Raw genomic sequence first — 70,959 nt, forward strand, 5'->3', positions numbered from 1 at the left:
AGGGGGCAAGGGCTGGACTCCACCCCAATACACACACACACACACACACACACACACGCATTCACACACACCAGACCAGGCCTAAGGGCCAGCCAGCCAAGAGCACAGGCAACAGGCCACAGAGGTGTCTCACAGCCCAGCACTCCCCTCTCCTGCCCCCATCCCTGCCTCCCTCCTCTTCTGCTGTGCCCAGCCCCCACCCTGACCCAGTCCTCACTCTGCACAGAGACAAAGAATTTGAGGATGTGCCGGCAGCCAAGTGACAGGCCATCAGTCTCTACCCAGACACCCTCTTCACAGCTCTAGCCCCAGCCCGGATGCCACCCCACCCGCTGGTCACCCCCACACTGGCCAGGAAGGGAGGTGGCCTGGGAAGGGGCTGCGGGGGAAGGCACGGAGTCCGGAAGCCCAGAGGAACAGTCTTCAACCTGTGAATCCGGCCGCGCCTGGCCCCACAGCCTCCCTGCTCCTGCGCATCCCAGTGCACGGCTGACCCCAGCCTTCGAGGGACCCAGGGTCTCTGTGTGGCCATTGCCATGAGTGGCTCCTGTGGAAAAGCCCAGTGGCACCTCCAGGCGCTGGGCAGACGCCAGATGCAGTGGCTTTGGACAAGGGGCCAAAGTTTAAAACCGGGCTCTGCCACTTCCTCGAGTTGCTTGGATGACCTCGAGCAAGTCTGCAAACTTCTTTGTGCCTCAGTTTCCTCATCTGTAAGGAAGAGCTATTTAACTTACTTGGCACTCATTCGGCATTTGGTGCTTGGTAAATGATAGGACGAGAAAGAGTTCAAAGGAAGGGACACCCCTCCCAGCCAGATTTAGCCCCAGAGCCCAGAGCCCAGACATATGTTCCAGAGTTTTCACTCAAGAGAAACCCTTGCCAGGCCTCCACCCGCTGGAGGCAACGGAGTTTCTAAGCAAAACTCACATGAGCTTGTCTTTCCTGAGAAATGGTCCCTTTCCAAGCTCTGTGCGACCCTTTCTTATGGCCTATGTGCTTTCAGGGCCATCAGGGGGCCCCATCTGGGAGGTGGGCTACTCTGCCCACTTATCCGGGCAGAACCTGAAGCCTAGAGGGTCCAAGCCTCTTCCCCAAGTTTCCTCCCAGCTGGGAAGAAAAGGAGACAGGACTTGAATCCAAGCCTTGAAGCACTGAGACTAGCACTCCCTGTCCCTGCTCCCACTCCTCGGCTGCCTTGGTGGGGATGGGCCTCCAGGTGGGGCACACCGTGGCTGCTCCCAGTCCAGCCCCCCGAGCTGCCAGGTCAGCAGTGTAACCAGTCGCTGCCCCTTCTGCCGGGTGCTAGACTGAGTGTGACTGAGGAAGAAGGTGGCCTAAATTCAGTTCATCGGGAAGCGTAGGTTCTGAGACCCTGAGTGAGCATCAAAGCTCAGGCCTGTTGAGGGAGGGAGGATTGGGGGGGTCAGAGGGAACCAGGTCTCTGAGGAGGTGGAGAGACCTAGAGGCGTGGGCTTCCTTGGGAAAGCCACTCTGTGGATCCCACCTTGTCCCCAACCTCCTCCCTCTTGGGGGCTTTACTTCTGTATCAGTTATCCACGCAACACGGAGCAGAAGGAGCTCAGAGGGTTACTAGCTGTGTGACCTCCAGAAAGCCACTCAACTGCTCTGAGCATTAGCTTCCTTATCTATGAGCTGAGAATAGCATCCTAACAAGAATTGCTACCCTGTGCCCACCGCACTGCTCTAGCCCTAGCACCTAGCGCAGGGCCTCGCACATAGTGTTTGACAAAAGGCTGTTGAGTGAGTGAACAAATGAATGGGAAGGGCTGACGCAAAAGAACGCAGAGGAAAAAGGCTTTCCCTGACCCGTGAGGTTGCCCTCTCCCTACCCTAGCGCCCCAACACACCCCTGCATACTCGTCCCACCCATTCTTGGGGGGGGTGGGCTCTGGAGTCTGGAGCTGTGCTGTCCCACGCAGTAGCCACGGGCCACATGTGGCTACTGAGCACGAGACTTGTGGACAGTCCAAATTGAGGCACGTTGTACAAGTGGAATACTCACGGGTTTTTGAAGACTTTGTACCCCCCAAAAAAGGAATGTAAAATATCTTTTAATAATTTTATATTGATAACCTATTGAAATGCTAATATTGTGGACATAGGGAGTTAAATAAAATGTGTTATTAAAACTAACTTCACCTGCCTCTGCTTGCTTTTTTAATGTGCTACTAGAAAATGTAAAATGACACGTGGCTCACACCTGTGGCCTGTGCTATATTTCCACTGGACAGCAGAGGTCTGGAAGATGCTGCAGACCCCAGCCTCCGAGGGGCCAGGTAAGGACGCTGGACATTCAGTTTTAATGATCCTAAGACCCCTCCTGATGCACTCAGGTCCAGTACGCAGCATGTGTTATCTGCCTCAGTTTCCCCTATCCGGCCCTCCAGTTCTTTCTGGCCTCAGCGTCCTGCATCTCTTCTGGACTCACCCCACAGCCTCATACCTGAGCTAGAGAGGCACCTGCACTGGGCCACACCCACCAACTCAGAAGTTCTCGGGGGCCTCAGGCTTGTGTCCCCATCTGACCGGCTCAACCTTGACCCAACCAGTCCTCTCACCTTCTACACCGCACTCTGCCCTCGCACTTCCCTCCTTCCTTTCTGCCACTCAGGTCTGGGCCTCACTCATTCACTCAGCAAACACCCCCTGAGCAGCTGTGTGTGCCCCCGGCTCTCTTCTTGGTGCTTGATAAACCTCAGTGAGCAACGCAAACAAACTCCTCTGCTCTTGTGAGCTGATGGCCTAGCGGGGAGGACAGACAGTAAACAACAAACCTTAAAACATGTAAATGGTATGTTAGAAGGTATAAATGCTGATGGGAGAAAAAAAAATAGAACCAGGTAAGGAAGACCAGCATCCACTCTGGTCCCGCTGCCTTCGATCAGGCCCTGTGACCCATCCTCTGTGGGCTGCTGGAGGGAACTCAGGTCCAGCCATGCTCTCTCCCTGCTTCAAAGCCCTCGCCAGCTTCCCAGTGCCCCCAGGTGAAGGCCCAAGCTCCTCAGCCTGGCATGCACTCCCCCCCATGTGGCCCTGTCAACTTCATCCCTTGCCCAGCAGGTCCCTGCCACGCTCGCTAGCGCCACCCTACGTTTCTCTCTGCCGAGGACACCCTTCTCGGATTCCTACGTTCCTTGCCTTATTCTCATCCTTAGAGGCTCCTCTCCCTGTCAGGAAGCTTTGCGCCCAGCAAATGTGGATCCCCGCATCCTAGGCCTGTGTGTGTGCTCCGGCTACACGCCTGCTGCTGCCATGGCTCACACACGTGTGTGCAGATTCTCTGCGAGCAGGCATGCCGCATTCCCATGTGGCCTCCCCCTCGGAGAGGCCCAGCCAGGCACCGGGGCTGCCCAGGTATGTCTGACTTCCTAAAGCCTCAGCGGGAACAGGCGCTGCGACTCAGGAAGTCGCCATGGCAACCGCCAGGCCCTTGTGCCATCTCCTGCAATCAGCGCTGGGACCCAGCCACCCGCTGGGCTTCCTGGAGATTTGTTCCCTATGATGCAAGGCTGTGGGGAGGGGGTACAGGGAGCCTACTGACTGCCCCCTCCTGTCCTCGCCTGTCCCCCCTCTCCCCACCCAGCACGGCGGGGCTGCCAGGCTGGGACAGTGTGGTATTTGGGAAAGAGCGCCCCCAGACTGGAAGTAGGCATTGGAGTTCTGGCCCCAAATAAGCCACTGACACCTTGTGTGGCTTTGGGTAGATCCCTTCCTCTCTCCGCACCTCCATTTCCTCATCTGTGAGCTGCCTCCCTTTCAGGGTCTCTCTGGGGTCTGAGGCAATGATGTGGCACATATTAGGTGCTCAACTAATGTTGTCATGGAAACTGAAGGTCTAAAACAAGCCTTTGCCTTTGCACCGTTTCAGGGCATGCTGCCATCTGTCAGTCTGCAACAGCCCTTGAGGTGGATTTGTTAATGTCAGTTTGACAGAAGAGGAGCCCAGGGCAGAGAGAAGGGCCATCGTCACCAGCTCCAGACGGTTGGAGGAGGCTGGAGCTGGGGAGCCCCGGGGAAAGGCTGTCTTGCAGGGATGCCACTTGGAACTGTCCTTTCTCTGCCAGCACAGACAGGTGACCCTGCCTCCTTTCTACTTCCTGACAAGAGTCTTGCCCTTATCTTCAGGCTGGAGCTGAGCAGTGGAGAGGGGGCCGCCCAAATCCCAGGGCCCTCCTCAATGGAAAGTGCCCTGGATTGGGGGGCAGCAGGCCTGGCTGTGTGACCTGGGGGGAAGGCCACCGGCCATGTCTGGGCCTGGCTTACCTGATGCTCTAGATACATAAGCCAGATGACCCCAGGGAGCATCCTGCTTGGCCCGGGCTGTGGGTCCTAGTCTGGATCAAGACAAGCTCAGGAGCCCTTGCAACCCTGGGCTTCGGCGACCTGTGAGTTTGCCAAATGCCACAGCCCAGGCTCTCCCACCGGCTGATGGGCCTTGCTTCATGCATGCTCTCAGAGAGACTGGACACAGAACATCTTTGTTCTCCCGGCTCTTCCAGAGCCTTGAGTTTCTTAATTATGAAGACACAGTGTCTATTTCACCCTCAATTCTTGCCAGAAAAATCACCCAAGGGAGTGAAAAGGCACCTTGCGCTCACCACAAGCTTCACGCACCCTTTCATGCCCATGACCGCATTGAATCCTCACAACCACCCTGCAAAATGGACCTCACTGCCTGTATCTCACAGATGAGGAAATGAAGGCTCAGAGAAGTGGAGTGATTTGCTCAAGGTCACACAGCTAATAAGTGGCTGAGCCAAGATTTGAACCCAGGCCTCTCTGATCCCCGAGCCCAATAGAAAGACCATCCTGGATTTCTGCTTTACCTCAGTGACAGCTCTGCTGCCTGGGACTCCTCTTCCTCCTCTTTCTGGGGCCCTAAGTGCTGCCATGGCACCCCTTCCTCCTCATCCAGGCAGGAAAGGTGCTTAGACTCAGAATTGCAGAGGCAGAAGAGCTCTCTGAGATGCCCCAGACCAGCCCCACCTAACCGGTTCTGCCTCTATACAGATGGGGAAACTGAGGCCAGGCTTGGGACCCAGAATTAAAGGTGCAGCCTCCTATCCAACCACAGGGCATGGTGGAGGGTGCGTCCCACCCAACAGGACAGCAGGGGCTCCAGGCTCGCAGAAAGAGGGAGGTTGGTGGAGCCCTGAAGATATGTCCTGGGGCAGACAGGGCTGCTGCTCGGCGTGAAGGTTGGAATTGGACTTGCAGAGAGGAGAGGGAGCGGGCCAGGCTCGAGGGTGGGGGTTGGGTGGCCTGGCCTGGTCAAGCCAAGGGGTCAGGCAGCCTTGGCCAGCCTCCCATCTCCAGCCCCAGGGCGAGTGCGTGAGGTGGAGCTGAAACATTCAAGCAGCTTCCTCCCCTTTGTTGGGAGTGATGTCGCCCATTTCCTGGATGTCCAAGAACCGCTTCAAACAATAGCACTGTCAGGAAGCCAGGAAGGGGCTGCTGCCCTGTGCCTGGTCCTGCCCCATCCCTCCCCACCTCCTGAGACCTGGCTGGGCCATCCTTTACGCTTATCGCTCTGGGACTGATGCCTCACGCTGCCACCAGCCAGCTATGTCCCTGTGGGCAGGCCACCTAACTCGTCTGGGCCCCAGCTCCCATCTAGAACTTGGGGAACACAGCCTTACCTGGCAGAACTGGTAGGCTTGAAAAACGCGATGTGACAATTTCCATGATCCAGAGTCAACTCACATTTTCCAAATGCCTGCTAGGTGTCAAGCATTTCCATGATACCTTGAGACTGATTAAGACTTAAGCTTTGGAATCAGAGAAAATTGGTTTTAAATCCCAGTTCTGCCACCTACTATAGCTGTGTGACCCGGGATGATGACATAACCTTTCTGAGCTTCTTTCTTCACTTGCAAAATGGGAGTAACAAGAATACCTATTTCTCGAAGTCATGGTGAGAAATAAACGGCCAATAAACGTCAAACACTTGGCACGGTGCCTGGCACAGATGTCAGCAACTGTTAGTGTTTCCTCGATGGGCTTCCACAGTCCTGCTTTCATCTTTGCTCGCATCGTCCCTGCCCCCAAGCCCTTCCTTTCTAACAGTTGTGCGCATCCAGCTCTGCTCGGCTTTTTAATATCTACTTGCAGCCCTGCGGGTGGTCCAGGGTGAGGGAGTCGGAAGTCTGGGCTCAGTCCTGATTTCACTAGTACCTGGACCTTTCCCATCTTTGGGCCCCGGTTTTCTCATGTGTGAAGCGAAGGGAATTTATTGGTCTCTAAGGGCCCCGCAATTCTGATGCTCCATGAGTCAGTCCAGTGCTTGACTCCCGACACCGGCCGTGCCAATGAGCCGGAGCCCACACCGGGCACGAGGGGGCGTCTGCATCCTCAGCTCACCAGCCGCGGGGATCCTCCCCAAAGAGGAGGTCTCCACAACTGGTTCAAGCTGTCTGCGGGCTTCGGAGCTGGGTGGTTGCTTTTGTCAAGCAACATGGCCTTTTCATTAACGCCATTGTCCGCCAATTAGCCCGCTGCTGACTCACGGGGAGCACCGGGCGGGGGGCCGTTTGTTCAGGGGGTCTGTGGCTGGGGCGCTGTGCTCTGTCAGCTGCCCCCTCCCCTGGGGCTCCTCCGCCTGTGTAGCTCGTCTCACAGTCCACTGCTGGGTGCACCTGTCAACTGGAGGGGGTCCCATTTGTGGCACGCCTACTTGGTGCTAGGCAAGGTACAATCATCTTGTTACTGAATGAACACAACCACCCAGAAGGGAAGCACTGCTGTTATCCTCGTTTCTCAGAGGAGGAAACTAAGCCGCAGAGAAGCGAAATGTGCTTCTCAAGTCCACAGAGGACAGAGCCACCTCATCAGCCACCAGACAGAGGGGCCACTTGGACCGTGTTTGCCAGGTAAGCTTAGAGCTGTGTGGTCCTGGGCAAGTCACTTCACACTCCATTTTCTCTCCTGTATCGCCTCAGACTTCCGACACCAGCCGTCCAATTTACCAAGAGTGGAGCAGTGAGCTAGGTTTTGCAACCAGCCTTGGGTTTTAATTCTGCTTCTGCCAGAGATAAACTACACACAGTCCCTGCCTTGAGAAGCTCATATCAAGAAAAGGAGGTCGAGCAATAAACAAATAATCACCATATAATTTGACATGCAAGAAAGCCGTATCTCCTAGAAATTTCCCATGTCAATATAGTCACTTCAGTACTTTTAATGGCTGCTCAGGGGGGCATTGTGTGGCTCTATTGCAACTCACTCAACTGTTCTGCTACTGATGGACACTTAGGTTTTCTCTCCCTCTCTGTCTTCATTTTTTACAAACAACGCTACCATGAACATTCTCATACACATTTTAGGTACTTCAATCTGTGCTGTTGTAGTAAAAAATTTTTACAGGTGTGGAATGCTACATACATTTTATATTTTGATAGATGCAGCAAATTGCCTTCCAAACATAATGTATCAATGTACCAATTTATATTCCTACCAGGAGGACAGGAGAGTATGCATTTCCCCACCCCTGGGTCAATACTTGATACTATCAACTTTGTACACGTTTGCTGAACTAATAAAATGGCATCTCGTTGTGGTTTTAATTTGCATTATTCTGGTTGCCATTGGGGTTAAACATCTTTTCAGATGTTTATTGGCCATTCTGATTTTCTCTTCTGCAAATCACCTGTTCATAGCCTTTGTAGCTATTTCTATTAGGGTGTTTATCTCCCAACTTTCAGCTTCAGTTCTGTCTCAAGTTTTTGATCCCACTCCTGCCCTTTTGGCTTCTGATGCTCAGGTCTCCTCCCCAGCTCTGCTCCCCACTCCGGTAGCTTAATCTTCCCAATCCAGCCCTCCGCACAGCACCAGCCGCCAGTTCCAGCCAGCCTGAATCCAGGAGGGCAGGGAAATTCAAATGGAGCTCGGCCCATTCAAAAGGCAGTTTGAGTAGGGGATGATCTGCAAAAGGTTTCTCTTTTAACTTCTAAGATCAAAGCCTTCATAATAACCCTCTAAACAAACTCAGCTTGAAACTACAATAAAGTTACATGAAACAATTTCTAATGAGGGAAATGGATGACAAAAATCTCTGAATCTTTTCCATATCTTGTCCTTCAAACACCAGTGTGAGTGATCTATTTCAAACAAAGGCCCAAAATGCCCTTCACATTTTAATGAAATTACCAGAATGAACTGCCCCGGTGATTAGATCTACTTCAAGAAAATCACCAAAATTCCAGTTTGCCCCAACAAGTCGGCTAATAGAGAAATTGTGTTTTGTATAATTCTTGACATGGAAAAAAGCCTAGATGCCATCTTGGTCCAGTTCTTTGTTTTACAGCTAAAGAAACTGGCTCAGAGGGGAAAGTGGCTTTTGCCAAGGCCACGTAGCAAGATCAGAGGTAGAGCCCAGCACAGCGTCCCAGCCTCCTCTTCCTCTTTGCCTGGCTGTCCATTACACAGATATGTAAGAAAAAAATGCTAAAAGACTTTCTGGAAAGTTCTTTGGTTTGCTTTCACCACTGGGAACCTCAGATCGTTAGAAACAACCACAGCAACCCAAGAGTGCTGCATGTTCAACAATCAAATAAACACATAAAGCCTTTAAATCAAGCTACACTCACATCACATAATACCTTAGTTTCAGATGGCAAGTGAGAGGAACGTTATTATCATTTTCTTTTTAGCGTCAACTCTTCCACCAGAGCAGCAGAATTGATTAAAACAAGGCTTCCAGAAAGGGCATGCCTGCTTAATTTGCATCCAACCCTCAAATTAAAGGAATACCGGCATGCAATTATATTTCTTATTACCATAGCCTAATTTGACCTTTTATGCATCCATTCTCTCTTCAGTTCACAGACAGCATTTTTCTCTGAGACTGTGACAGGGATTTCTGGGCTTTTTTTTTTTCTTCCTTTTTTATGAAAAACAAAAACAAAAAGCCTGAGAGTCCCTTTTATCCTAATCGTTAAGGTAGAATTTCAAGCCTCCCTTTGAATAGAAAATACCCTTGTGTTTATCCTGCACAGAGTGATACACATTTGCTGGTTAACCAGGCTACTGTCTTTTGGAGAGGTGATGGCCCTGTAACATTCATTCAACAAACGGTTACCAAGCGCTGATGCATATCAGCTACGGCCAACCAGGTGCAGTTCTTGCTCATAAGGAGTAGCATAGTGGTAACGTTCAAGATGCTCTTGAATACAGAGAAGACATGGGTCCCTGGGGAGGGGATGCAGAGGGACACGTCACAAAGGAGACAAAATTTGAGCTGCATCTCGAGGGAAGGGTCCACCAAGAAGAGGTGAGGGGAGACCTTGAGCAGAGGATAGGGCAGAAGGAAAGGCACAGATGTGTGACAGGCACAGAGGAGGGTGCAACGTGGATAGAGTGTGGTGGACCTGGTGGGAGATGAAGCTGGAGCACTCGAAGTCAGACTGCGGAGCCTGTCACATCACGGTGTTTAGACTTTACCCAGCAGACTGTGGAGACGCCTAGGGCGGGAAATGTCCCCATCCGGATACAGTTGGGGTAAATAAGCTGCAGCCTGCACCAGGCTTTACAACAAAGACACACTCCAGACAGACGAGGTTCCTCTCTGTTCCTGAGGCGCAGTGAGCCCTACCTGCCTCAGGGTTTTGCCCCTGCTGTTCCCGCAGACTGAGACACTCTTCCACGTCAGCTCTTGCACCTCCTCCCTCCAGGAGGAAGCCCAACACCACTTCCTCTGAGGTTCCTGCCATGGCCTCTCTTCCCAAACACAGCCTCACCCCAGCCATTCACGATCACATTTACCCCGTTTAGTTCCTTCTTGGGACTTTTCACAACTCGAAATCATCTTGTCTCTGTATTTACCTGTTTCTTCCCTCCATGAGAGCGGGGCATCCGTCTTCTTCATTACTCATGCCTAGAATGGCAGCTAGCACATAGCAGGCTGCAAAACGAATGTTGAGTAAATGAATTAACTAATTAATTAATTTCCAGAGTTCTAGCTACAACTACACCCCCTTTTCTCCTACTGAACAAGCATATATGAGTATAGGTGAGCAAAACTGATATTACTTACTACAAAATCTGTATGTCCAAGCCATACCTCAGACCAATTAAATCAGAATCTCTGGGGACGGGATCCAGACGTCAGTATTTCAAGGTCCCCAGGTGATTCCAATGTGCATCCAAGGCTGAGAAGCTGATGCCTCTGAAGGACAAGAGCACGGCCATTGGACTCAGATAAACTTTGTTTCCTAGATCTGCCAATTTTTATATATGAAACCCAGGGTGTTTTGTTTAACCACTCCTTAATCTCTTGAAACTGTTCTAATTTGCTTTTTAGAAGTAAATAAATTTGCAAATTTCAATATCTTAAACAAATTACTTGTGACACACATTACAAACAATCAAGACACACAAAGACATCACAACCCCAAACTGAGACCTTCTACGTGGTAGAGCAATTTTTTAAAGCCCAAGTATGTCGTGATCCATTTCAGGGCATAAGAATACATCCTTTATAATACCCAGAGCATTTCAGCTAGGATTTGATACCTACAAAGATGGCAATTTAACCTCAAAGAGTTCCTCCTATTTCTACATAGAAGAAATCTGTTTATTTGTGGTTTTGTAGCAGGAAGGAGGTTTGGAAGTTCTTTGGAAAGATAAACCTGGTGTATAGTTAATCATCGCCTGGATGTCTGTCATGTACTGGAGACTAGGATATAGAAATATAAATAACATAGCAGTCCAGCTCTTGCAGCACTGAAAACAGGGGCGGTGAGACACAGCAAGGGTAGGACAGCTGCTACTCAAATACAGTGTTACAGCAATGCTACCATTTATCAACACTGCACTATGCGTTGCATGTGTATAACTCATTACATACCCATAGCCATCCCAGAGACGGGTACGATTATTGCCCTTCCCCCATTTTACAGACGAGGAATATAAGGGATAGAATGGTTAAGTAACTTGCCTAGGGTCACACTGCCATTAAACAGCAGAGCCTGGATTCCCACCCAGACATCCCAACTCCAGAACCCTGGTGCTCAACCATCACACTATATTGTGTCATGGGAACAAACAGGCAGGAAAGACCACTTCTGGCTGTAGGAAGGGGACGCTTCCTGGGAAAGACGGCATTAGTGTTTGCCTTGAGAGATGAGTAGACTTTCAAGAGGCAGAGATAGCGGAAGGGTTGTTTCTCGGCAAGGGGATAACATTGGTGAAGACTTGGAAATTGGAAAGCACTCTTGAGGAATGACATTTTGTAAAGTATGGGGGACATAATAAGGAGAAGTAAGATAATGGTGGGGGAAATGGGCTAGGCTAGCGCCAGATTATGGAGTGTAAGAATGCCAGTAAGGATTTTGGCTTTAGTTAGCAGACATTTGGGAGCCACTGAAGGTTTTTGAGCAGCAGAGGCACATGAAGCAAGCTAGAGGATGGAGTGGAGAGGGAGAGGGTGATAGGAGACCAATCAGGAAGTGGTTTAATCCAGGCAAGAGGAACAAAAACAGCCTAGGAGAGTGACAGTAAGATAAAAGAGGAAGTAGCAAATGTGAGAGATTATAGAAGAAACTCAACAGGACTTGGTGCTGGGCTGGACTTGGAGAGGAGTGAGCGGAAGGCGTCTAAGATGCATCTCATGTTTTGACACTGGGAGAATGGAGACACCATGAACTCCGATAGGGAAGACAGGAACAGGCTTGGCAGAGGAAAGAGGGCAGATAAATTTCCTTCGGGAATGTAAGGAATTAGTCTCATTATTCTCAGCAGGAAGATTTTCTGACTATTATTTGAAGCCCTGCTCAGGGATCCTTCACACTAACTGCTTTCCAATTGTTCTGTGACCTTTTACCTACTGAAATTGAGAAATGCATTTGTTGTGAGAGATTTAAGAAATTATCATCTTTAATTACTTAGACCCTTCTGTCCTAGAAGGCTATGATGTTGTGTGTTTCCACACAGGAAAGCCACAAGTTCACTTCTTTGTTCAAGGAATCCAAAGCAAGGTGCAAAAGGAGGAAGGCAAGAACTGCTGCCCAACTTGGGCAAAAGTTAAAACATCTTAGAATTGAATTTGAAGCCATTAACAGTTCAAGACATGTTGCTATAATTCTAAAGAGGCCAATTAACACGTGGGGAGTGAACCATGCTAGACACCGAAGCAGGATCGCTTGATCAGACATAAATCTTGCAGTCAAAATGACAGTATGGCTTATTCTCTTGTCACCCAATGTGTGGCCCCATGGACACACAGCCTTAGCACCAATAAACAGCTTATCAGAAACCTCAGACCTATTGAATCAGAATTATTTTAATAAGATTACAGGTGATTCACATACACCAGTTTATTTTGAGATGGGCTTTGGAATCAGGTGTATCTGGTTTTTAATCTCAGCCACTTACTACTTACTAGCACTTTACCTCCTGGATCTACTTCCTCATATATAAAATCAATCTGTGGTCCTACACCTCGGTTCCACACTAGAATAGCCTGGGAACTTTCAAAAATTCCATGCCCAGTCCATACCACAGACCAAGTAAATCAGAATCTCTGGGGGTGGGATCCAGACATCAAGATTTAAAGGTCCACAGGTGAATCCATTGTGCATTCAAGGCTGAGGCCACTGACAGCTTTGAAGGACAAGAGTGCGGCCACTGGAACCAATCTTCATTTGTACCCTGTGTCTACCACTTATCACGAGGCTGGGGCTTCTTCTCAGCTTTAGTTCCTTCATCTGTGAAATGAGTATGACATATAATAGTGTCTCTTTCAAAGGGCTCTGAGCACTGAAGGAGCTGACACATGTAAAGCACTTGGCACAATGCACAGTGCTCAATGAATATTTATTATTTATTCAAGGCCTAGCTTCCTTTGCAGAGGATCCTAGGAAACATGTGGCTTGAAGTATCACATAAACGCCAATCTGCAGCCATGCTCAGAGTACTTGGCCATCAAGAGGTTAATGGATTTTGCTCCAGCTATTTAAAACATGCAAGAACCTAATCTTTTTCTTCATTAAATCGGAGAATCTGAGGCAAAGGTGGCTGGCAAGGAACTTTTGCAGAACAGGTGAGAGTAAGTTTCACCCAAAATGCTTCCGACTGTGGAGTCAGCATGGGGTGGGGAGAGGGCAGGGCAGGTCACACAATGCTTTTTCTTTGAACAACTGCCCTAACGAGTCAGGCATCAGACCCTGCGCCTCATCTGCCTAGTGCCTCACAGCGATCTCCCCACTTAGAGAATCTACAATGGGAGTTGAAGGGGCCTTTAGAAAGACTCTCATCCAACTTCTTTATTTTTTAGAGCTCTGCCAAGGGGAAACCAAGGCCCAGGGAGTTGAGATAATTTATGCAGGGTCATATGCAATTTAAAGCCACAACCAGAAGGCATAAAGTTACTCATGAAATGTACAGGAAACAGCCTAGTAGTGAAAAAGGAATTGAATGAAAGAGGAAAAAAAGACATAATAGTGCTTTGAACCAAAGAGCTTTACAAACACTTGCGGCTTTAACCTGCCCAGGAGGTAGATAAGCATGTGCACTTTAGTGTGTCCTCAAATTCAACCTCTCACAAGAGGTTAAGGAACACACCCAAGGTTGGAACTGACACTCAGACCTCCAGACTTCCTGGCTTTGGAACTGGGAGCTCAGCCTCCACCTCCCTTGTCTATCAGGAAAAACATCTGGGTTATAATGCTTGAGGATGGGATATCAAGGGGAAGTGGTGGAAGTTCGGTTCTTTAAGAAACTTTGAGCCAGACTGCACAAGACCCAGCCAGGAGCCCCTCCCGGGCCGAGTCAGAGGCTCTAATGTTTCTCTCACTTCTCTCCTGGAGGCTTTCCTTGTATGACCTTTAGGGAAATCTATTTGCCTGAGATGCTGCACAGGAGGAAAGAGTTGAGACTTCAGAATGTGTGAATGTAGACACACCCGAAGGGCCGTCTCAGGTAACAAAGCCTTTCCCTTACGCAGTCATTTCTCCGTGATCCAACGTGGCTCCCCCGCCACACTGGTGAGTGCCTACTGAAAGCAAGGCGAGGGCAACAGGCAGGACTGTAAGAAGAAAAAGCAAAGGGAAGTCATCTTTCAAGGCCAAAAGGTCACATAAAACATAATAAAATACAACTGTTTCCTTTAAAATTTTTAATGGACAGGAAATGGTATAGAATAACTGCCAAGTCACATAAATTAACTTTTTTGTTAACGTTTGTGATCCTGGAAAGAACACACTATCGGCCAATGCAAACTGCACGGGCGTTTCCATCAGTCGTCGTCTGGGCGCGTGACTGAGGGTGGGCCACGGACTCATCTTCACTTGGTCCAGAAAAAAAAGCGGCTGCCATGTCTGGCAGGCTTCAGATCTTCCTTGATCTCAGGGTTGGGCTCTGGTCTCGGTCTTGAGCGATAGGGATTCTCTGGTAAAGGTCGGTCTGTTTTCACCTTGGTGACCTGGGAAGAGTGAAGGAGGAGGAAGCAAAGTTGGAAGTTAGGCTGGAGGAGTCCGTGACCGCAAACTTGCCTCCTGGTGTCTCCTCTCTGCTCCTGCCGCCCCAAGAGCTCCCTGACTTAAAGCCCCAGAAAGTCACGTTCAGACTCATTCATCTTGAATAAACACTCAGGACAGCCTACTTCATGTCACTCCACGTGACAGAAGCTAAAGATACAGAAGGGAACAAGATACCCACTGTCCTCAAGGGGTTCATAGTCTAGTGACGGAAATAGACAAGAACGTCAATCAAGATTTCCTAATTACCATGTTACCTAATGACCACGATGGAGACATGAACTGCATGTTACACGAGCAAGGACTCTGCACATCTAACCCATCCTGAAGGCTAGTGGCTTGGACTATTTCTGAAGAGGAACATTTAGCTTAATCTTGAAGTTTGAGCGGAGCTAGCCAGGAAGATGAGGGAGGAAAAGACATTCCAAGTAAACAGACAGTACATATGAAGACAGAGAGGCGTGTCTCTTGAATGGCCGAAGCGAAGGCTGCATGAAGAATGGAGGGAGATGAAACACCTAACCAAGCTCTTATTAGAAGTGACGCTGAGCACATTATTCCACTCTGTTTGCACATTCCTGGGAGGCCATTCTGCAGGGATTCACTGAGGTCCCCTCACTAATAGTGGAAGAACTAGTACACAAAGCCAGATCTGCCTACTCCAAAGCCTGTGCTTTCCAAAACCACACTACACTGGTAGACAGGGGCCAGATGATAAAGGCCTTTGAATGATATGCAAACCACATCTGTAGGCCAGAAGGAACAGAAGCTAGCCTGGAGAGGTGAGACTAGAAGTGGGGAGCTGAGCCAACAGGCCAGGAGAGATGAGTACCGAACTGCAACAGGGAGAGAGACAGAAGACAGTTGCACTCACATTATCCCCTGATGGTCACAAAGATCTCAATCAGAAAGCCAGCAAAAATTGTCCTCATTTTGGCCGGGCGCGGTGGCTCACGCCTGTAATCCTAGCACTCTGGGAGGCCGAGGTGGGCGGATCGTTTGAGCTCAGGAGTTCGAGACCAGCCTGAGCAAGAGCGAGACCCCACCTCTACTAAAAATAGAAAGAAATTATATGGACAGCTAAAAATATATATAGAAAAAATTAGCCGGGCATGGTGGCGCATGCCTGTAGTCCCAGCTACTCGGGAGGCTGAGACAGGAGGATCACTTGAGCTCAGGAGTTTGAGGTTGCTGTGAGCTAGGCTGACGCCACGGCACTCACTCTAGCCTGGGCAACAGAGTGAGACTCTGTCTCAAAAAAAAAAAAAAAAAAAATTGTCCTCATTTTAAAGATAAAGAAACAGGCCCAGATAAGTGGGAAGACAAAGGCCATAGTTATCAACAGTCTTCTGTTACTCTAAGCCATCCCATATAATAGGACCAGATTCATCTTCCTAACTGTATGAATTCAGAGACCATTTATTGTGAACAGAGCTTTCAGGTACACAATCACACAATTACTATTATAATCACCCTATGAGGCATCATCATCTCTAGTTCACAGATGAAGACCAGGGAAGGTGACTTGCCTCAGGTAAAAACACAGAGTAATGTCAGAGCTAGCGCTGGAGCCCAAGTATTCCAGTCCAGAGTGGCTTTTTGTTTATTTGCTTTTGAAACAGCTTTCCCATCTCCCTGCCATGATTAGAGATCACTAAAGGTTCCTTAATGCTTGACAGTAATTCCTAATGCCTTTGGCTGATATCTGAAGCTCCTTTAAGGAATTCAAGATATTTATGAAATAAATCTAGAAAACAGTTTCTCAAATTTGGCAGTAATTAAGGACCCCTTTCGATGACAAATTTTTAAGGAAAGAACAGAAAAGCAACCTCCTCTTCTGCACCATTGCCCAAAAAGAAAAGGAGCAGAGGGATGTGGTCAAACTAAATATCAGGTAAGTGACTTTGGGCAGCCTACTTATCCTTCAACTTCCTGTCTATAAAATGGGGCTATTAGTAGCTCACAGAGTTATTGGGATGAAGTAGGATAATATACATAAAATACCTGATGTATAGTAGGTACTCTATAAAATTATTTTGCTATTATCAGGATGATGGAATTATGGGTGAGAGAAAGCAATTCTGCCTAGGAAAGTCAGGAATTTCAAAGACAGACAAGACATCTGAGCCGAGAGTGGACGAGTAAGAATTCGCCAGGGGAATATAGGAGGGAAGGGTAATCCAGTGGGAAGAGAATGCAAAAGTGAATAAAGCTAAAATTTAGGCTTCATGCAGCTAATAATCACATTTCTAGAAAGAGACTGGCTACTGAATTTAAATATAACTAAAACAATAATCCTCTTAAAGAAATACAGTTTTGAAAAGAGTTAGGACAACAATACTTTTTTATTTTACAGGGTTTTTAGAAAATATATTCATACAAAGATTCAGGAATAAATATCCTTTCTTAGTAGCATGACTCATTAATTCTCTTTTCATGAGAGTCAGAAATGAGAACAGGTAGTTTTATTTGTTACATGTATAAGTTCCACCACTTTCCAACTTAGAATCATCACCTTTAAAATAATTTGTTCAGTGTTTCAGAAGAAGATATCTGAAGTAAAGATAATCATGCCAGACACACACACAAAAAACATGCTAAGCCATTTCTCTCTTATGACACCAAGCTTATGTATTAACAGACGCTATACACAAAAAGAAGGGAACTAATGTTAACTGTGGACCTATGTGCCCAAATACTATGCTAGGGATTCACATAGGCTCTCTAAAGGCAACCTCACAGAAAAATACAGATTATTCCTGGCCCCATTTTATAGATGCAATAGGACAGGAAATATAAGGCAATTTGTTCAAGATCCCATAGCAATTAAGTAGTGGAACCAAAATTCAAATCTACTATCTGTCTCTATTCAAACCTGAATTTTTCTCAACACCTTTCTACTACCTGTGCTGCCCCAGAGGCAGTGGAGAGTGCTGAGGCTCAGGAAGCACAGATGGGTCAGATCACAAAGGGCCTGCATGCCGTGATATGGAGGAGATGCTTTAACTTGCAAGCAATGGGAAATTACTGTAAGGTTTTTAAAAAGAAAGCAATAACATGATTTATATTCCACACAGACTACTCCTATCATGAAGCTATAACTTTATCCTAAATTCTTCAATCAGAGAATGCACTGTCTTCTAAAGCCCAAATTGATCCACCCTCTTCTCCCAGAAATTCACATAGCCCAAGGTAACTCCACACTGAGAATAAGATAACACAGTAAGGATGGTGAGAGGATGCAAAAAATATTCCAGGAGATGCTAATCTATAGGAAGTGATGACTATACAGGTTAAGAAAGAATAGGGAGTGTAGAATAAAGACATTCAGGTTTCCAGCTCTGATGTTTCAAGAGATGGTGATGTCACAACTAAGATAAGAAATACAGAAGAAAGAGTAGCAAAACACTTTTTAAAATACAGGCATGTTCCTTTTAAATCTTAGATATGTTCCCAAATATTGCCACATAACCGCGATCCTATTTCTCCACTGAATTCCACAATAACCTCAATGATGTTTTCAATTGACAGTGTTTCACTAGCACTTTTGTTTATCCTCCTCTACTCCCTTCTGCTCTCCTATTAGCTAATTAACCAAAAACAAATCTATATATGTGGGAAGATGTATTTAAAGAAATATTTCTACTAAAAAAAAAAAACCCTCCCATCTGGATTGTATGTAAGTACTACCTAATCAATCTGGTAAATTTGGAGTTAGCATATCTGTATTCAGAGACCCTCTTCTGACCACCTCCTGCCTTTACCCGAGCCCTGAGTCAGAGTGAGGCTTCTAGTAGGAGTCTTTTTTACCTTTGACAGTTCTCCCAGGTCAGGCCGCACCCAGCCCAGTTTGTCCAGCACACACTCGTCAAACTTTGCCTGCTGTTTGCGACAGTAACGAAATAACTGCTGGCCGGAATAATCGATGCAGGTCCAATATTCTGTAAAAGGCTCTGCACAGTGACGCTTTATCTGCCTGGAATAGAAGGCTAGGTTAGGGGCAGCTCTTTGCAAAACCATGAAAAAAACAGAAAAGTGGGGAAAAAATAGGTACAGATCTCAAATACACAGCCTTGTTTTTTGAAAGGTTTGGCAGTGAATACTCTAACCTCACTTATGAGACAACTTCAGTGTTCTCAAGTTGAGAACCGATAAATAAACAAAAAAGATTTCTGAGGAAAAAAAAATCTAATGTTCTTATGCAGCAAGCAGAAAAGAGTACAGCCTAAGGCACCTGTATTTTACTCCTCACCTTGGGGCTTATTTATCTTTTTCTTTAGATCCAATTGTAAAGAGTGTCAACTTAGCAAATTTAGAAGAGAAGGAGGCATGATCAGAGATGGGCATGCTGATACAATGGCAAACAAGGAGACAGAATTATAAAAAGCAAACACACAAACTAACAAGCAGAAGATCCTGGGATCAGTGTAACTGCCCTCCACTCCTCAAAAGCTCAAGGTCCTCATTCTAGTAATTCACTGAACAAAAATAGAAATTAATCCTTGTTATCAAGAAGAAAGTTAAATTACATTTGGTGCTCTCTGTTAAGAAGCAGGGTAGTATGTAATTCATTTTGTGGCCATCAAAAAATGGCTGGGGAAAATGTAACTTTTGTGTATAAAAGGGATAAGCTTTAGATATTTTGAAAAACTCCCCTTATCATTCAACCCTGCTAGTAATAAAATAAATGCAAATTCAAGCAAGAATAAAACACCATCATTTTATGTAAAAGCCATATTTGAGGCAGTGGAAGAAATTCAGAGCACCTCCTTCCCCCAAACGAATAACAATTATCAAGTGCTTACTTGCCATACTCCAGGAATCTCTCAACACATGAATCTTGTTTAACATGTCTCAGGAGGGAAGAATCTCAGAGATGGTCTAAAGATGTACGTAGTGAAAAATCTGCTCTCCATTCCTGCCTGACAGCCACTCAGTTCCCCACCTGGGAGTCCACCAATGTCACCAGTTTCCCAGGGACCCCTTCCAGTTACTATAAGCATAACCTGCACCCACCTAACCTCTTGAAAATCTCCCTGGCAGAAAGCTACCACTTCCAGTGGGAGTTCTGTATTCCTCCAAAATGCTGCGGCAGAAGGGATGCAAACCACTACTCTAGTGATAAAGACTCCTGTTCAGGACCTTGTCACCCACACCTAGCAGCCAATTATCTACTAATGTCTACAAGAAACAACTGTTAGCAGTGAGAAATTCCTCTCATGGAGGCAGTTAGGGACCTTGGGAATTTGTGAAATGCAAACACTTCCCCCTTAAAATGTACTACCTCTGCTTTGCCAAAGTTCTCTTAGAAAATAAGAAAAAAAATATTTTTATTTTTAGAGAGGGGGTCTCAACTCCTGGCCTCAAGCGACCCTCCCACCTCAGCCTCCCGAGCAAGTGGAATTATAGGCGTGAACCACCAAGCCCAGCAGAAAATAAATTTTTTTAAATAAATAAGCAAACAGATTCAATCCTACTAGCAATCAAATCAATGTAAATTCAAGCATAACAAAATACCATTTGCACCTACCAAATATTTAAATAATATGCATATCAGAAAACAGTGCTGAGGACAGCATAAATTGACCCAACTTAAAAAAAAAAAAAAAAAGGCAATCAAGTTCAAGGGCCACAAATAATGTTTAAAGCCTTTTATAGAATAATCTCATTGCTAGGAAATGTGTGCCAAAAATTAATTAAAAGATGAAAAATCTATACGCAAAGGTAACCACTGCACATTTATCAAAAAAAAAAAAAAATCAAAATCTAGTGAATGCCTGCTAACAACAATCAACAATGATGTTCAATGAGAATTGGTCAGGTATATTATAGTTGGTTTATCCACTAATGGAATATTATATAGCCATTAAAAACTGATGATCATGAAGACTATACAGCAACTTGAAAGAATGTTTCCAATAGTTTCAAGTGAATAATGAATTTTTAATGTATACATGCAATAATTATAACCAAAAAAATATCTTCTCACGGAGACAAAGACAGCGAAGCAAGAAAGAAGGAAAGCAGCTACTGTGATAAGGTATTTGATTTTTTCCTCAAACGTCATTGTAGTGGACATCTGTGGTTTTTGCCTAGCCAGCATTCATTCCCTATTCTTCTATAACATTCTTCTAATTTTCCTTTGGGGAACAACCCTCCCTGTCTCTCAGCAATGTGGTTTGGATGAAGCTAAGTCTACTCCCTACTCAGGCCTGACCAATCAGAGCATTTTATCTCCTGAAGCACAACTGGTTCAATGACATGCATACAAGGTCAGCCAGCCAGGACAATCAGATTCAGTCCAGGAACCTCTGCTCACTTCTGGAGAAACAGCACTCTTTGTCTAGGTGTGCTAAACAGGTAAAATAGCAGCTGGAAGTGGTTGGTGGCCATTCTTACTAGGGGAGAGCAAAGGGGAGAGTCTCTTTGAAAATGAGGTCAACAGAGAAAAAGCAAAACTAAGAGATTGTGGGAAGAAGAGGAGAGACAAAAAGATATAAGTAGCTGTGAAATTATTTAAGCCCTTGAATCTAAGCCTGCCTAATGCCAGGCCTATTTCTGGACTTTACAGCTACAAGAGCCAATTCCCTTTAAATGGAGTTTCTATATCCCTTTTAATAGAGTTTTTACTAATATGATTGTTAACACATTTTTCTACAATTACACAATTTAGATTTTTTTTCTTAAGTATCAAGCACAGTGGTCTACCTAAAACCTGACTCTGAACACACTTTTCTTTCCATCGTCAGTCACCATGTTCTACAGTGAACCCGGCGAATGCCGGCTGACAAGCACCGTGCGGAGTTGTTTTTATGCGCCTTTTCATATTTTTTGCAGCAATACTGTATAAGATAGGTATTATTTTACAATTTAGAAATTAAGATTCATGGAGATTAAAGAACTTGCCAGATAATAAAAACAAATAAAAATAAAAACAAAACCATTGATTGTTTGCCTTGGTCTATCTGATTTCAAAGTCTATGCACTTCCTATTAAAATTATCCTTCCACTTTATTAGCTGGATGTTCACTTATTCATTTAAGAATATCTTGATATTTCAACCAGGTAGGCACTGATATCGAAAGATTCTTACCTAAAGAATTCCAAAGCACACTGGTTGACCAGCTTGCCTTCGTCTAAACACCGCCTGGGATCCTTCTCTTCCCAGCGGCAGAGCATGAACTCCTTGTTGGGCTTGTCACACTGAGCTCCATAGTGATGGGCTGCAGCTTTAAGCACAGCAGAACTGACCTTCACCTGGGAAAGGGAAGATGGAAGAGAGACCACAGACTGTGAGCCAGAAGATTGCTTTCTCAACTTTACCTCATGCTGGTCAAAACAGAGAACACAAAGATGGCACTGTTCTGACTTTACCAAGAATATTAAAGACTGGGGGCTGTCATAATAATTCTTTATGATCTACAGTGCTTTAGAGATCGTGAAACTCTTTCATATATATTGTTTTCTTCACCTTTACAATAATATCATTAAGTTTATATTATTACTCCCATTTGAGAGATGAAGAAATGGTAGCCCTATGGCCGGGCGCGGTGGCTCACGCCTGTAATCCTAGCACTCTGGGAGGCCGAGGCGGGTGGATCGCTCAAGGTCAGGAGTTCGAGACCAGCCTGAGCAAGAGCGAGACCCCGTCTCTACTAAAAATAGAAAGAAATTATATGGACAACTAAAAATATATATATATATATAGAAAAATTAGCCGGGCATAGTGGCGCATGCCTGTAGTCCCAGCTACTCGGGAGGCTGAGGCAGGAGGATCACTTAAGCCCAGGAATTTGAGGTTGCTGTGAGCTAGGCTGACGCCATGGCACTCACTCTAGCCTGGGCAACAAAGTGAGACTCTGTCTCAAAAAAAAAAAAAAAAAAAAAAAAAAAAAATGGTAGCCCTAATAGAATCTTTAGATATTCATGGTAGAGAAAATGGCTCTGAAGGAAAATAGAGGCTTCTGGGATGTAGGGGGAGGAACCAACTCTGGGGAGCTTTGCTCAGTTTCTGCTCCAGGAATACAATTAATAGTATAAGGATACAGAAAATTCCCAGAGGACTAGAGAATCACAGAAGATGAGAGACTGGAAGGGATAAGGAAGCACATGTAGAAAGCAAATTATTTTAATCATAAAGTACTAAAACCTACAAATTTTAAAAAATCATAACTTAAAGCATATCCAAGGTTGCCGACCCTGTAACTACGCCCAGCAGTCTCCCTCACTCACATTCCAGTACGTTTTCTTGAGAAGAAACATGGTATAGTTGCAGTTAGCTCATAGAGGACTGCAAACAGTCCTGGGCCTATCTAATAGCTGCTGCAGCAAGGGTCCTGCTAGCCTCTTTTCTGCACCAACACCACCACGTTTTAATGACTGTAACTTAACAGAACATTTTGTCACCTGGGAGAACCATCCTCCTCATCCTTCCTTTTCAAAATTGTCTTAGCTATTCTTTCAGATGAATGCTGGCCCCAATTTAATGTGCATTTGAATTGCATTGAATTTAGTTATATATTAAATTAGGAGGCAATGGGCACTTCTATAATGGATCTCTGCTCAAATTTCATGTCCCCAGAGAGCCTTTCCCTAATCATCTTATATAAACTATCATCAGCAGTCACTCACGTGATCTACACGTGACCATTAGAATATAAGCTCCAAGAGGGCAAGGATTTTGTTTTCAACAGAGCTCTAATACTGCAAAGATCTGAGCACCCACTCTTTGCCAGGCAATTAGGACACAACAGTTACAAAAGAGATACCAATACATGAATTATACCCTCTCATCCAGAATATTGCATTTCTCTCCATTCATTCATTCAGGTCATTCTTGTCCTTCAGTTAAAATCATAGTTTCTTTCATATAGGAACCTTGCACGTTTCTTTTTTCACGTTTCTTATTTATTCCTCAGTATTTTAGCATTTCTGATACTACATAAATAGGATATTTTTGTTTATTAGATTTTCAAACTGTTACTGCTTGTACACTGCATATTCTCTCTAGCCATCTTACTGAACTCTTATAGTTCTGATACAAAACTCAAGAGAATTAACAGAAAAACTAAACTACCATTTACAAAGAGAAACTGTTTTCCTTCCTTTCTGTTATTTATTATCTTTTTTCTTCTTATTCTCTTTTCCAATCTTATTGCTCTGACCAAATCCTCCAGGATAATTCAGATAAACAGCAATGACAGTAGCAACCTTGCCGTTTAATAAACTTTAAAGCATAGTTTGGTAGGATATTTGCTGTTGGCATCTGGGATGTAATAGTTGTTTGGATATTCCTTGCTAAGGGATTTTCCTTCCAATCCTAATTGGTTTTTCTTTACTGTTGTTTTCTCTACCAGGAAAAACTGAAATTTTAAGCTTTTTATTAATCTATAAAGGTAATATAGAGCATTAACAGATTATCTAAAACGGACCCACTGTATTTCTAGAATAATACCTAGCCTATCATAGTGTATTATGTTTTAATACACTACTGCATTTGACTTGCAAAATTAAGGATTTTTATATGAGAATGGTCTATTTTTTATGCACTTTACACAGCTAGGTTAAGTTACTAATAAGATAAAATGCAAGGAAATATGAAGGGAGTAATTCATCTACACACAATAGAAGAGAATAAATTTATAACTATGTCTATTCATGTTACAATTTTACAATTATCAAAGCATAGGTAAAGTTATAATGTAAGTGAAATTTGCCATGATGATTCTAATAAATTTACGTTAAAAATCTGTAAAGTTTTTTACATTAAAGTTTTTGAAAAGAATTTATTCAATTGAGGGGTACACATTTGCTTGCTTTATTACCTATAAACAGCTAGGAGAATAGAAATCAACAAACTTATTTTAAAGCTTAACATGTTTTAAAAATTAAGTTAGCTATATTGATTTCCTTATCAAATGCCTTGAAATATCTTTAAATGGCCAATTATTCAAATGCCCATGGCTACCGTGCTCCAAAAAGCCTGCAGCATTATTTGTTTTACTTCCCTACAAATGTGAAGGTTTTAATCAAAATGAACATGTACACCCATGTCGCTGAGCACGTAAAACACTACCCCTGTCACAGGGAAATCAAGGATGAGAACCACTCATTGAATCTATTTCCTAACCGATGAAAGAAAGAGATGTACTCGAGAGGGTACAGTGGGTCAGCAGCAACCCCAGAACTGGAACACAGAGATTGTGACCTCCAATCAGGCCTTCCCCCTTCACGTCACCATCACTGAGGTGGCAAAGAACTTGAGATGTCACCATATCCCCTCACCTGCTTCTTCACTAAGACTGATGAATTCCAACAGAAACAACATCCTTTCACAGCTGCTTACCGTGAATACCCTCTCAAATTCATTCAGCTCTCTTTGTCTCAAAGAACACCGAATTCAACATCCTTCCTCATTTATTCTCACAACAGTCTCACTGCACAGCAGGATTATAGTCTGCAGGTGCTGCAAGCGAGACAGAGAAAGTCACAATCTATAGCCACTCAATCTCCTAGTCCTGTTGTTGCTTCCTTAAACTATGTCTGCACCTCTTTTTATAGTAACTAATTTATACCATGCCTTTATATTTTCCTTAACTTATGTAAAATGGAGAATGATACCTATTTTATAGAACTGTTATGAGGATTAAATTAGTTAATACATTAAAAAATAACAGTACCTAGCACAGAGTACATCATAAATATTAGCTATTATTTTTATTTTTACTCAAAATTATCAGTGTGCCCAAGGAGTTTCCAGCCCAAAACTTCTAACTACTTTTTCAATGGGAATGTGTCATAACTCCTAAGTCAATGAGGTCCAAAATGAGTTTAACTTGCTCCCCAATCCTGCTTTCTTCTCGCTTCCCCAGTCCTATTGTCAGGCTGCAAATCTGACATTGATTCCAGCCTCCAATATCTAATCCATTGCTAAGTCTGATCAATTCTAGATATATTTTTTCTTTCCTCTTTGTAAGCACAGTCACCAATTAGGTTGGGGTCATTAATACCTTCCTCAAATTTTTAACAGCAACTGAGATTAATCTCCCTGCTTTTCTTTTCCTCTCTTCAAACCATTCTTCAGAGCTGCTGGGGTATCTTCCTAATGACAATTCTCATTTTACTCTGCTATTAAATCATAATAGCAACCAAACCCTCAAAGGATTGAGCCTTAACAGCAGAATAAAGCCTGAACTTATCACTGGGTATTCAAAGCCTTCTGGACCCAAACTATCTCGCCAGCCTTCTCCCCCATAACACTTCGAAAAGGGACTATTTGCTGTTCTCTGAAAACACTGAACCCACTATGCCCAGAACCCCTTTTTGGCTGCCTGCATTTTCCCATCTCCTTACCTTTGCTCAGATCTTACCCTCATTTAGAGAGTGCACTCCATCCCCTCCCACAAATGCCATTCTTCAAATGCCATTTAGCCATGTCTTATATTATGCCCCAAAAGTGCTTTCTCTATTCCCTTTATAGCCTCAGATAATTCTATAGCTGGAATCACCTCACCTTACAAATAACTGTGTCTGCAAATGCTAAAATCCACTAATCAAGGTGGCCCACCAGTCACACTTAGATAACCAGATAACTAACCTAGATCTAACTTCAAATCCTCTTTTCTTAAATCACATCTACCCTTCTTTCATAGTATTTAATCATACTTTGTCTTGTATTTTAGTTTATGTAATTATCTGTATCTCAATTCAATAAGGCAAATTTATTCCAGATATAGAACACTTGAATGAAACAGAACCTCAGATGTTTGTTGAACCAAATTAAAATTCCAACAAAAAATACAGCAGTTCAAGATTAACCCAGTGACATGGTGAGGCAAGAAACAAGAGATCAACTGGCTCCATGGTAGCACCCCTCCTTCCACCCCATAGTAAATGTCACTTTATTATCAAGTCCCTGCACATAGCTAATAATTTCCTTATCTGAGGAGAATAATAGTTGCCATTCCCACAGGCATAAAAGAATATTAAGTAATGAAGGTAAAACACTTAACACAGTGCCTGGACAATTTCTGGCACTTAATTCTTAGTCTTGCCTTCCCTCTCCTTTAACATAGCCTCTTCTTTCTACTACCCAGGCCTGCCATCACACTCATCAGCCTTAAAGCCTTCCGCCACTTCCCACGACCTCACTCACAGGATAAAGTCCAGCTGCTTGGTCTGGCCTTGTAGAAGTTGCCTCCAAGCCCTATCTCAGCCCGAGGTACCTCTCCATGCTCAGCACCTGCTGCTTCCTACCAACACTTAGGTCACATCAAACAGCACTCGGCTCCCTACACACACAAGGTTCTGCTAAGCCTTCTTACTCTTTTGAACTTTTGCCCATAACATGGTAGTTGAAAAGCATGGGTTTTAAAATCAGAACTAGGTTCACATTCCAGCTCTACCACTTAGGAGCTATGTGACCTTGGGCAAATCTCAGGGCTTATTCTCTGGGCCTATTTCCTCATCTACAACATGGAAAAGTCAATTTTATTAATATACACACACACACACACGCACACACACATATGTTCTACCTTACAGTGTTGCTGGGAGGAAGTCAATGATTTAATGCATGTAAAGTAATTAGCATCCTGCCTGGCTTCTAGAAAAGGCTTGATCATATTAGCTATAATTAGTAGCATATGTCTTCACTTCTCATAGCACTAACTACATGATACTGTAACTGCCTCTTTCTGTGTCTGTCTCCCCATCAGATTACAAACTCTATGAGAGCAGGGAATATATCTCTTATTTTCCAGTGTATATGCCCCTGGTAATTATTCAAATATCTCTTGAATAAACGAAGACTTTAAATGTGTCCTGTTACCAAACACTTTCCCAAGGCTATGAGCAAATTCACTCTCCAGTATCTCACTCTCCCACGGCCTCCTGGCTCCACTCTAATGCACTCTGCACCGATGACACCACTTTAAGGTCACTGTCTCTCTGTCCCTCACTGTCCCTTGACTGTGAGCACCTAGGACTGTACACTCACTTCGAAGGAAGCTTTGAGGATTAAGCAACGTAAATTAAGTGACCCTGGTTGGTGCTTAGTAAAAAGTATCACTACTATTCACGGAAGAAGCACGTCGCTGTGTGGACAGGGTTCTAGAGCCATTGCCGGATGCGACAGGGTGGTGCGGGGGGGCGACTCCCAAGGCTGTGGAGGGGACGTTCGGGGGTGCCCCGTGCATGTGCTGGAGGGCGAGGGGAGAGAGACCTGGGGCCCAGGGCCCGCCGAGGCGAAGTGGGGCTGGGCCCAGGCCCGGGAAGCTGCAGCCCTATGCCGCGCTTGCCTGTTCTCCAGAAGAGCCTCACCTCCTGCACTTTCAGCTCCTCTAGAGTGGGCAGTTCCACTATCCCCGGCATGACGACTGCAGCCCAGACCCTGACGAGGCGCCGTCAACCACGTCCCCCCGTCTCCTTGAACTCCCCTTTCCACCGCCGGTGAGGCCACGCAGCGTCTGCGCATGCGCAACCGGCAGCACGCAGGCGCACTGCTCTGCCCAACCGTGAGCTAGAGAGCGTGCGCAATGCCAGGTTGCTCGGCGAGCTCCGCGGGGCGGGGCTTCGCGTTGGCTCCGCCCATCCCTCCCGGTTGTCATAGTGAGGCCGCATCCACCGAGACTCCGGATTCCAACGTCTGGAAACTATTACAGAAGCAGCCGCCATGCAGTACACGGGGAGCGAATATATCGGGGAATATGTAGATGGGAGGTAAGGGCCTCGCTTGATTCACTACATCTTGAATATCTGTGACTAGGAAAAGACTCTGTCTTTTTGCGTCTGCGAAGGACTTTGTACCAGACACTCACAAACTTGCCCAAGGAACTTGCTTAAGGGCTATATATACCTAATAAGCAGCAGAGCTGAGATCCATTCATTCCATATATACGTGTGTGTGTGTTTGTGCGTGCTATCTACCAGTTTTAGATTTGGGGATAAGAATATTAAAAATTTCAAGATCCTTGCTCTCAGGGAGTTTATAATCTAGTTGAGGGTGTATTGCCAATGAACAAATAAATGAGAAAATAATTACAGATGGTGATAAATGTTATGAAAACAATCATGGAGACTGAGGAAGAGGGACTGTGGCTAATCTGATTCCACATGGTCTCTTCCCTCTAGGAGTTCACAATCTAGGGATCATTCTAGAGGATTATAGGCACAAATCACTGTAAGGGACAGGTAGTAAAAGCTATTCCGTTCAACAATGTGGAGTGTCTACCAAGTACCAGGCCCTGAACTTGTCTCTGGACACAATCCCTGCCTTCAAAATGTTTATTCAAATGTAGTGGGAGAAGTGCTCCAGTAGAGAGAAACAGAGAAACACAGATGTGACTACTCTTTCTTGCCAGCCGTCCTGGATGAAGAAGGTGGAATCTATGTTTTTATAGCTGGGGAAACTGAAGCTGAGCAAGATGAGGTGGATTACCAAACAACTGCTAGTTGTTGGAACTGTGAAGCACTCCTACCTCGGGGCCATGGAAATGGAGAAGGGATGAAGGGCAAGATTTTGGTGGAATCCATCGCTGTATTCACAGGTTGGTGGAATTCCAGGGTTTCTGACTTCACAGGAAGGAGGACCTGTGGTCTGGCCAGGGATAGGGGATAGATTCCTAGAGAAGGAGGTAATATTAATATATATGGAAAGCTATCGCTAATCCTTACATCAGCTTTGCAAGGGAAATGTTATCTCCACCTCAGAGGTAAGAAAGGTGAGGCTTAGAGAGTTTGAGACTTGTGTCCAACTCAGCAGGTCAGCGGCAGAGGTGCTTGGTGTGTGCTCCCTCTCACAACTCTGTGAGGGGGTTCAGGCTGATCTTGCAAATAAAGGAACAGGTGTTAAGAGAAGCAAGATGACTTGCCCACCATTATGGGTACACAGCTAGGAGTAATGGAGTCAGAATTTGAACTCATTCCTGTGTCCAAACCATGTTCTTTTTTTTCTACAAGGTTCTGCTAAAGTGAAGATGGTAGAATGTTGGCATATAAATATGGGGAATTGGGCATTTTAGGCACAAAAATTTGAGAACCTACATTTATTTTCAATGGGCTATGTGTTTGAGAGAAAGAAACATAAAGACAGGGTCAAAGAGAGAAGGCTCTCAATCATTTGCCTTTGGTGTTTTGTGCATTTTCATTGGGTCTGTGTATTGCATCAGCCATTTCCATGCTTTTGTTCCTAGGAATCTGTGTTTTACTTTGGGGTTTTTTGATACTGCTGTAACCACGACAGGAATTCCCAGACCTGAATAGGGCTCTTCAACTTCCCATAACCAGCAAGAAGTCAGTTATTTTGCTTGTCATATTTCTTTTCATAATTTGGCTATATATTCTGTATTGATTTTGTTTTTCAACAGCGGTTAACTAGAGTCATAATGGGGGCCTCTCAAATTTCATCATGTGATGAAAGAGACAGGATAGTAGAGGAAAAAAGGCTTCAGCATGAGATAGGCCAGGAATCAACTCTGACACTTATTTGTTTTGTACACTTAATTAACCATCCATGCCTCAGTTTCCTCATCTGTAAAATGGGAAAATAATGCACATCCAGCAGAAGTGTTACAAGGAATATGTAATGTAGCATATATGGATGTTATTTACATGTGGTAGATACTCAATAGATTGCTTTTAATTTGGGGAGGGAGTAGTTTCCTTTTAGACTTTAAATGAATAAAGTGGCTTCGCTACACAGTAGAAAGTTGATATTTAACATTTGGTTTAAAAAGTTTATGTAGACTCTTCACTGCTGGTGGGAATGTAAAATAGTATAGCTGCTTTGGAAAAGTTTGGCAGTTTGTTAAAAGAAAGTTAAACAGGCGAGGTGTGGTGGCTCACTCCTATAATTCTAGCACTTTGGGAGGCCGAGGTGGGGGGATTGCTTGAGGCCAGGAGTCTGAGATAGCGAAATCCCGAACATCTCTACAAAAAATTAAAAAATCAGCCGGGTGTAGTGGTGTGCACCTGCAGTCCCGGTTACTCAGGAGGCTGAGGCAGGAGGATCACTTGAGCCCAGGAGTTTGAGATTGCAGTGAGCTATTATGATACCACTACACCAGCCCAGGCAACAAAGAGAGACAATGTCTAAAAAAAAGAAAGAAAGAAAGAAAGAAAAAGAAAACGTTAAACAGCCATTGTACTCCTAGGTATTTACCCTGGAGATGAAAGTATATATCTATACAAAGATACATATATGAGTGCTCATAGCAGCTTTATTTATAATAAACAAAAACTAGAAACAACCCAAATGTCCGTCAACAGCTGAATGAACAAAAACATTGTGGTATATCCATTCATTGGAAACTACTCAGCAATAAAAGGAGTGAACTATTGGCACACACATAACGTGAATGAATCTGAAAAGAATTATATTCAGTAAAAGAAGCCAGACCAAAAACAAGAACATACTATATGATTTCACTTACATAAATTCTAGAAAATGCGAGCTAATCTATGGTGACAGAAAGCAGATCAGTGGTTGCCAGGAGATGAGGATTATGGGAAAGTGCAAGCAGGAATGATTAGAGGGACAAGCAGAAGCTTTTGAGGGGAATAGATATATTAATTGTCTTGATTGTGATGATGGATTTGTGGGTGTGTGTCAAAACTTATCAAATTGTACACTTTAAACATTTGCAGTTTTTTGTATGTCAGTTATGTCTTCAATAAAGCTGTTTAAAAAAAATGTTAAAAGACACATGATTTTCCTGTACCATGTGTGCTTATAAAAAAATAAAAAGTTAATGTAGGATCTATCTGACCTCAAGAGCATGGTTTCTCTGGAATAGTTGCACAACTGAGTCCTAGATAATTCCACAGCAGAGCGCCACAAGGTCAGTGCCAGAAGAGACCTACAAACAGGGGGAGGAAGGGAGACCAGTAACATTTATGTAGCAGCCACTGTGCTCCAGGCGATTTTGCCTGCATCTTCCCCTCCTCCCAGGAACTCTATGAGACATCATCATTCTGTTTTACAGACAGGAAAAGTAAGGCTCGGAGTAATTACATAACTTACCCAAATTCACCTAGTCAGCATTTGGCAGAGCAGGGGTGACAAGCCAGGCATCTCAGACTCTAAAGCCTGGGTGCTTTCTACTACAGAGCCCTGCTGCTGGGCCCTTACAGAGGACACATCCAGTTAGGGCAGTCTTCAAAGGTTTCATGGAGGAGAGAATATTTGAACTGGGCCCTGAAGATTGTATAATTGCTTCATTGTGTCCCCCGCTAGACTGTGAGCCCCCTGAGGACAGGAACTGCATCTGCCTTGATCACTGTTGTATCTGTGTTATATCCAGCAGACCAGATTCTCAGCACAGCCCCTGGCATGTAGTAGGTGCTCTGTAAATATTTGTCAGAAGGAAGGAAGGGAGACAAACAGAGAGGTTTGGGAAAGTCTCCAAGATGACACATCCAGAAAATGGTGAAGTAAGATTCAAACCCTTATCTCCTGTGTCTAAATTTCATATTTTTCCTAATTTTGCACTTGTGGTGTAATTGGCAGAGGTGGGCTAGTGGGGGGGACAGGGAAGACACAGAACCAGCTGCCAGTGACCTGGGCCTTAGTCTCTGCCTCACAATTTTTACTGTGTGGCTTTGGATACATCCCTACCCTCTCTGGGCCCACCAAGTGGGTATTGCAAGGAGCAGCATCAACTCCAGAACAGCCTCTAGATGAGGGGGAGGATGAACAGACCAAACTCCACTCCTCCCCCAGCCTTAAACAACACAGCCCCTCTCATTTTTGAGCTTTTGAGGGAAACAAAACAAAAGTTGTGTTTTTGAACAGAATGTTGCTGGGATGATAATGTCTGAGGATGCCTGGGGTAAGTTTCCCACTTGCTGTCCCTCGCCTGCCAGCTCTGATCCTCCTGCTGTCATGCAGGGCTCAGTGACGTCCCTGTGTCTTTGCAGGATGGAGGGCAAAGCTGAATACATCCTCCCTACTGAAACAAGATATGTTGGAGAAATGAAGGACGGCATGTTTCATGGCGAAGGAACCCTGTACTTCCCCAGCGGGAGCCGATACGATGCCATCTGGGAAAAGGGATTGGTCGTAAAGGTGACCAGCCAGGGGCTGCAGAGGAGAGGTCCTCGGGCGGAAAGAGCCCCCACTGCTGTGGCCCCCTGCCCTCCCTGTCTGGTGCCTGCCTGCTTCCATGCCCTCTTCTCCCTACTTCTTCATCTCCCAGGGCTCTAGAATCTTCTCCCTCTGGATCTGGAAGGGCCCCCAGGGAGGCCATGATGAGTTTGAATCTGTTTTGCCACTTACTGCCTGATCTTGGGCCCATGACTTTACCTCTCTGAGACTCAAGTTCCTCCTCTATAAACTGGGGACAGTAGTTGTATTAGTTACCTATCACTGCTGTAATAAATTGCCACAAGTTTAGTGTCTTAAATCAGCACAGATTTATTATCTTACAGTTCTGGAGGTCAGAAGTCTACAATAGGTCAGCAGGGCTGCGCCCCTTCCAGAGGCTCTGTGGGAGAATCTGTTTCCTTGGCTTTTCCAGCTTCTAGAAGCTGCCCGCAATCCTTGGTTCATAGCCACACACCACTCCGACCTCTGCTGCCGTAGTCATCTTGTCTTCTCTCCCCTGACCTTCCTACCTCCCTCTTATAAGGGCCCTGTGATTACACTGGGCACACCTAGATAATTCAGGATAATTTCCCCACTTAAAATCCTTAATTTAATTGCATCTGCAAAGTCCCCCTTGCCATGTAAGGTAGCATGTTCAAAGGTCCCAGCAGACAGGGAGACCATTACCAACCTATCAAAATAGCACCTCCTAGGACAGTTGTGAGAGTAAATGGGGCGTTATATATGAGCACTTTGCTAAATTCCTGGCACACAGTAAGTGTTAGCTCTTACTATTACTACCACCACCAATGCTGCTATCATTATAAATCATCTAATCCAAGCGTTCTTAACCTGGGATCTGTGGGCCATGAATAGAATCCGGGGGTCATTGAAACCTCTTGATTTACATGCAAAATTATCTGTGCATATGGGACAATGTTTTTCTCTGGGAAAATGATCTATAGTTTTCATCAGTTTCACTGTGGGTGTGTTGGGGCCTGACTCATGACCTAAAAAAGGTTAAGAAACACTCCTTGTTTTATAACTTGGAGAATCTAAGCCCCAGGAAGGGGATGTGACTTACCCAAGGTCACACGGTGAATTAATAGTATTGTTGGAATTTCCACCCAAGTTTCCTGATGCCCAGGCCAATGCAGTTTCTACATCCTGAGGCTTGCTTTAGCACTAAGGCAACAAAAGGAGAATGTATGTGTTTGGACAAAGAGCTACAGCTGATGGCTCTAACCTTTCCAGCTATGATAATAAGAAAAGAATAATAATAACATTTATTGTTTACTATATGTCAGTGTATTAGAGTTCTTCAGAGAAACAGAACTGATAGGATATAGAGAGACATATAGAAAGAGATTTATTTCAAGCGATTGGCTCATGAGATTGTGGAGGATAAGAAGTCCCACAATCTGCCTTCTGCAAGCTGAAGGCCCAGGAAAGCCGTCAGTGTCATTCCAGTCCAAACCTGAAGTCCTGAGAAACAGCAGAGTTGATGGGTGTAAGTCCCAGAGTCCAAAGACTCGAGAACCGGGAGTGCTGATGTCCAAGGGCAGGAGATGGATGTCCCAGCTCAGTTAGAGTGATTGGCTCTGCCTCCACTTTTTTTTTCATCCACCCATCTGCACGATGAACCTACACCTCTCTTGTTCTATTCAGGCCCTCAATGGATTAGATGATGCTCACTCACAGTGGTGAGGCTGGATCTGCTTTACTCAGTCTACTAACTCTAATGCTAATGTCTTCTAAAAACATCCCCCCAAACACACCCAGAAGTGATATTTTACCAGCTATCCAAGCATCCTTAGCTCAGTCAACTTGACACATAAAATTAACCATCATAGTCAGACGCATGCCAAATGCTCTACATGTGCTATGTCATTGAATTGTCAGTCAATCCTATTAAATATATACCATCATTGTCCTAATTATACAAGTGAGGAAACAAAAGTTCAGAGAGAGTAGGTCACCTGCCCGAATTCACACCGTGAGTGGCAGGCACGGAGGTCTGCGCTTTCTACCCATTCTCTCTAATTGTCACAACCATAATAATCGTGATAGTTACCACTTCTTTTCTGTGGCAGTGAGGAAGCCACCTCTTCTCTTGACATCCAACCTTCTTGGCCAAAAGGCTTCAGCTTCCTCAGAGGCGTGTGCCTGCTCCTTGCCTTCCAGGGCACATACACCTTCGCGGACGGGCTGCAGTACGAAGGGAAGCACTGGCATTACTGCGACGGCTACGATCGGAGGTTTTACACCGAGATCTGCCATGGCTTGAAGCCTACAGGTACCCAGACACTCGCCCTTTCCTTCGCAGCCCGACTGAGAGGGAAACTAAAGACAGTTTTAAATACGTGGGCCTGTGGCCTAGTGATTAGCTCAAAGGAGAAGAGGAACTGAGCAGGTGCAGCAGAACACAAACGAGCCAGATCCTGGGGCCAGGAAGGCCGGTCCTCACATCTCAGCTCCACTGTACTAGAGGAGACAGGGGACTTCACCCCTCTGTGCCTCGGTTTCTCTCCTTCAAAATGGGGACAACAGCATTTACCTACTGAGATTGTTGTAAATCAGACAATTCATGTAAAGTGTTTAGAACATGCATGTACATGTCAGCTGTTCTTATTTGTAATACCTACTGTAACACTAAAATCGCGTCGATATTTTAAAAAGAAAGAGATAAGGGCAAAAGCAGCATTGGCAGAGCATGCGCTCTGTGTATCAGGTGCCAGGTGAGGCTTTCTGTAATCCTCGTCTCCTTGAATGTCCAGATGGCCCTGCCCGGTCAGCCTTCCTAGTCCCGTGTCATAGAGGAGAAAGTTAAGACCATGGAGTCAGATGTGTTTCCCAGTGACGGAGCTTGCGCTGGAGCCCCAGTCTTCCTCTCTGAGGTCCCGTGTGTCGTGCTACCTCCCTGCAAAACCCGTGTTCCATCACACAGGGCTACATTTGGGCCAAGAGTCGGGATTCAAAGAGTGGCAACTTAAGGGGCTCATCTGTGTTTCTGGGACTTGCGAAGGCCAGGTGAACCTCAAGAAGAGCGTAGCTTGGGGTACTGCAGAGACGATAGATCCAAAACAGCAGGTGGAAAAATGACTTTGTAAACTGTAACGCCAATCCCAACTGAAATTGTGAAAGATAGTGCGGTGTAGGTGACAGAGCATGGAGCCAGAAGGTCTGGGTTTGAGTCCAGAATTCTCTCTCTATAACTGGATGAGCTTGGACAAGTCAACCTCCATTAGGGCAGAAACCTCCAGAAAGCACCCAGACACTGGAGTCAGGCTGACCTGAGCTCAAACCCCAGCCCCTTCACTTCCTGGCTTCGTGCCCTGGGATCAGTTAATTGAGCCTTTGTCCCTTCTCCCTTTGCTTTTCTGACACTCTTCCATTTTCCTGTCCCTGCTCTCCTCTGCCAGCACTTCCCCCTCTCCCCCTGCCCGGTTATTAATGTTGCCCCCCCCCCCCCGGGGTTCTCTGGCTTAGGCCTTTTTCTGTTGTTATTCTATTCTTTCTCCCTAAATGAGTTGATTCACTTCTAAGCCTTCAACTACCATCAACTTCCAAATTGAAATCAGAATCTCTGAGCCTCATATTCCTGCACCCCGCTTGCCCGACACCTGTGTTGGTTGTCCCCCAACGTGTCTGCACTGAATTCACCATCTTCCCCCCAGCCCACTGTCCCTCAGTGGTGGCTCCCTCGGTAAACGTCATGCCCATCCACCTAGGGAAGCCTAATCCTCCCTTCCCCTGTCCCCCACGTGCAATCAGTCACCTGGCCCTAGGAATTTTACCTCTTAAATATATTCTTTGATTTGCCATTCGACAAATATTTACTGAGCACCTCCATGTGCTGGGCAGTGTTCTCTTCATCTTCTCTGCCACCGCCCTATTTCAGACCTCGGTCATCTCTCCCCCTGGACTACCTGACCTTCTGAGATCTCCACTTGACCCCCTCAAGGTCATTCCCCACTCTGCCACCCCACACCCCTCAGTGCTTCCTACTACCCTCGAGACAAGGTTCCAATTTCTCCAAATGACCGACATTCTCTGGCTCCTGCTGATGTCCTCAGCCTCGCCCTGGGCCACCTACCCTTCTCGGCTTTTCCCTCTCCTCTCTTGCCATGCTTGCTTTCTCTTTATTGCTCAGAGAGACCACACTGTTTCCTGCCATTCCCTCTGCCTGGCATACTCTAATGCTCTCACTTCACCCAAGTAACTCCCTCCCGTCCTTCAGGCCCCAGCTTACCTGAACTCCCAGGCTAGGTGAGGTCTCCCCGTGGCATATCACAGAGAAGCCGTGACCCCCTCCAGAGGTTGAGTCCTGAGTGCTCAGCATCCATCTTACTGAGCCAATTGTGAGCAGCACAAGGGCAGGGCCCTAGCACATTGCCTGGCATACAGTTGGCGCTCAATAAAGAGTTATTGTCAAACAGGGATAATAATATTGCCATCACTGTGGGGGGTGAGAGGTACACTTTGGGGAGTCAAGCCAATGACATTGACAAACATTTCCTGAGCATCTACTCTGTGGTAGACACTGGCTGGCTCCAGGGGGACCCAGAGCTGAGAGGACGCTGTCTCCACCTTCAAAGAGCTGCCAATCTAGATGCAGCCCGAGCACCCTGCAAATCCCTCCTGGGTTAGATGGGGCCCGGACTTTGTCACGGGCTCTTCATCCCAACTGAGGTCTGTGGGCAAAGAGCCCTCAGCCTCAGGCCTCAGCTCTCACACAGCGGCTGCTTTTGCCAGTCTTGAAGGCAGTGTGGTGACCTTCCCTGCACCCGCCTGCCCCTCCCCTTCCTCCAGGGCTGCCCAGCAGGGCAGCTTTACCCTAAGTAGCCACTTCCTTCCCTTGTCACTCTGCATTTTGCCTCAGGGGCAGGCATTGTCGGGGTGGCAAGGGTGCTCCATGACCTCTCTGGGCATCTGTGAGATGGGCATTGGCATGAGGCTTCAGTGAGAGAATGGCTGTAAAGCACGTGGCATGGAATCAGTGCTCAGTAATCATCAGCCAGCATATTCCTGGGGTTAGGGTCAGTGTCAGGGTCAGGGTCAGCGTCAAGGTTAGGGTTGGGTATATTGATAACCAACACAAGGGCACCGACTGTGTACAGGACACTGAGTTGTGAACGTAGTGCTGCTGTTGTGCTCAGTGGGCATCCGGCTCTCTGTCCAGAGAACAGGGAATTATAGAAACTACAATCAGAAAGGAACCTGAGAAGTTATGTATTCCAACCTCTCCCTTTACTCAGGCCACAGCATTCCAAGATAGACACACACAGGGGGCATGACATAAAGTTGACTCCTCTTTCCCTCCTAGGAGTCCCAGTGTCCCCAGTCCTGGGGCCATGCGTAGGCCCTCTCCTCCTGTGATGTTGACAGCTGAACACACAGTTTCCAGAGCTGGGCTGCTCTCTAGGTGGATAATCTTGGGAATATTACTTTACCTCTTTGAGCCTCAGTTTGCTTATCTGTAAAATGGGGCCCCAGGGTTGCTCTCAGGATTAAATGAAATAGTAGGAGCATAATGCCTGGCACATAATAAACATTCGATAAACGGTAGCCACTATGGTAATTTTGGTGACGGTCAAGGCTCCCCACTACCTGCCCCTTGTCTAGCTGGCCTGTTTCTTTCCCACTGCTCGCTTTTGTGCGTGCTCTGCTCTACAAGCTGTCCTCAGTGAGGCCTGAGGGTTCAATGCCTCTGGCCTTTGCCCGCACTTTGAATGCCATCCCTCTGCTGGACTTCCCCGACTCTTCAGCTGGCCAACTCCGACTCATCCTCAGAGTCTCTCTGACTCCAGATCCTGCACCCATTGTCATGGTATCCCAAGAAGGGGAGGAGGAGGAGGAGGTCAAGGTAAGAAGACAGGGGTTACAGAGCCATTTTTAGGAAGCTCTTTTGAGCACTGTTCCTGCTGTTTTTGTTTCTTACCCTGAATCAGGAGTGTTTAGCCCCACAGTAGAGCCAGATAGTCACAGGAGCACCCAGCCAAAAGTAGACCTTATGGGGGCATTGGGTTTGGAGTTGGCCTTGATGGTGAACTAATCGCCCATTATGCCCCTTCAAGGTATCTCTCAACTCTCCAATATGGACCCGCCTAGAAAAATCCCCAAGGGCTCTTATGACTGTGGAGACGGCTTCTACAACCCGGTCACCAGGATCGTCAAGGACTACAAGGGTCGCTTCCTGAGGAATGCAGGTATGTTTATTCCAACACTCTGCGGCACGTTTTTTCTTTTCGTCCACACATAAGGTTGTGCATGTGTGCACACACACGTGTGCGCTTTGGTGAGAGAGAAGCTTTCACTGATAAAAGACAAAAATTGATTATCTGAATGTTTCACTCGGTGGACTTCTCGTGACCAGCAAGTCTGCACATAGTCATAGAGTGAGGCAAAGGACATTCATGGTCTAACTGTGACAGCACATATGTGTGGCATTGAAAGGATTACTTATTTTTGCATGTATTCCTTCAACTAGTATTTAATGGACACCTACTGTATGCTAGACCCTATGCTTGGTGCTGCGATAGAGCAAAGCAAAAGGGGACATGGACCCCCTTCTTTATGGAGCTTATATTCTAACAGGCAGCAGACAAGAAGTACACACAGTGGTCACATAGTGGAATAAGCACCGTGAAAGGGAAAAACATGGTCCCGGGGGAGGGGAAGTGGAGGCCCCAGAGAGGCGGGGGTGATGCTGTGGGAGCGCAAGGAAGGGGACCTAACTGGTCAGTCAGAGAAGTTCTTGGGAAGGAAGTGATCGTACTCCGAGACCTGAAGAACACCTGGGAGCCGACCACAAGCCAAGCAGGCGGGTTTCCCAGCCGGGGGAACGGCGCAGGCGCAGGCCCAGAGCTAAGCGATACCTGCGGCCCACGAAGGCTCACTGGAAGGACCAGAACCTCGGTGGGGTGAGTCAACCCAAGGCAGACCAGACTGAGAAAGACCAATTTATAGTGACCAAACTCACAGGAGACCGATATTCAAATAAAAACAGGAACAGTGTTCTTTAATGCATGATTCCTAACCTTTCTCTTTTCTGGAGTCACATTCCCACTAGAAGTAACAAAAGCCATGGACCCTCTTGCCAGAAAAATGCCCACACCTGTATGCACACGTGCGCACACACATGCACACATTTTGCATAGTCTTAAGGGACTGATGATCCCTCCAAAGACCCAGGTCAGGACACCTGCTCTACAATGAGAAAGAAACTACCCGAACAGGTGCTGGCTGACGGGAGCATCCTCTCCCTATGGGGAAATTCACTCAGCCACTCAATGATGATCAAGGTCGCCTTGTGTGGCTGGAATGAGGGCAACGGGGGCTATCACTGATCCTGTGTCTGGACTCCTGGAGCCGAGATGCCCCCAACCCACCAAGTGCCACTGGAGGAACATGGCACCTGCGCACACCCAACTCGCCATCTCACGCTTCCTTCCTGACTTCCCTTTCTCCACCAACACAGCGGACCACTCTGCAGGACGCTGATTCTGCTGGATGTGGATAGGCCCACCGGGAAGTTTCTTGGTCAAATAAGTTAAGGAGATGCTGTTAAAGTAACCAGGGTTGCTTACTGAAGGGCCTCTCAGGGCCTTTAATATGCTAATATCCCTTGTACTTTCCCTCTGTGGCACCTATTTCAGTGTAATTAGACACTCATTCTGTAATTGTTGGCTTAACGGCTGTCTCTCCCCCTAGACTGTAGGATCCATGCCATGCGGAAGGGTCTCTGTCTTGTTTCTGCTCGTATTAGTAAGGGTCCGGTCAGACAAACAGAAAGAATTGAATATCAGGAAATTGGTTAAGTGGCTACTGGAGAATGAAACAAGCAAAAGGAGGACACTGGGTGTAACTGTAACTGCGGGAAGCAGCCACCAGCTCAGGGACTCGACAACGGCAAGACACGGGACTGTGAGCACCTAGAAGCGTTGCTGCCAGAGAACTGAGTTGGGGACACCTGACGCTGGAGGTCAGCGGGCCAGGGAGGTTTCCTGGAAAAAGAAAGATCTGCTCTGAAACCTAAAGCAAAGCAGACAAATGCAGCGGGGTTGGGAAGCGTGTTAAAGGCAGAGGGAACAGTATGTGCAGAAGAGTTAGTGTTGGGAAAGGACATTTCATATCTAGGGAACTACCGGTAGTTAGGAGCATGAAATGACAATCTGTGAGAAGAAGCCCAAGAGGTGGCAGGGATGAGTAGCAAAGACCCTGGGTGTCTTTTCACCATAAGGCAGTGGGGAGCAAGGGAAGGTTTTAGGCAGGTAGCGTGGTAACTGGTTTATCCTTTAGAAAGACTTCTCTGGTTATATATAGAGAAGAGGCCAAAGGGGCCCAGGTGGTGGGATGGGTGTCGTGGGTTCTGAGTCCTGCCCTCAGCTCTCTGCTGGCTGACCCTGGACCAATGCCTTCCCTCTCTGGGCCTCCTTCTCTTTATCTGTAAAATCAGACTGTTGGGCTGGATAATTTCTAGGGTCCTTCCAACCTTAAGAATCTACAATGGAGGAGAAAGGTAGCCAAGGGGTATTTTGGTCCTGATATTCTAGGACAGATAAAGTTTGGAGTGTCCTGAGAACCACTAAGTCTCTGTTTGTGGCCACCTAGTCATTACCCCTGACTCACCTCACCCCGCAAGGGACAGATTCAGGCTTCTGTCCCTCTTCTGTTTTCCCTAAGACCGTTTCTCCCCACATTCCGATCTGCCCCCATAAACAGTGCTTCCTGTTGGCATCCTGAAGGCACGGGCTGCCGGTCCTGCTGCCTGGCCTGGGTGACCGAGGCCATCTCAGCGTCAACACAGCAGCCTCAGCCACTGCTGTTACAGGAAGCACCTGCCACCTGGGTGTGCCAGAGCCAGGGATGCTTATTTTATCGGAGGTCATGGGCTGGGCACCAGCAGAAGAGCCACCTCTGGTTCACCTTCGGGCCTCTCTGCACAGCATCGGCTCCTTCCCCGTCTCCCCCCGGCTTCTTTTCCCCAGTCAGAGAAGCTTGCTTCAGATCTGCGTGGAAGGTCCCAGACTGCCAGAATACAAATTACTACACTGCAAACATGCTTGACAAATTCAGGTTTTCAGACTTGGATTTTAGAGAATGTCTTTCTGAACTGGGGAGGATGGTCTCTGCCTTGCTGGAGAGCTGTGAGAATTGAAATCCATCCTTCCACGCATCCAAAAAGTCTTTGAACATCCACAGTGGGCCAGGCTTTGGGGATCAGGACAGGCAACATACTGTGTCTCACTCCAGCTCTCAATCCTTTGGCCCACAGTGAGGAGTATTTTACGTCGTGACCCAGCACACACACACACATGTGTGCATGCATATGTGTGTATCTTTGTACATGTAGCGTACCGTGACATTTTCTATTCTATTTCATTTTTTTAAATGCCGGTTGCTATGCACTGAATTGATTTCACAACCCTCTCAAGGGGCAGGACCAGCTATTGGCAGACCGTTGTTCTAGGCAGCCTTCCCTAGAACCATCTCCCTCCGTCCTTCCAGGGCTCCGTCTGGGTTAGGCGTCCCTCCCCGCACAGGCCTCCCTGACAGCACTTAGCCCAGGTCAGTAGAAGTCTCTTTATTGTCTATCTCCCCCACTAGTCTGGGAGCTGCTTGAGGACAGGGACTGTGTGACTATGTCTGATTCATCACTGCGGCCCCAGCATCTCACACAGGCCCCACAAGTTGGAGCAGATTAAATGTTTGTAAAAGAAAAAGCAGGCAGGCAGGCAGAGCACCTGCTTTCAAGTCCCTCATATTGTTCAGCTAATTATACAAAATTCAATACCTGGCACATAATAGACAACTTATTATTTTGAATAATGAAATAATCCATTCTACTCCTACGTGCACATGCAAGTTTTCAAAAGCAGCTTAACATGATCACTGGAAATGTCCAAGAGGGAAAAAACAGCAGCTTAATATCCACCAGCGGTCTCAACCCAGTGGTTCTCAGGCCAAATCTGGTCTGCAAGGTTTTGATTTGGTTGGTACGATGCTTGGAATTGCTTGGGTTTGGGCACCTAGATGGAGCCATGCACTGTTTATGTCCCCCCATTCCCTGCTGTCTACCCTTCTGCTACCCACCCTAACGACGTTGCTCTCATGAGCCCTGTATCTCTTATAAACTTCCCATGAATCCAGTGAGCTGGGACTGGGAAGCCAGGTCTCAGAGAGATGAATGACAGACTGGTGACAGTGAAGCTGGAACTCAAACCCACTCCCATCTTACTACAGCCCTGTGGTCTCCCCGCTGCACCCTGCTACTGCTTACGTTGGGACCATAAAACCATAAATGGTAGCAACTGTGTGCAGTCATTATGTATTCTAATCAATACAGCAAACACAGAACAAAACAGAGACTGAGTTAGAACCTCCTGCCCCACGGGAGGCTTGAGAGCTAGAAGAGGTCAGAGAGACAGTATGGGTTAAAAGCCCAGAGCCAGGAAACCATACCCCCAGCTGGCCACTAGTCCTGGATCCACCACTGACCAGCTGTGTGATCACAGGTAGCTTACTTTTCCTCTTGGAGCCTCAGTGTCCTCATCTGTAAAATGGGCATTGCAGTAGTACCTATCTAGGAGAGATATGGTTAGGAAAAATAAGATTAAGTATACAAAATACATAGCACAGCCCCTGGCCCAAGGCATTCCATGTTTGGTAGTTGTGGCTGTTATCATTTCAATTCTTGAGTCAGGCTGGAGGGGAGACGGGTGAGTTAGGCCCTGGGGTTTGTTAAGCTTTCTCTAAGTGCTCAAGAGAAAAGAAGTCTCTAGGGAGACAGATGTGCTCAGATATGCGAGGTCTTTCTGCCTCCACAGGGGTGTTGCTTGGGAAATGAGATGCTGGTGAAACTTTGGGGTCTGCAGGCTCTTGATTGTGGCACGTGGAGATCCAGCCTAGCTTGGGAGCCCAGCTTCCATCCTGCCGTCTCTCCCATCCCATGAGCCAGTCCACCCAGGCTAGCTGTCATCCATTGACAAACGCACCCAGCACTTTCTACTGCCTATTCTCATCTCATACATTCCCCCAGGGCAACACTCTCCCCTCTTTTCTCCACCGATCTCAGTCTTCCTCATCTCTTGATGCTTAGCATATAACACAAGGCCGTGGAACCCCAAAGGAGGGCTGGTGAGTTCGCCTGTGTGTCCACAGCTCCGGGAGATGAAGCTGGGCAGGGGAGGCTCATCGTGGCGGATCCTTGCCAGGCCCTGTGCCAAGCACCTTTGCAGCTTCTCTCTTCTGTCTTTCCTGCCACCCGGGTAGGTAATTTGCATGAGACAAAGTTTGCAATGAGGACACCTGGTCTGAGATAGGTCAATAACTTGCTCACAGTCACACGGCCAGTGAGGGAGTCAGATTCAAGCCCAAATCTTCCCAAAGCCTGTTCTTTTTGCTCTTCTTGCCTGCTTCATGTCCTAGTTTATTCTATGCTCATCTATCTTCTCTCCTAGACAGGGGCATGTCTGAGTCATAGTTGTTCCTACACCAAACACAGCTCCTGGCACCTGGTGGGAGCTCAGTAAGATTCATAAATGAATGAAAAGGTCCATTTTAGAGTCTTACGACAAAAACACCCCGGGCCCCAAATCAGATGCTACCTTATTTGAAAACGGGTCCTTTATACACTGCGAGCCAATAAGGAAGCATTTAAAGATATTTGGGATAATTACCTTTACTGTGATGGGAAATTGGGAGATTAACTCTAACCCTTCCCCCTCCTACACATCCCTTTCGTTCCTCTCCGGAAGGATGAGCCAGAGCCACGTTGGCAGTTTGTACGTGTATCTCTTTCATGGAGTGTTTGCTTGCCTCAATGTTACTAGCAGGAATCATTTGCAAAATAACTGTACCACTAATCCCTACTCCCTCCCCCCAATTAATGATACCCCATGCGAGTGTCTCAGATGAAAGGCACATTATTAATATTCAAAGAAAAAACCCTCGTAACCATTTTAACATATACAACTAACAATGAACTAAATTTGCTTTGTGGAAGACAGAGAGTGAGCATCCCAAATTAGTTTATGTAAAAGCTGAAATTCTTCCCCGAAAGGTCTCAGTACCATCCTCAAAGAATATCCTGATCATCAGAAATGCCGTCAAGATTCCCGCCAACATTATCCCCCTTGTTGTCTGAAATGTCGAATCAAGCACATCTGGCAAATGTCCTAGAGCTCACAAATCTTTCAAACAGCACATAATTCCCAATGGTTAAAGAGATAACGCCACCGCTTAATCGCGCTGCTCTTCAAAATAGCACCAACTTTCCTTCAATCAGAAACAATGGCTTTGGCTTCTTAAAAATATCACACACCAGTGATTATTTGCAGAGAGGGCCCTTTTGCGTTTGAACCTGTGGGTTACAGACAGAATTTAAAATCAAGACCACAAGCCTCATTTGAATGTACACTCCATTAAATGGACAGTGGGAAGAAGGGGTGTGAATTGGGGTCTGAAAAGTGACCTGGCTTGTGTGATTGGGAGTCTTTTGGGGGGTGCCGGCTGCTGTCCCCAGAGTCAGGACAAGGAGGATGAAGATGATGATGGTGGTAAGAGCTAACAGTGATTGAGTGTTTACCCTGCTCCAGACACTCAACTAAGGGGGAGGGGAGTACTCATGTGATCCCTGTTTGACAATGGGGAAACTGAGTCTCAGTAGGCTAAAGAATTTCCCCAGGAAATTTGGCAGGAGCTGGGACTCACACTCAGGCTCACCTGTCTCCTGAGGGTTTCCACTTCCACTTGCCTGGCCAGCTCCAGGATCCTCTGTCACAAGAGGCATCAGCAAGGAGCTCCCAGACACCAGTGTTCATTTTCCCCCACCCAACTTTAGAAAGGGGTGAAATCTAAGCTGCATAGTAAACACCTAGAAAATGAAAGAACACTGTGGCCTTCTAAAGTGTCTCTGGCATTGTTTAAACAGTTGGAAACTGTAAACATCCCCAATGTCCAACAGGGGAGGACTAGTTCAATAACATATGGTATATTGTTACAATAGAATAAAATGGCAGTGCAGAAATAGATCTATTGATATACAAAGGTATCCATATTCTATTTCAGGTGAAAAAGCAGGATATTAATAAGGCTTGGCATGGTGGCTTACACCTACAAGTCCAGCACATTGGGAGGCCTAGGCAGGAGGATCACTTGAGGGCAGGATTCTAGACCAGTCTGGGCAACATAGCAAGACCCTGTCTCTAAAAAAAAAAAAAAAAAAACAACTTAGCCAGGTGACATACACTTGTAGTCTCAGCTACTTAGGAGGCTGAGGTGGGAGGATCGCTTGAGCCCCAGGAATTAGAGGCTGCAGTGAGCTATGATCACATCACTGCCCTCCAGCCTCGGTGACAGAGTGAGACCCTGTCTCTAAAAAAGAAATAACAATAATAGTAATATCTAGCATTTACTGAATGCTTACTATGTTCCAGGCACTGATCTAAGCACTTTACATGTATTATTTTTATTTCATTTCATTCAATCCCCACAGTAACCCTGCAAAATGGGTACCTTTATTATTCCAACTTTGCAGATGATGAAACTGAGGCGAGGTGAAATGCCTGCCCCAAGTCAAACTGATAGCAGAGCTGGCATTTAAACCCAGGTCCAGCAAAGCCAAAGATGCCATGTGAGCTGGTTCCAAGTGAGAAATTGGAGTTTACTAGTGAAAGAAGGAAAGAACCAAGGGCCTTCCTAGCAGCCCCGAGATACAAAAAGCACACACCCAAAGAGTGTAAGACTGCAGTGGTGCTTCTCTTCCCAAGATAGTTCTCTGCCTGCTTTGTTGGGCAAAAGCCGGCCAGTGAACAAGTCTTCCAATGCCACTGACAAACCAAGATTCCTCTAATCTCGAGGCCACTGCCTTTCCCTGACAGATGAGAAACCTGAGCCCCAGAGAGGGCAAGTCACGTGCCCAACCCCACACAGCCTGTCTGGTGGAGGCGGGCTGGCAGCCGGGTTCCCGCTGCCGGCTGGAGCTCCTGCCACAAACCCAGGCTACCTCGCCATGGTGCTTGTCTTGCGGTTTCTGCTGCAAAATGGCCGAGTGAGTCTCCCCCACAGCCCCCTCCTGCCGTCCTCCCTCCAGCGAGACAAAAGACAATTTACCCAAATGTTGTAATCACCTGGAGGCTGGCACGCAGGGGCATCCCCGCTTTCTCTGTGGTATTGTTAGCAGCGCCATAATGAAGGCTTTGTGGAGGGATAATATCACACTATAACTGCCAAATAAAATGCCTGCACCGATCACACGTCCCTGCCAGCGGACTTGGGCACTTGCTGTAAGCAAAAGGGGTAGGCAGGGAAGCTATGGGGATTGAATGCCTCCACCGTGCCAGGGACTTACCGCATCCCAGTCCTTGGAGGAATATGCCACTATTCCTATTCGGCAGATGGGGAAACCAAGGTCTCTCTGGCACCAGAGGCCATGCTCTGTACCAGTGGTTTATGCCGTGGCCTTTTCTGAGTCATGAGCCTCTCTGAGAATCTAGGCAAAGCTATGGGCCTTGTCCCCAGAGAAGAACTTGAACTCACCAATAGAATTTTGCCTACAGAGGGCAGATTGGCCAAGGAAGCCATCCACAGAGCCCTGTGGATATCTTTGCTCCTGGAGTAACAGCCTGCCCCGCCTGGCAGCCTCTCCTGACCCCAGGAATTGCCCTGTGCCATTTTCTCTCCCCACCCCAATTCCAAAGGCCCTGGAAATTCCCCTGCCAGCCACGGTGCCCATCGGATTCTGGTAACAATGCATCCCCCACCCTGCATGGCAGCCTCCTGGAGGCATCCAAAGGACACAGCTTCCCTTTCTGCAGCTGGAGTCAACCCCAGCCAGCACCATAATGGTTTGTTTTGTCTCCTTCAACAGAAGTAAATGCAAAGCCAGAGCCCATGGGGTGAGAGCCTCATCTCTCTTCCTCAGCCCAAGCTCTGGAACTCAGGGCAGTTGCCTGAAACCCCTGCTCAACCTCAGGTGCGAAAGCAGATGGGGTTACCAGTTATGAGCCAGGCTTTAGAGTCAGCTAGATCTGCAAGCAGATCCCAGCTCGGCCATCTACCAGCTGTGTGACCTTGAGCTGGTCTCTTAACTTCTCTGAGCTTCAGTTTCTTCATCTGAAAAAGGGAGGAGAAATAGGACCTTCTTTCCAGGGCTGTGGTGAGCATGAAGTGAGATGACACAGGGGATCTAGCAAGAACAGGGCCCGGCCCCAGCAGAGCGCTTGGTGCATGTCAGCAATCCATCACGATTATTTTACACCCCAGGGTGAAAAGTTGAAAAGCGGGAGGCTCCTTAAGTCCACATCCCAAAGGAGCCAGTGTCACCTTGGCAAACTGCCCTCTGGCCTCCTCCCATCTGCTTTTGATGCCAATTTCAAGACTGGACTAGAGGCCTGTGGTTTCCTGATGTCTCTGCCCCTGGCATTGTGTTCTTGATGTGTTCCCATCATCCTCATGATTTTTTACTCACTAGAGCCTCAGACCTCCTAAGCTCCTCCCAGACACAGGGCTTCACTGAGCCCCTGCACGCACCAGGGCTTTCTACTGGGGACCAGACCCAGTGCCTGCCCCTGCCCACAACCCATTGCAAGGTTTGGGGAGCAGATGCATAAACGGACAGTCACAGGACCGGGGTGGGTGTTCTCTGGACAGAAGCCTGGGGCCTTTAGGGAGCCTCAGTGCTCAAAAGACTGCAACGAACCCCTTCAAAATATAGTACAGGAACCAAAATAACTTAAACCATAAAAGTTTAAGTCCAACACGTTTCTATATTCCCTATGATGTGTATGTTAATGTTTAATTTGGAATATTAAATGTAAGATTCTGTCCCCAAAACCTGCGGTGTCCCTGCTTCACTGGTGTCAGGAGCTAGACTCACAGTGTGCTGGGGGTGGGGGGGTGCACAGAGAAGAGCATAAGTGTGTCCTAAGTGCAGTTGAGATAATGTCCCGAAAAAGATGATGTTCAGCTAGGCCTTAAAGGATAAGAGGTGGATTTTGCTGCATGGAAGGGAAGGAACAGCATCGGCAAAGGCACAGAGAGATGCAGAGGGCAGGTACTCAAGGTGGAGCACCTGAGACCCATTTGTGTGTTGGAGAATGAGGAAGGAGTCAAGGAGGCTTCCCCCAGACAGCGATAGACTGGGCTTTGATGGGTGTATAAGAGTGTGTCTGAGCTGGGCATTCAAGGCACAGGGACCCAGTGTGGGATGGAGAGAGCTTTGAATGCCGGGTTAGGGAGTTTAGTTTTGATCCTTCAGACAATGAGGAGTAAAGACAGGAGTTGCGGAAAGTTTTCTTAGGGAAGGGTGTGGTGGCTGGAGGCTGCAGCTCTGAAGACAGACTTGGCTATGACCCTGCACCCACAAATAGCTGGGTGAGCTTGGGCAGATGCCTTTACCTCTCTGAGCCTCAGTACCCTCCCCCACGAAACAGAAATAACAACAATGACTCTGCAAGGTTGCTGTGAGGATTCAATGAGCTCTGGTCACAGAGTTCTGCAGATTCCTCCTTAACATCTCTCCGGGCTGTCTCCACTGCCCCGTCTTCATTCAGCCCTCCGGCCCCCCACTGCCAGGCCCCCCTCCGTCCACCATCCACATGCCGCTGGGAATCAGGGTCTGAAAGGAGCAGAGAGTAAGAGCAGAAGCCATGGGGTCAGGCCAACAGTGACCTTGGCCATGGCACTTGGGACAGTGGCTAGGGACAGTGCCTTGGGACAGTGCCTTGGGACAGTGGCTAGGCATCATGAACGTGTTTAGTGAACACAAGTTCAATTATAAATGCTCAAAAAGCAAAAATGGGGAGGGCGGAGGCAAGAAGAATGGCAACGTACACGGTTTCGGTGATTGTCTTCACCTCTCCATTCAGCACGCACTTGCTCTGGCTCTCCATCCCTGTGTGCCCCCTGTCCTGGGTGCACCTTGCCCACACAGGATGATTCTAGTATTTAAGGATATGTATTTTTTGATCAGTGCCCCATGAATACTAGCTGGCTATGTATGTGGACCGCAACAGCAGGACAAACTCTGTTCCAAAAATGTCATAAAAATGGCTGTGTGGCACTTAGTGAGATGTTCTCCTCCAGCATGGGGCTGTCTTAAGAGATTTCCAAGGGTATTGTGACTAGGGGCACATTCCCCCTTACCCAGCAACTAGAGCACCTAAAACTCGCTCCCGAGACAACACAGAGGGAATGAGGATTGGGTGGCACCTGGCACACGGCACTTCCCAATAGGAGACAGCTATATTCCCTGCCTGACCCCCCCTCACCCTAGTGAGAACCCTGAATCCAGCCCTAGGCCTAACCTTAGAGACCTCACCTCAATCATTTCAACATATTAAAACAAAAATATTTTGTTTAAAATTTAAATATAAACTTCTTGCTATTAAAACTTTGAAAGGGGTGGGCAACCAGCCTGAGCAAGAGAGAGACCACCCCACCCCATCTCTAGAAGAAAACAGAAAAATTAGCCAGGTGTGGTGGCACACGCCTGTAGTCCCAGCTACTTGGAAGGCTGAAGCGGGAAGATTGCTTGAGCCCAGGAGTTTGAGGTTGCTGTGAGCCACGATGACACCATTGCACTCTAGCCAGTGCAACAGAGTGAGACCCTGTCTCAAAAACAAAACAAAACAAAACAAAAAAAACTTTGAAAAGATCTTTATAACTTTGCTTGGTAAATTGTTTGACAACAAGTCTTTAACAATTGGCTGTGATTTCTTGAGAGTCATGTGTATACTGGAGAATTCTTGCAAAATGAGGGAATCAAGCCTACAAATGGATTTCAAGGGTAACAAAATTGTTTTGATTTCTAAATTTAATAATTAAGTCTGAATGCATTAATTATAACATGTATTAATTTCAGCTTTGTAGTTTCTCTTCTTTTACATGTTAGAGTCAATCATTCTTTCCAAGCCTCTTACATTTGAATAGGCCTTGAAGAGCTGTGGGTGCCAGGCCCTGCACCTCCGGTTCCCAGTGGGCGCCGTGGCTTGCCCTAACCACTCCCCCACCCCAGTCTAGAAGATGCTTTTCCCTGTGGAAAAGCAAGAGCAGCCCCAAGGCCTCCCCCGCCCCGCGTCGGGCTCTGCCTGGGCAGTGACCCCTCGGTCAATATTGACGATGCTGTGGCCTTGGCCTCTGGCCACCAGCACTTCCAGCAAAGTTCAAAGCTCTTTCTTGTCAGGAGTTGCCGCCCTCACTGTGGCACTACCTGGGCCCCGCCCACCAGCCCTGCTTTGCACAGAGGGTGTGGCAGGGCGGTGGGTGGGTCCCACATGTGCCCACAGGATGGGGAGTCTGGTTTGCGGTGCACCCCCCGTCCCAGCCTGGAGCCCTCTGAGGTTGGGCCTAGACCCCAAGAAAAGGGGGCAGCCGCCCGAGGCAGAAGCTTCCCGCCCCCAGAGCCTGGCCCAGCCCCGTGCTCACTGTCTCTGCAGATTGGAATGCCCCCTCCCTCTGCGTGGGATCACACACAGTCGTCGGGGACACACACCCTGCCACACTCGGCCAGTCACGTGCCTCACACGCCACGCACACGCCTCCCCTCAGCCGTAGCCACGTGCACGCTCACGGGCACACACCTCTTCATGCTTATGTCAGTGGGAGAGTAGCGGGAGGGAAACACGCATTTATGCCTGCGCACACACTGGCAGCCTCGCTGACTTCAGTGGCAGACACACTGAGCCCTTCCCTCCGTCCTGATGGCACGAAGTGAGGCAAATCATGTCACCCTCTGAGCCTCAGTTTCCCCATCTTAAGTGGGGACAGCCCCACTTCACTCACTGAGGAGAGGATGAAGGCAAACACCCCGCCACACACACACAGAGAGGGGGGTACCTCCTAGGCACTCGGTGGTGTGCGGCGCCTGCCCCGCTCCCGAGGCCACGCGCTTTGTTTCATCTCGGTCTCCTCCCTTTCCCTGTCCCCCGCCATGCCCCCTCCCACACACAGGGTGGGGGAGCTGCATAGCAGTGGTGACCGCAGGTGTGCCCAGCCCAAAGGTGCACCAAGAGGTGGCGGAGCCCAGCTTGTGGGTGCCCAGTGACCCCAATCCGCCTGTTTGCTCTCTCTGGGCTCACCTGCCCTGGCCTGCCCTCCTGGCTTTGAACAGAAATCATTAGCTGAGCCATGGCTCTTGATCCTTATGAAGCCGATCCTGCGTAAAGATCTCCTCCTCCCCCACCTCCCCTCCATCCTGGCAGGGAACCAGAAGTCCTAGGGGTGTCCTGAGCAGGTCTCTCAAGGACGCTCCCTTGCAAGCATCCAGTTTGGGAATTAAAGGCTCATGAGAATGGTGATGGCAGCTTCCACTTCCTGGGAGCCTGCCAAGTGCCACTCATCCTGGCTGGTCCTTACTCTGCCTCTGCAGGGGGTCTGGTGAAACCTGCTGCACAGACGAGGACCCCAGCTCAGAGACAGGGAGTGACCTGTCTCAAATCACCTGGCAAGGTGGTGGCTCAACATCAGACCCAGGCCTGTCTGGTTCCACAACTCCTTCCAGTCCATGCGGTCTTGTCACTCACTCCCTCAAGTCCAACCTTGCAAAGAAAACTTCTGGCTTTTTGGTTTGGGGCATTTCTTATGCACCAAGCACCATCCTAAGCACTTTTCGGGAATGCTCTTAGTCCTCACTGCAAGCCTTCAAGGCAGGCACCTTGGTAGATGAGGAAATGAGCCCCAGGGAGGTGTGAGGCCACTTGCCCAAGGTCTCTGAGCTGGTGGCACAGGGCTCCAAAGCCTGAGCTCTTAACCAAACTTCCCCGCTCCCTGCTGGCCCCCTGCAGAGCTGATATTTCCTTGCAGCTGCTCTGAGACTTTCAGGATCTCTTCTTCCCCCAGCACCGCACTGACCTGTAGGCTGCACTAATGTCACCCTCGGTGACCTGGGCCCAGTTCAGCAGGCCCGCACAGCTGTGGTCTGTGCAGACTGGCCCCTCCCAGCTTTTGCTATGAGGCAGGCCCCAGGCTTGCCAGGCTTTGAGCCTCCCGGGTGTGGGCAGTGCCCACGTTTGACCCCAGACAACCCACCTTCCCCGGGCGGTGGGGCTGCTCAGTCTGCGGCCTGAAGCCACAAAGGAAAAGGCAGCTGGCGGCCTTGGACCTGCACTTAGCTTGCCTGCTTTATCCTCTCAGGAGCTCCGTTTGCCTAGGGTGGGGAAGAAATTCTTCCCCCTTTGTCCAAATCCCACAGGGTAAACCTATTATTACTTTTATGTCTCCAAATGTACATTTCTTTATTCATTCATTCGCCATTTATTTGTTAAATACTTTGTAAGTGCCAGATCTGTGTTGAGCCCCGACGACCAGGAGTGAATCAGACAGGGCTGCCCAGCTGGGAGGCGTGGTGACCATGACCAACACCGTGACCTTGTCCTGGGTGGGGGAAGGCTCACGTCCAGCGGGGCCCATGGGAGCGGGGGCAGCCTAGAGGGCACTAGGTCCCGTCCGCAGATTCATGAGGGGCCTTCAGCGTGGACTGTGACAGTAGCGATGGACGACCACGTTCGTCAGACAACTCCAAGTTCACACCCCCTTTCCTGACCACACTACGCTGTGAATTTATACTTTTTTGAAGAGATCTGGGAATAACACACTTATATTACATTTGGTTGTTGGTGTTAAATGCAGTAATTTATCAAATGTAAATGTTTAAAATATACCACAATTATTATCATCTTGTTTAGGATTTTCATCAATTTTATATAAAGCCCAGAGATGGAAAGTGCCTTGGGCCTCTCTCGTGCTCTGAGAGGCCCTACACGTGAACCAGGTCCTGAAAGAGGAAGGGTGTCCCGTCAGGGGAACAGCATGTGCAGAGGCACAGAGGCACCAGTGAGCATGCACATGTGGGCGGCTACAGTTCCTCGGGGTGGCTGCATTTGACAGTGGGAGGGAAGCAAGGAGGGAAGCAGGCCTGGGAGGCAGGAGGATCTGAGGACCTCGAAGTCCAGGCTGAGGAGTGGGGAGCCTTTCCAGGGAAGGCTTTGCATCAGGGGAGTCCATGGTCAGATTTGGGGTCTCTGTTGCATCAAGTTCCCTTTTTCTCTGTAAGAAGCTCAGTTCTCCTAATGATCCATGGAGGTGTATAGGGCATGCAGGGGGCAGCAAGGTCACTTTCAAAGCTTCAGAACCAGAATAAAGACATCTTTCTGCCCCCAGGACAGACAAATCTAAAACTGAAGAGTGTCTGGATTGGGCCTCTTGGTAGCACTTACTGCTGGGTCTCAGTCCCCTCTGTCCCCACCACTGGGCACAGGGCTGGCCGAAGGAGTGGACTCGTTGATTCATTTATTCAACAGATATCGACTGAGCACCTACTATGTGCCAGATGCTGTTTTAAGCACTGGGATACCACTGTGCACAAGCACACAAGGCTCCTGGTGTCACTGGAGCTTGCAGTCTGGAAGGGGAGACAGACAACATGGAAATAAAGAAGAAAATTGCAGAGAGCGGCATATGCTGTGCAGGAAATCAAATGAAGACAAGATGGAGGGACTGGCAATGGAGGGTTAGACTAGGGTCACTCCTCGGTGACATTTGAGTTGAGACCTAGATGCCAAGAAGTGGGCACCCAGGGAATGTTGGTGGATGGCGATTGAGCCAAGTTGGAATGAAAAAGGCTTATCCAGAGTTTATCTGGCAAAGCACTTAGTGAGCACCGACTGTATGCTGGGTCCAGTGGCCAAGAAAGCAGACATGGGCCCTGTGCTGAGAGCTCACAGTCTAATAAGAGAGAAAAACATTATATAAGACAATATGCAAATAAGTATACATTTAAAAATTGAGATATCAGGGGGCCATGAGAGAAAAAAAAGGTGACTAACTTTAGTTTGAGTGGCTGGAGGTGTGAAGGGATTTCCACTCCTCTTGGAGAACATGAGACTCTCGCCCTTCAGGGAGCACAGTGGATTTTCATGCATTTTTTAAAATAAACCTTTTATTTGAAGAGCAGTTAGATTTATAAAATTATTGCTAAGTTAGCAAGAGTTCTCAATATACTCCACATCCAGTTATTATTATTAACATCTTACATTGTGTGGTACGTCTGTCGCAATTAATGAACTAATATCACTGTTACTATTCACTAAAGCCCATCCTTGATTCACATTTCCTCAGTCTCCCCCAAATGTCCACTTCCCATTCCAGGACCCCACCCAGGACCCCACACTACATTTGGTTACATCTCCTTAGGCTCCACTTGGGTGTGACAGGTGCTCAGATTTTCCTTGCTTTGGATGAGTGCCGGTCAGGTATTTTGTAGGATGCCCCTCGACTGGCATTTGTCTTATGTTTTTCTCATGATGCGACTGGGGTTGTGGGTTTGGGGAGGAAGACCATGGAGGTAAAGTGCCATTTTCACCCCATCACATCAAGGGTGAGACTGTCAATATGACTTAGCAACGCTGCTGTTGACCTCGGTCACCTGGCTGAGGTTGTGTTTGTCAGATTTCTCCACTGTAAAGTCCCCTCTCTTCCCATATCGTACTCTTTAGAAGGAAGTCACCATGCACAGCCACATTTAAGAAGCGGGGATTTTTGCTTCAACTCTTTGAGCACAGAGTATACAAATTATTTGGAATTCTTATGCACAGATTTGTCTAGTCTCTGATTTTTATGGATTTTTACCAATATTTTCATGCTAGGTCTTTTTACGTTTTAGAAGTTCAAGAATACCGTTGGTATCTCTAGGGACCTAGAGATATTTTATTTCAATTAATTAACAAAATGCATGAAATTACCAAGACATTAAATAAGAAGATAGAAAAAAGCCAATAATTGTTTTATTTTATTTTTCTGTTGTGAATACATATGAATGAAAAAAGATTTGAGAAATACCAAAAGCAGAAAGAAGAAATTCTCTAGTCCCACTGTTCAGGGCTGACCACTATTCATATTTCAATTTATTATCTCTGATTTTTTTCCCGCCAATCTAGAAGCTATCAACTTATTATCCTTAGTTTTTCTTCTGTGCACAATTTTTACACACATAATACTGTATATGTCATTTTGTTTCTTGCCTCTTCCCACCTTTTTTTTTGTTTGCTTATTATCACATCAAAAACATTTCCCCTATGTAACTACACAGACTTCCTAAATATTATTTTCAATAGCTGCTAAATACCCCCCTAACGTGGCTCATAGCATCCCCTACCCCCACAGGCTAGGTGCTAGCACGACGCCGGGCACATAGTTGGCATTTAGAAATTATTGGTTAAATGAATGAATATGCAACACAGTAATCATTCCCTTGTTTTTAGAAAGGTGGGTCATTTTCCTTTTTCTTGATTCTAAATAGTTCTGAGACAAACAGAATTATCCCCTTAGGATAGCGTCCCAGAGTGGAATTACTGGGCCAACGAGGGCCAAAAATATTTCAAGATAAATGCACCAAACCAGAAATCTTCCCTCTGCACCACTGGCAATTGTGCCCAGGGTAATAATTTACAATTGATTAAAGAGTTTGTGGGGTGTTTTCTCCCATCTTTTTTCTGCCTCCTCTCCCTCTCCCCTCCTGCCAAAAAGGGGGAAAATTATCTGAGAAGGTGAAGATGTTCTCAGACAATCATATTAACATATTCCAACAATCGCAATTTGCAAAATAGTAATCACAACTCCCGGGATCTGGGAGGCATTAATCAAAGCTGCAGGTTTAATTCCATTTTAAATATTGATGAAATGTGCTTCGGCAGCCTCACCCTGGCGTGGCAGGGCCAGGGGAGCCGCGGAAAGGCGCAGGGGAGGTGGAGGGAGGGTCGGTGAGCAGCTGCCGGGAGGGGAGGCATCTGTGATTCAAATTGGTGGCTGTGCAGCCAGGTAGAGAGTGAAAGGGGTAGTGAAGAGGGCTGTTAAGTCCATTGCTGTCAATTTTTAACGATCAGGGAGGGGCCTGAGGACTGGTTCAGCACAATAAACCCAGTTTGTCTGGTTTCAGGGGTTACCGCTGAAGAGGTTGCAGCTGCACTGATTCGAATAGCCTGGAGACTTCAGAACTGTAATTATCAACCAGGCTGCTCACAGTGTGGCAAAAGTGGGCTCCACCAGCGCTTAACTCCTTGTGTGCTGACACATCACCGCTGCTCTCCCCACCCCTGGGTTTCCCAGCCTCAGTGGGGACTCCCAGGCAGCCTCCCCAGGGGAAACTGAGGCCCACCGGCTGCTCGCCAGAACATGCCAGATAGCAAGGCTTTTTCCTTAGGTCACATGGAAAGAAATAGTGGGGAGCTGGCTAGTTATGTGGGGGCAGCCAGGGCTCTCGGTGTGCTCACATCTGCCCTGGGGGAGAAGTCAGGCTGCAGAGCCTGATGAAGCTTGGTTTGAATTCCGCTGGCCACAGACCTAGGAACAGGCTGGTCCTTTCTATAAAATGGGGGTGATCTCCCCTACCCTACTGGGCCGTTACAAAGATCCAGTGAGACGCAGTGTCTGTAAAGCACGGAGCACACAGTAGGCTGTCGATCGAAGAACGTCCATCTCCCTGACCCTGGGTCTGGTGCTTTTTGCAGGGAAAGGCATCTCTGGCAGGGGGTCTTTAGAGGGCAGGCTTTCGGCTGACCCTCTGCGTTTCAGCTCTCAGGGAGTCCCCTTGTTCCCCAGCTTCCACCATTTGTCACCAAGGAGGGTGGGTAGTCCCGTCCTCCCATCTCTGGCCTGGGCACGGGGTAAGGAGAGAGGTAGGAGTGCCCGAGTGCTGTAGCCCTGGTTGAGGGCAGGGGTTGGCACAGAGGGAAGGGAGGCCTGAAGGAACAAAGGCAGAGAGGCAGGAAGGCAGGTAGGCAGTGTGGTGTGAAACAAGCACAGGCAGCTGGGAAGACGGTGACTGGAGGACGTGTAGGCCTTGGTGACCTTTTTCCTGGAAGGAATATAACCCCAGAGAAATCCTTCCAAGTATCCACGAAGGGATGTGCCCAGGAACGCTCGTCCCGGCGTTGTTCCTGGCAGTGGGGAGTTGCAGCAACCTCCATGTCCTCCACTGGGAGGACGCACAGTAAAATGTGACGGGAGCCCACCGTGGAATATTAGGCAGCAGTAAGAAGCAAAGAACTGGATGTACATGTAGCAACAAGAATAGATCTTGATTTAATCACGTTGCAATATACCAAAAGATTAAAAAAAAGAATAGATCTTGAAAACGTCATGCTGAGTGAAAAAAAGTAAGACACAATGAAATCCACAGCATAATGCCATTTATGTAAATTAAAAACACATTGGTCCACAAAACAACAGGGCCTATTTTACAGAGCTACATGCATTTTTAGGGGTATATATCCTACCATTTGAGTGAGTCCCTGTTGTGGTGGGGGAGGGACTGGGTGTGGGTTTGGAAGAAAAATGGGGAAAAATAAAGTAAATCCTCAGAGGGGTCTTGCACAGAAAGATGATGGTGGTGTGCTGTGTGTCGTGGACTGAAGAACATGATTCACTCGACTCTGCATTTGAGGCTTAAAAACCAGCAGGGGCTTTGTAGTTGACAATCCCAGGTTCGAACCCCAGGCTCCCCAACACACTGACCACGTGGCCATGGACAAGTGCCTCCACCTCCCTGAGCCTCTGTTTGTTCAGCTTGTGGGGGAGACTTGCCTGTCAGGTGGTCACGGGATTAAACTAAAGGAGACACTACATTTGGGGCCTTCGGGGCCACACCAGCAAGCTCCTGCCACCTCCTGTCCATTCCCCACTGACAGGACCTAAGGAAACAGAAGGTGTCGACCCCCTGGGGAGACCACGGGTTCTTTGAAGGGTCAAAAACGGAGAGCCCAGAAGGGAAACGAAGATTCTGTCTCCTAGCACCACTGGCAAGGCCTGGCCCCGCTGCCCTGGGGCTGCCATGTGTGGACGGTCGGACAGGACAAGCACCGAGTGCGAGGCTGCGGCTCCCCGGCGGCCAGTCCGGATCCGTCCAACTCGGCTCGGCCAGACAGCCCCGTGCTGCCTCCATCAGCACCAGCTTCCCCAAGACCAGGCACGCTGAGGGATTACGTTCGAATGAAAGGTCTGCTCCTCCTAAACAGACTGGCCACCAGCAGACCATCACCCGTGCCGGAACACACTCCAGTCCCCAGGCCCCACCTGGGCACTCCGTGGCAGGGATGGGACCATCCAACATGACCAAGCACCCAACATGACAAGCTCTTCCTCTTTCCTTGCAGATGATGACGAGCATGAGTGGATCGTCCGTACCTGTCGGAAGGGCTGGGACGAGATCGTGGGTCCCAGGCCCAAGCTGGGAACGCGGCAGCTGCCTCTACCCCACCCAAGCACTGGCTAGCCTGGGGGTGAGGGCAGGGTGTGTGTATGTGTAGTTCTAGAACCTGGCTTTTGACTCAGGAATAAAGAAAGGCTTTCTGCAGTCAGCGCCCCGAGGGTATTTTCCCTAGCAGACTGTTTCTCAGACAGCATCCTCATTTCACTACATCAGAATCATCTGGGCAAAATCGTGGACTACAGGTATTCCCGGGGCCCACCCTAGACCTGCTAATCAGGACCTCTGGGAATGGAGCCTCACAATTTGCATGCCCAGGTATTTCTTCTGCATATGAAAGTTAAAGAACCGTGGTCTTATAGTAATAGATATATATGAGTGACTGAGCAACTAACATGCAGGCAGTGTGTGAGCCTCATCTCTGCTCCTCACAACAGCCCGCAAGGGAGGACTGAGCATCACCTTTTGCAGATGGGGAATCTGAGGTTCAGAGAGATAGAGGGACTTGCATGGTCTCAGGGGGCTGTAGGACCTGACCACTGTGCCCAGACTCCCGGCTGGTACCTTCCTATAGCCCAAGAATGCTTACTCGGGACCACCTTTCCCTCTGGGCGGCTCCCCCGGGTGAGCCTCACGCCCTAAGCACAGAATCAGCGTGACGCCATAGAAACAATGTGGCTTTGGCATCAGACACACCTGGGTTCCAATCCCAGCTCAACCACAGGTATCATGTAACCTTGGGCAAGTCACTCTCTAAGCCTCAGTTTCCTCATCTATATAATGGTTATAATGATGTTTAAAACAAGAGAGTAGCCGTGTGATTTGAATGAGATAATATAAGTAAAGGACCTCCTGCTTAGCAGGTACTCAATATGTGTTTGCTTTAAAAACGGTATGTTAGCTGTGCATACTATCATTCCTCAAAATCACCCCAGAAATTACATTTGTCTGCTGAAAACCCGAAGAGAGAGGAAGCAGCATCATGTTCCAGGGCTACACTTGGGCCACAGCATCCCAAATCCTTGTAGGGGCTGCTAGATCACGTAGCCATCCAACCCCTCCCGTACTATGTCCTCTGGCTCCCCACAGCTGCCGGTGCAGGCAGCACAGTGAGTCAGGTTCAGGGGGGCTCTGCTGAGATCTGCAGGGGGAGGAAACTGGATCTCAAACTGGAGACCCAGGGGTGTCATGCTGGTACACAGCCAGGAGCCAGAGGGAGGCTGGGCCCACTCCCAGCTGAGACTTGGGAGGATCACCTCTCCCCGTGAAGCTCCAGTCACCTTGGTACGACGGGTTGAGCACCACCAGTGATTTCCAAACAGTTTTGAAAACAGAAGGTACATTCATGTAAAGACTAAACTTACCTATTTTCAAAGATAGATACATACACATATGTATGCACATATAGATACACATATATCTAAGCCAATATATGAAAAATGGATTGGAAAAGTAGAGTGGTAATGGACAGAAATGGAGTCAGAGATGGGGAACAAAAATACTAATAGAATAAAGTGAGGGGCCTTGCCGAGTCAGGCCCCATGTGCACCATGAGCTGAGGTTTACAAGCAGCTCATTTCTGTGCAGGGCCACAGGGCTGGGGAACCTCCATACCCTACAGGTCAGCTCTGCTCCCCACACCAGGCACTTTGGTTTGAACAAATGATTTTGCTGCTGAAAGAAAACTTGACAACCACCAGAAAGATGCTCTCTCTCACTCTCCAAATTGCATGGTGGCTCTGGAACCTGACCAAGCCACTATGAGACCCAGTCTTGTGCAGGAGCTGGGGCCCTGTCACTCAGCCCATGTTCCCTTAACTTCGCCTTATTAAATTCCTCCCCATCTTCCAAACAGGCTGGATGGTGCCTCCCTCCCTGCCCCACCCCCAACGCTTTCCTCTTTTATACCATCCTGTGAACTTCTCATCTGATAGGATTCAGCTCAAATGCAGCCCCCTTCAGCCCCTGCAGCATGTTGGAATGACGTCTTTTTACAGCATTTGTCAGACTGAGAGCTCCTCTAGGGCAGGGTCTGGCTGGGACCCTTCTCCGAGTCTGCAGAGCCAACATAGGGCCCAGCTGAGAGCGTGTTCAGGAAATGGAACAGAGGACCACAACTGGCCTGATTTCCTACAAAGCTCAGCTAAGAGGCAGGTGTGACCAAGTACTTGGAGAAGAAACCCATCATCACGCTTTACAATGCAGTTTACTAACTGGGAAATGGTACCAATTTCCCAGGAAGGGGGATTGCATCGTCCAGCAGCCCAGATATTCTAAGCCTTTAACCAGAGCAGGAAAGAAATGGAATCCCATCGTGGTCTGGATTTAAGTGCCAGCACTTCTACTTGCATTAACTTTATTACACAAATAAGACATTTACAAAGCACGACATGAAAGGTATGTAACAAAACAGACATTGGTTTTACAAAAAAGTGCTTACAATTTTTTTCCGTGTGTGTGTGTGTGTGTGTGTGTGTGTGTGTGTTTTCCCCTTTTGCTTTGTATTTAAATAAATAGTCTTGATGGCCTGTACGTTCCCAGGCTGCTCTTAACAGGACAGTGGAGACATGTTTGAACTGTAACATGCTACGGCCACGTGATCCACGCAAGGAATAGACCCTGGGAGGAGACTCAAGGCAGAGTGGGTATCGGGTGACCCTGGGCAGGGCTGGGCTGGCCACTTACCACGTGGTTGCCATTGGGCTTTGATCATCAGAAGCAACAGTCAAAAGAAAGACGTGTGCTCCCCATAGCCAGGGAGCAGGCCCGCTCGCTCCTGTTAATGCCAGCGCCTAGCACAGGGCTGGGCACATGTTACCACTGCATGAGTTCTGAACTGAGCTGTACTCACCACATGCTGAGTGGTGCCTTCTCTTTGCCCTTAGTCAGCTGTAACCATTTTTGGAAGGGGGAGAAACCAGGTTTCCTTCTTGGGCTGCACCTGTGTCTGTCCCTGCTCCAGGTCCCAGAGCAAGAATGACATATAGGTTTCCATTTAAAGTGCCAATGTGAAGCACCTGGATTCTGAAACCTCATCCAGACTCAGTGAAATAGAGCTGCCATGGGTCAGCGGTGTCTGCCATGGGCCAAAACAGGGACAACGGCTGCATATGTACCATGAACTTGCTTTCCCTGTCCTAGCATCTCCTTCCAAAAGCAACATAACAGGTTAACCACAGCAGGAAGGAGGACTTGGGCTAAAACATGCTTACTAGCAACCTCTAGTGGAAAATGCACCAGGACATCAAGTAGTTCTGGAATTACAGGATAAGCTTGGGACAAACGGGCGTCCCCTGAAAACATAAATCATGGTTGTGTGTAGCCTGAGCCCTTTTGTTTGGGGTGGAAGAGTTGCAGTAGGATGGGGTGGAGGTGGATGTGGCTGTGTCTGGCCTCTGTTCTCAGGGGTGTGCGGGGCTGGCTTGGGCAGGGCTGGTGGAGAGGCTCAGAGGTGCCAGCTGGAATCCTGGGCTTGGCACACTCACCTAGGCAATGAGTACCCTCTCTCCATCCAGAGATGGATCCTGAGTTAACATTCTGACTGCCATTTCACTGGGCTCTGTTCCCTGGCTCCCCATAAGTGATCCCCCCAGAGAAGACCTGGCCCAGCCATCCTTATCAGGGGTCAAGAAGTAGGCAACAAGGCCCCCAACTCTAACTGCCCCAACATTCAGAAGAGTCATTGCATGGATCAAATTCCATCTCTGCTATGTTCCCTGCATATATGCTAGATGATGGGGGGCAGGGTCTCCCTCCACCCCAAGTTTTCTCTTTCCTCTCCTTAGAATGTTAGTGTCACTCCCAGCCCAGTGTGCCATGTTCCTCTCCTTGATCTCAAGACCAGGGGGGTCTTTGTCTCCCCCAGCCCCCCATCCCCCTGCTTCTCGGTCTGGGCAGGTCTCCATCTCTGCCCTGTCGGGCCTCTCAGGGTTGGTCAGTGTCTCTTCTCTTTCTGAATTAACTTGACATAACCAGACAGATGGAAATGATAAAATTAGAACATAGCTTTCCTTTGGGGATATCCCACAAACACTGTAGAGTTTTCCAGACAAAAGCAACAGAGTGGATAACATTGGGGGTTGTCAGCTATTCAGAATTCAAAGATGGTTCCAAGGAAGTAGTAAATAAAGGCCAATATGGGGGAAAGAAAACCTGTAAATTAGAAGGCTGTTGGCGTCGCACAGTTCAATTCTGCCTTTTGCTATTGTAATCAGCTTAAGCTGAAGATGACTTCTGTTTAAATGGAAAAAACAGGCTGTTGTTTTCACCCTGATTCCAAATTTCAGGGAGTTCTGCCTTCCAAGAGGAGGACTCTGTGGTGCTCCTGGCGGGTTCTCAGCAGGAGAGGGAAGGGCAGGGCCTGGAGGGCTGAGCTGGTGGTGGGCAGGATGGTGGATGGGGGCGGATGCGGAGGCGGGTGGATCCCTGGCCGCAGCTTGGACACTGGAGCTCAGCGGCTGAGGGGCAGCTGTGGGGTGCCCACAGACAGAGGCGGAAGTGCCGGCAGCGTCAGTACTGAAAAAGGATGACCTGCAAGAGGAGGGCATGGGAGGTGGCTGAGCTGGGGGCCTGCTCCACCCAGCAGCCCCCCAGAGGACCTTGAAGGCATGGAGAACGAGGGTGGGCTCAGGGCCTAGATCTGGGTTTAAATCCTGGCACTGTCAGCTTATTTGCTGTGGGACCTTGGGCAACTCACTTCACCTCTCTGAGCCTGTTTCCTCATCTGTAAAATGGGGATGCCAAAATCTCTCTCAGAATCAGGAAGATTCGGTGAGATACAATGGCAGCAGCAAAAGTCTACCGGGCATTATTTCACTGAAGCCGCACCTCAAACCCATGAGGGGGGTCCCGCCATTATCTCTATTTCACAGGTGCCAAGGCTCGGAGAGGTGGGAATGAGTGAGCCCACGATCACACAGCTAGGAAGAGGGGGCCCCAGCGCTGGAGGCCAGTCCAGAGCAAGCTCTCTTTACCATGGCACATCGCCTCTGCCACTCCAAGGCCACCATGACAACAGCGGCTGACTACGACCAGGCAATGGGCTAAGAACCTCATGTGCACTTACTCTTCACAAAGCCAAAAGGCATGTGGCTCAGACATGCCAAGTGCCTGACACACGGTGGGAATCAGGACCATCTGCCTCTCCACCTCTCCCTCTCCCACCTAAAGGACCTGGCTGACATCTCCCTGCTGCTGACACAGCCAGTTTCCTGAAGTTCAGGTCAAGGATTACTGGCTAGCTGGTCAGTGGGATGTGCCTTTTCACAGTAAAGTGTGGGGAGGAGTTTCCAGTGGTCCAGGGACATCTGGGGGGCATGGCTACATGGCTGTTCCCTTTTCTGATCAGGAATGTTACTTGCCCAGAATCAGGTACCACGAGGAGGTGATGGAGGAAAGCAATGATGACGATCTCCGTAATAGTAACCACAATAATAACCAACACCTGCAGAGCACTTCCTGTGTGCCAGGCACTGTGCTAGGCTCCTTACACAGGTTATTGCATTTACTATCCACAGCAACCCCAGGTGGTGGGAACTATTATAATCCCCATTTTTCATATGCAGAAACTGAGGCTCAGCATAGCTAATGGTGTTCCCAGGTCTCACAGGGAGGAGGTGGCAGAGCTGGGACTCAGAGTCAGCCTGACCCCAGAGCTTACACTGCATTACCTGCCCCACTTGGGCACTGCTTCACTTTGGCCTCCAGGATGCCTGGCTTTGGGCTTTTATTAAGGGAAGCTCTCTCAAAAGTGATGACCCTGGTAAGACCTTTCTACTCCATGGGTCTCAGTCTCTCCCACTGATCAATGACAACTTGGCCCAGATTTTTAAGAACATTTCAAATGCTGAAGTTGTGGAATCAGGGGACACAACCGGGAAGAAATGTGGTTCTGGAAACTCACAGGCGTGTGTGGCCAAGTGATGATGCGGTGGAGGCAGAGGATGCCCCCCGTGACTGCTCAGAGCACTGTTCTGGCCGGGCCAGTGCTGGTCCAGGTGAATGGGTTCAGGGGCCAGCCCCAGGGGGCCCCTGGGTCTCTTCATGCCTAGGCTGGCTCAGGCCTAGAGGGGCTTGGGAGAAAGCCCATATAATCCTGTGCTGACCACACACAGCCTGCACTCTGCAGCCCACCAGGCCCCATGGGTTTGACAAGATGTGGATAGGAAAGGTCCATGGGAGCTGGCAGAAAGGCCTAACAGTGAGACAGCAGGAGGTCATGAAGGAGGGAGTGACACTTTAATGCAGAGCTTCTGGATGCAAAGTTGGAGACATAGCCCAGCAAGAGAACTTGGACTCAACAGGCAAACCCAGGAGCCAGAAATATTCTATAGCCAAAGCTGCCAGACCCCAGCCTGGCTCCTCCTTCAGGCTGAACCAGACAGAACCACAGGCTTAGCTGAGCAACCAGGAGGCAAGGGCTCCTATCCAAGCACTGAGCCTGGCCCTACTTCCAAGGCCCACTCCCTGCCCTGCATATAATGCCCAAGCCCCTCGCTCAGTGGTCCAGGCCCTTCACTATGTGGCCCCTGTCAGCTGCCCCAGCCTCCCTGGAGCAGGGATCACATCAGCTCCCTTCTGCAGTCCCAGGGCCAGGCCCAACAGGACAAATGCCCTCCTGCAGGAAGGGGAAGGCCCCGAGGCAGGCGGTCCTAGGATCCAGGCCAGCTCTGCCTGTGCTCGCCATGTGACCCTGGATGAGCACTGCTCTGTCTGAGCCTCAGTTTCTGCAAGTGTGAAATAGGGGTCATCACAACTCATCCTCCTGGGAGGCTGTGAAGGACGGGTCAGAGAAAGCACTGTGTAAACTATGAAGTGCGGCACAAAAGGAAGCCATTGGAAGCCATTACTGAACGGCACAGACTTCAGAGTCCAACAGACTCGCTGCATCTCTGGACAAGTCATGTCACCTCTCTGAACCTCAGTTTCTTTATCTTTACAATGAGGAAGGCCATCTCCCCACCTGCAAAGTGGCTGGCAGGTGTCAACCAAATGACATGTGCAAAGTGCCTGCCTCAAACAGAGGAGGAGCTGAACAAACAGTGGTTCTTACTGTGAATATGACAATCTCAGGACAATCTCAGAGGGACCAACATTCCTGGGGTACACTCGCCTACCGCCAGATTCTGCAGGATTTTGCACTGAGCACTACCATTGACTTACAAATTTATCTGTCCAATCAGGCTGTCTCTACCTCTGCACCATATACATTTCCCTGTGTGCCCAGCACAGAGAGCCTGGCACATAGTAGGTGTTCAGTCAGGAGGCAGAGCCAGAGAGACCTTCCTGGAGGGGCAGTCCCCGCCCCGGCTGTCCATCAGAATTGCATGGGCTGGGTACTACCCCTGCAGATCTCTGCGCCCCACCACTCCAGACCTCCCAGTACGACTCTCTAGGGGAGAGGCTTCAGAATCTGCATCTTTACAAGCTGTCCAGGTGATTCTGAGGCACACCAAGACTGGAACCTGCTGGACTAGAGGGCCCCTGACTTGTCTACAGCTCTAACGCTCTGACCCCCGCTTCCTGGACCACCACACCTGCTGACTCATGGGGCTCCCTGCCTCTTACTGCATGTCCTCCAACTCAGCCTCTCTGGGGACCCCTACAGCAACAGTTCTGCAACAGGCCTTCCAGGGCCCCCCACTGCCCCAGGATAAAGCCCAGATTCCTCCACGTGGCAGCCCTGGGGTCCCTGCTTCTCGCTGCTCTCCCTCCCATGCCTGTGTGCCAGCAACACTCGAGTGGCTCAGGGTTACCTGAGAGCCTTGATGGCTCACACGTTCCCTCACAAGCTCTGAGTCAGCTTGCAGGCCTGGGCTGAGAGGTTGCCTTCCTCTAGGAAGTCTTCCCTGAGTCTCTCCTTTGCCCCCACCCGCTCCCCAGCTCCCCCAGCTTCTTCCATCACAGCGTGATCACGCTGTGTTGTAACTGTTAGGGTCTGTCTCTCCCTCCAGACTGTGGCCTCCTTAAGGACAGGGACTATGCTTTACTCATCTCTGTGCTCCTGGCAACAGACTCAGGACTGCTGGGCACAGGCAGTATGTGGGAAATGTCTCTGAATATACGAATAAGTGAACGAATGAATGCACAGGTTCTCATCCAGGCTTTGACCTTGAGCTACCTGGGCCTCAATTTCCCCATTTCTAAAATGAGGACTTGTCTTAAACCAGTGGCTTTCAAGGCTAACTGAGGCATCTCAGAGCTGGAAGGGAGCGGAGGCCGTCTCTGTTTCACCAGAGCAGCTCCGTCCACTTTCATCTGTATTACAGAACAGATTAAACAAAGGGGTCCAGCTCTTAAAAACCGAAGCCTTCAAGCCGCTGGACTGGTTGATGTCTAAGTACTCTTCTGGGTGTCCAGTCCTAGTGCCTGAGACAACCAGAGATCCTGGTTCCACAGAGAAGGCCCTGCCAGTTGACCAAGGTCCCTGGCTGGCCTGCTATTGCTGGGCCCCACCAGCTCAGATATTCACGCTCAGCACACAGGAATGAAAAGGAGGAAGGGGAGGAATGAGTGAGATGATGGGAGTTGGCAGGGTGGTGTGTGATATAAGCCTTCCCTGATACCTCAAAGCTCGAGTAAACTCATAAATCTGAAAAGGAGAAACCCAAATTGTTGGGAGGGAGGGCATGGGGGGGGGGTGCAAGGAGGCCTCTACAGTAACCATGCACATAGAACCCATAGACAGCCCTGGGGGTGCAGCGGGGGCCTGAGCGGGCTGGGCTCAACAGTACGGCATGCTGCCAGAAACCCATCCATGGCAGGATGGCTCTGACCCACCAGACCCAACCTGGCTCCATTTACCTTCTCACCCCGGTTGGAAAGTGGCCCATCCATATCGGCTTTGAGGTGGACGGGGGGCGCGGTGTAAGGCAGCCGGCAGTGCACCTGCCCGCACTGTACCTGACCTGTGGACGAGAGGATGCCTTGGAGCCCATCCCCCAGGCCGTGCACAGGATCCCACCTGCCCCGTGCTCTGCAGATAGAGCCCTGAGACCAGTTTCATGTCTGCCACTTACCTCCTGGGTGGCCCTGAGCAAGATTTCAATAGAGTTGGTTGTGATGCGGTATGGAGGTCTTTATAATCATAAAGTGCTACGTAATGGCTGGGTATAACTGTCCAGCTCACTGATAAACACACACTCCTAAATGCATATGTATTGAACACCTGCAAGCAAGGCTGTACCCCACTATTCAGATCCTCCCTCAGCTCCTTGTACGTTGGTATCTCCCAAGTATCACCACAACTCTACCCCATGCCTCCCAGAGGACTCTGCCGTCACATGTTACCAAGCTATTTACAATTGCAACCAACACCAACACTCACCCCTACCCTCCTCTGGGCTTTATTTTTCTTCCTTAGAACTTATTATCTGACTTGCTGCAGATTTCTATTGTCTAGTTGATATTATCTGTCTTTGCCAACTAGAACGCAAGCTCCAAGAAGGCAGGAATTTTTCTGTTTTCTAGATTCTAGATCTCTGTGGATTTCCAGTACCTAGAGTGAGGCATGGCATCTAGTGGTATTCTTTAAATATTTGTTGAATGAATTTCCGTACTCTATTCCAACATCTAAAACTTGGGGAAAGTTCATCTTTGTGTCTGATCCAAATCTTTCATGCTTCAGTGTGTTTACCACTGAAGTGGTAAACAGTGGAGAAGTCTATTGCCTGTCTCTTCTCTAGACTTCATTTTCTTTGGTCACAAAGAAAGAGCCTTGTACAGTGACTTACAACTAACTGACATGTAACTTGGGACAAGTCACTGTGCCTTTCTGAGCCACAGGTCTCTCATCTGTAGAATAAAGCAGTCATATTAAATTAGGGGTTCTTAACCTGGGGTGTTTGGGGAGTCCATAAACAGCTTCAAATCACTTGGAAACCTATGTGTGTCTGTGCATTTTTCTGGGGTCTGGTTCCAAAGCTTTTATCAGCTTCCAAGCTCTGAGGTGATTTTAGTTAACTGCCAAACCAAAGTTCATTTTTCTGGGGTCTGGTTCTAACAATTTCATCAACTTTCCAGCTCTAAGGCTTCAGAAAATTCAAAATTCTGTGACTTTAGTTAACTCTAAAGCCAACTGCCATGGTCATACAGCAAGAGTGGCAACTCCAGACACCCCAACACCTTCTGCTCCAAGCTAGGTTCTACCTGAAGGGGAAGAAGAGCGGGCATCTCAGCCCCTTCTCAATGCATCAAAGAAAGATATAGGAGTGTGTGGACAGAGTCCTGGCAAATACTCTGGAAGTTATGGCCCCACTTCCAAGGGGTCACCTAGATCCATTACTGACTCCACACCAAGTATTAGCTGGTAGCCCAGACCCCTGGTACCTACAGAGCCCCTGGCCCTTGGCACCTTTATCAAGTGTTTAACCAGCTCTGTGTAGCCTGAACATATGTCATTGTTTAGAAAAGAAAGGGAGAAAAAGTCCCTTCAACTGAGCAGATGGTTCGGAAATGAAACAGTTTCCAACTGGCAACCTGGTACAGCAGGCAGGACTCTGCACTCCTAGCTCTGCCAGTCAAAACCACTATCACGGCCGGGCGCGGTGGCTCACGCCTGTAATCCTAGCACTCTGGGAGGCCGAGGCGGGTGGATCGCTCAAGGTCAGGAGTTCGAGACCAGCCTGAGCGAGACCCCATCTCTACTAAAAATAGAAAGACATTATATGGACAACTAAAAATCTATATAGAAAAAATTAGCCGGGCATGGTGGCGCATGCCTGTAGTCCCAGCTACTCGGGAGGCTGAGGCAGTAGGATCGCTTAAGCCGAGGAGTCTGAGGTTGCTGTGAGCTAAGCTGATGCCACGGCACTCACTCTAGCCTGGTTAACAAAGTGAGACTCTGTCTCAACAAAAAAAAAAAAAAAAAGGCCGGGCGTGGTGGCTCACGCCTGTAATCCTAGCACTCTGGGAGGCCGAGGCAGGTGGATCGCTCGAGGTCAGGAGTTTGAGACCAGCCTGAGCAAGAGTGAGACCCCGTCTCTACTAAAAATAGAAAGAAATTATATGGACAACTAAAATATATATATACAAAAAATGAGCCGGGCATGGTGGCACATGCCTGTAGTCCCAGCTACTCGGGAGGCTGAGGCAGTAGGATCGCTTAAGCCCAGGAGTTTGAGGTTGCTGTGAGCTAGACTGACGCCACGGCACTCACTCTAGCCCGGGCAACAGAGTGAGACTCTGTCTCAAAAAAAAAAAAAAAAAAAAAAAACCACTATCACAAGACCAGCTAATACTTCTCCGGCACTTACTAAATGTTGAAGATGTTAGATCAGTTATCTCATTTGATGCTCATGACACGGCTTTGAAATAGGTACTCAATTGTCCTTACTTTTACAGATGGGGGAACTAGTACTCAGGGAAGCTAAGAAACTGCCCAATGAATGACACACGGCTAGTAAGTGGCAGGGGTGGGATGTGAAGCCTGGCAGTCTGACACCTAAGCCCACATTCGATCATTGCAGAGTGCTGGCTCCCACTAACTTACAGTGGTTCCTGGGTGCCTCCTCTATTCAATGGGATGGGGACCTCTGATGGTTACAGACATGGTCAGTACAGTGTCTGGCACTGGCAGGTGCTCTGTAAGCAGCAGTTCTCTCTCTGACCTCCCTTCTTTTTTGCTTTTACTTGGAGCCAGAAAAGGGAAGATGTGTGTGTGTGTGTGTGTGTGTGTGTCTTCACGCATGTGTGTCTTGTGTTCACTTCTATTTTATGGGTCATGCCCAGCTTTGAGGAAACAACTGATGGAAACAACCTCAAAGAGAAAGAAAGTCTGTGACAAGCACCTGCTCAGAGGCAGGTTCACTGAGTGCTCACCCCCCTGAGATGTCCCTGAGGCTGCTCCCTCACTCCTCCAGGCTCCTGCTCGAAGGTCACCACACCATGACCTGCATCTCCCCTAAGCGTACACTGTGTCTCCACTCACCTCCCTCTCTGGAACAAGAGCCCCAGGAGTGTGGCAGCTTAGGTCTACTGTGTTCACTCTTGTATCCCAGCACAAAGAACACAGCAAGCACTCAGAATATATTTACTGAATGCATGCATGGACTCTTGCGACCCTGTGAGATAGGCATCATTGAAATCCCAGGTGACTGATGAGGAAATTGAGGCACAAGGAGGTTAGGTGGTTTGCTCAAGGCCTTACCACCCTGGGTAGCCCCACGACACTGGCTTTTTGCTCC

At 47.9% G+C, this 70,959-nt stretch overlaps 3 protein-coding genes across 6 annotated transcripts in view; 1 reads left to right on the forward strand and 2 right to left on the reverse strand.

Annotated features, from left to right (window-relative positions):
* Window positions 1-14,116: 14,116 nt before the first annotated feature.
* Window positions 14,117-27,966, reverse strand: NDUFA8 (NADH:ubiquinone oxidoreductase subunit A8). Its single transcript, XM_069474618.1, has 4 exons — window positions 27,813-27,966; window positions 21,586-21,749; window positions 18,303-18,468; window positions 14,117-14,437 (listed from the first exon to the last, which is right to left on the reverse strand). Exons 1-4 carry the CDS (start codon window positions 27,861-27,863, stop codon window positions 14,300-14,302), a joined length of 519 nt encoding a protein of 172 aa, XP_069330719.1. The 5' UTR covers window positions 27,864-27,966; the 3' UTR covers window positions 14,117-14,299.
* Window positions 27,967-28,094: 128 nt separating this feature from the next.
* MORN5 (MORN repeat containing 5) lies at window positions 28,095-38,783 on the forward strand. The gene is made up of 3 exons (XM_069474619.1): window positions 28,095-28,211; window positions 32,409-32,556; window positions 38,652-38,783. Exons 1-3 carry the CDS (start codon window positions 28,165-28,167, stop codon window positions 38,772-38,774), a joined length of 318 nt encoding a protein of 105 aa, XP_069330720.1. The 5' UTR covers window positions 28,095-28,164; the 3' UTR covers window positions 38,775-38,783.
* A 22,314-nt stretch (window positions 38,784-61,097) lies between these two features.
* Window positions 61,098-70,959, reverse strand: part of LHX6 (LIM homeobox 6) — a 25,611-nt gene continuing 15,749 nt past the window's right edge. For 2 of the 4 annotated variants that reach the window (XM_069474620.1, XM_069474623.1), the window contains 2 exons: window positions 67,580-67,683; window positions 61,098-63,307 (listed from right to left, as the gene is read on the reverse strand). In XM_069474620.1, the coding sequence (XP_069330721.1) occupies window positions 63,287-63,307; window positions 67,580-67,683 (125 nt within the window). In that variant the 3' untranslated portion in view covers window positions 61,098-63,286. The remainder of the gene's footprint in view (window positions 63,308-67,579; window positions 67,684-70,959) is intronic. The other 2 variants (XM_069474621.1, XM_069474622.1) reach the window with 1 other exon arrangement.

The sequence above is a fragment of the Eulemur rufifrons genome, chromosome 7, assembly GCF_041146395.1.
Source record: "Eulemur rufifrons isolate Redbay chromosome 7, OSU_ERuf_1, whole genome shotgun sequence".
Classification (NCBI taxonomy): domain Eukaryota; kingdom Metazoa; phylum Chordata; class Mammalia; order Primates; family Lemuridae; genus Eulemur; species Eulemur rufifrons.

Bases quoted from the DNA above. Each gene is read 5' to 3' on its own strand.
- NDUFA8 (XM_069474618.1), bottom strand. From the start codon at position 27,863: ATGCCGGGGATAGTGGAACTGCCCACTCTAGAGGAGCTGAAAGTGCAG. The intron at 18,469-21,585 runs GTAAGAATCTTT...CTTCTATTCCAG, and splicing joins TGTGCTTTGGAATTCTTTAG to GCAGATAAAGCGTCACTGTG. The intron at 14,438-18,302 runs GTAAAAAAGACT...CACTCTTCCCAG, and splicing joins ACCTGGGAGAACTGTCAAAG to GTCACCAAGGTGAAAACAGA.
- MORN5 (XM_069474619.1), top strand. From the start codon at position 28,165: ATGCAGTACACGGGGAGCGAATATATCGGGGAATATGTAGATGGGAG. The intron at 28,212-32,408 runs GTAAGGGCCTCG...GTGTCTTTGCAG, and splicing joins GGGGAATATGTAGATGGGAG to GATGGAGGGCAAAGCTGAAT. The intron at 32,557-38,651 runs GTGACCAGCCAG...TGCCCCTTCAAG, and splicing joins AAAAGGGATTGGTCGTAAAG to GTATCTCTCAACTCTCCAAT.